Source organism: Oryzias melastigma, linkage group LG21 (assembly GCF_002922805.2).
Source record: "Oryzias melastigma strain HK-1 linkage group LG21, ASM292280v2, whole genome shotgun sequence".
Lineage (NCBI taxonomy): Eukaryota > Metazoa > Chordata > Actinopteri > Beloniformes > Adrianichthyidae > Oryzias > Oryzias melastigma.
The window spans coordinates 22972286-23043662 of NC_050532.1; the positions used below are offsets into that span (position 1 = coordinate 22972286).

At 38.6% G+C, this 71377-nt stretch overlaps 4 protein-coding genes across 4 annotated transcripts; 1 reads left to right on the top strand and 3 right to left on the bottom strand.

The window, feature by feature from the left end:
- Nucleotides 1-19290: 19290 nt before the first annotated feature.
- On the top strand, nt 19291-24913 carry gjc4b (gap junction protein gamma 4b). Its single transcript, XM_024287063.2, has 3 exons — nt 19291-19513; nt 22341-23520; nt 23589-24913. Exons 2-3 carry the CDS (start codon nt 22371-22373, stop codon nt 23600-23602), a joined length of 1164 nt encoding a protein of 387 aa, XP_024142831.1. The 5' UTR covers nt 19291-19513; nt 22341-22370; the 3' UTR covers nt 23603-24913.
- A 1742-nt stretch (nt 24914-26655) lies between these two features.
- Nucleotides 26656-40744, bottom strand: LOC112155272 (lactase-phlorizin hydrolase). The gene is made up of 17 exons (XM_024286796.2): nt 40141-40744; nt 39749-39819; nt 39106-39183; nt 38932-39025; nt 36624-36708; nt 35862-36540; nt 35130-35778; nt 33482-35032; nt 33121-33389; nt 32750-33040; nt 32464-32662; nt 31223-31425; nt 31033-31139; nt 30814-30945; nt 28642-28865; nt 28291-28539; nt 26656-27062 (listed from the first exon to the last, which is right to left on the bottom strand). Exons 1-17 carry the CDS (start codon nt 40724-40726, stop codon nt 26896-26898), a joined length of 5634 nt encoding a protein of 1877 aa, XP_024142564.2. The 5' UTR covers nt 40727-40744; the 3' UTR covers nt 26656-26895.
- A 1664-nt stretch (nt 40745-42408) lies between these two features.
- LOC112155271 (lactase-phlorizin hydrolase) lies at nt 42409-52356 on the bottom strand. Its single transcript, XM_024286794.2, has 17 exons — nt 51856-52356; nt 51694-51773; nt 51338-51415; nt 51175-51268; nt 49904-49988; nt 49158-49818; nt 48426-49074; nt 46776-48326; nt 46410-46678; nt 46022-46312; nt 45737-45935; nt 45068-45270; nt 44893-44999; nt 44383-44514; nt 44070-44293; nt 43753-43986; nt 42409-42787 (listed from the first exon to the last, which is right to left on the bottom strand). The coding sequence occupies exons 1-17, from the start codon at nt 52352-52354 to the stop codon at nt 42777-42779; spliced, it is 5367 nt and encodes a 1788-aa protein (XP_024142562.2). The 5' UTR covers nt 52355-52356; the 3' UTR covers nt 42409-42776.
- Nucleotides 52357-57119: 4763 nt separating this feature from the next.
- On the bottom strand, nt 57120-66897 carry LOC112155270 (lactase-phlorizin hydrolase). Its single transcript, XM_024286793.2, has 17 exons — nt 66289-66897; nt 66137-66216; nt 65685-65762; nt 65503-65596; nt 64090-64174; nt 63344-64004; nt 62612-63260; nt 60962-62512; nt 60603-60871; nt 59987-60277; nt 59697-59895; nt 59323-59525; nt 59132-59238; nt 58901-59032; nt 58597-58820; nt 58265-58522; nt 57120-57710 (listed from the first exon to the last, which is right to left on the bottom strand). The coding sequence occupies exons 1-17, from the start codon at nt 66872-66874 to the stop codon at nt 57526-57528; spliced, it is 5652 nt and encodes a 1883-aa protein (XP_024142561.1). The 5' UTR covers nt 66875-66897; the 3' UTR covers nt 57120-57525.
- Nucleotides 66898-71377: the final 4480 nt, after the last annotated feature.

Here is a 71377-nt window from a genome sequence, read left to right on the forward strand (position 1 = left end):
TTATTATTAATAAATTGTGGCATATTTAGTTTTGGAAAAGTGTGACGCTTCAGCTTTTTTTTTCTTTTTGGTAATGTTAAATAGGAAAGTAAATATATTTGGTTGAAATAGTTTAGTTAAATGGGGCAGAGATAAAAAGTTTTCGTCTTTCATTTTCACCAAAGACAGGAATATTGTGTAATTTGTTGTGTACTGTGAAAGTAAAATAACTACATGAAAAATGAAAGCAGTAAAAATATGAAGTTTTAGTCAAAATAATTTTAACTTCAGTGATTTTATGTTCAGATTTTTTGTTGTGTTTTGTGTGTGTTTTAAGTCATTTACTTTAATTCTGTCTTAAGTTGTTAAACAGATTCTCTTCTTTTCGTGTTCCCACAGATTTGTTCTCACACCAGGCTTTAGTGTGTAATTACCTCAGCTGTTTCTGATTTATTTTAATTAGTCCCTCAGTATATTTAGGTCAGTGGGTTCAGTTACTCATTGTCAGATCCTCTGTTTTATTAACTTTTGAAGCAGCAAAGTGAAGTTTTGTCTTGATTAAATTTTCTTGAGGTGTTTGTTTTTATTCGTTTCCACCTTGTTGAAGTTTTAATAAAAATCTCTGTATTTGGTTTATCCACCATTTACGGCCATCTCTAGAAAAAGTTATTTCAAATCAGTAAACTTCTTCATATTTATTTTTCTTAAACAAGGTTTTGTTAAAAAATATTGGTATTACAGGAAGATGTGAGCATTCAAATGAAACTTTATTCGTCTGTAAGATCATTTTGATGTCGAATCATAAACTTTTTCAGTCTGTGGTCTTGTTGTTACTGCAGCAGCTGAACTCATTTTCCCCGGATAACCATGCCTTCCACATGCCTCTTGCATAACAAACCAGAACATGTGAGGTGCAGGGAAGAGCTAGAGGGGGTTTGTAAGCTTTAAAGCCCAGAAAGTCAAGTTGGAAATTTTTTTTTTCCACCTTAAGCCGCAGTTGGAGAATTGCTCAGAGAAACAAACATCCTGTTTGACAGGATAGTTTTGAAGCCAGAACACAGAGTTCAGAAACCCCATCAATCCTGTCAGACTCTGACAATCTGTGAATGCAGTTTTGTTCATCGTCCACATGTTCTGTTGCTCACAGCTGGTTCTTCAAATCCTTCGTTTGTGCAGCAGTTTATTTATTTTTCCTTTGCTGCTGCCCCTGTATTTTATGCTTTTGTTAACTTGAGAAATGCTTCTGTTTTTCAGCTCATTGAGATTCTGTGGAAAAACACTTTTGGATAAAGATCTGAAGTTGGTTTCTCAGCTAAGACTGCATTTTTTTTTGGAAACTCTTTTTGTCAATCCACTTTGAATGCTAAAAACAACACGCAGCGGGCGTAACCCTCTGTAGCAGAAAATTCCTGTAACAAACCCATCTGAAAAAAAAAATCCTGAAGATCACACTGATCAGTTTACACTCACTGTTTCTGCTTTTATTAGCCGCACACGTCAGCAGCGAGTGACTCAAGATTTCTTCGAGGTTCTTAATTACAGATGATGTGAACTAGATTTGTGTCTTGAGGTTGATGCTTCATTGTTAGGATAATTCAGTCTGGGTTTCAAACAATATACTTCTGTGTTTCCGTGGAGGTTTTACATGGACTTCCAAAACAAAAGACAAAAACAAAACGCCACTTTTCTTGTAGGGTAGGGTTTCACCTCTGACACAGTAGATGGTTTTGTTGTTACTTCAGCATGACTAATCCCAACCTTTACCCTAAATACCACCCAATTCCGTAAAACTTTTCTTTTAAGTGCAAAAAAAAAAAAAAAATAGGACGTGCAGCAGACACATGTTTACAGGCTCCTCACCCTAGGAACAAATAACAGCTGGTTTTGTTAAGCCTCTGGCTTTCCTTGTGCAACCCAAAATCCTCTGAGGACAGCTAAGACAGATCACCAAAGGGAAGGGAAGTTATCGTCAAAAGTTGCTCCTAAAAGATGTTTTCCTGTTAAGCCAAAGAAATGTGGATTAAATTCATTCCTTTGATGGACAAAATAGAAAAAAGAGTATCAAGTAGATCAGAAAGACTGAGAAGAATTCTTTAATTAAAATGATTTCATAACAATGGGCATCAGTTTGAGTCTAATTTTTTATGTAATATACTGAGTAAGTTTGTTCAAAGTAGCTCTGGTGTGTTGACTGGAATGAGGACAGATCTAAACCAGTTCTTTCTATGCACGCTTCGCATGTAAAGACATGTAAAGTCTCAACAAAATTAGGGCAAAGCATGCAGACAGAGACAGGAACAAACAATTACAGGAGCACACAACACTTGGAAAACCAAAGCTTTCATGGAAAGAAATGAAAAATAAAAAGCAGAAAGAAAGCATCAAATGTTCCCCTAAATTGTAAAAGATGATCGATGAGAACAGGATGAAGGTTAGGGGAGCAATCTTTCTCCCTAGAGTGTACAGGCACTCATAACTGTCTATAAGAGCTGGAAGGGGGATCTACCGCTGATTTAAAGCCAATTTTTTAGCTCAGTGGTGTTTGCCACCTTGACAGGAAAAGGACGTCACCAAACCCTTTTGTATTAAAAACAGAATTATGTACTGGAAAACCAAGTCTTGACAGTTGCTGGGACAGGCTGTTCCAGAACAGAGCATTCTAGTCATCCTTTCAACTAACTACGGCAATTTAAATGAATGTGACTTTATGTGATTGGAGATTGCTTTGGTTATACAACAAGTCACCAAGTGGTTATTTGGTGACCTGATGTGACTCAAAATGAAATGAAAACATTACCAGACAGATACCATTAAACTATCAGACTACGAGTTCTCCACCATGACCATGGTGTCTAAGGACACTGAGGACAAGATGGGATGAACCAATCTACAGTAAAAAAAGAACCTTGGTGAGAAGAGATCATTGAAGAGATCAACTTTTGGAGCAATTACTACTACTTTTAGTTGATGTACAGATGCAATCTGTGGGCTACAATAGTCTTGCAATGCGATATGGGCTTCAGGCTCGGCAAGGTTGACCCGGTACGTTAACCAATCAGGGACTCGGCTTTCTACATGTTACGTTCTCAGTGACTCAAGTAGAAAAATATTTCTACTCAACTTGGGTATTTTTGTCCCTAACTTCCATCCATTTTCTTAATCTTCTGGGCCCGTGGAGTCACCAGAGATTGTCCAGGCTAGACAGGTTGCCACCCTGTCACAGAGCCAATGGAGATGGAGCGATTGCATCCGCTATGCTAGCCAGCTGCTCAATGGACAGCATAGCGAGCCAATGAGCTCTGCTGCCCAGGCTCCGGTAGAGCCAGTGAGCGACACCGCCCAGGGTCCAACAGACCTAGTGAGGTCTGCTGGTCCCTAGGCATCATCTTGCTACGCTGGCTCATGGGAGATTGGCTGCCTGGGAGAGAGCCGCCATGAGTGCAGTCACACCAGACCTGATCGCTCCAGCTTCATGGGCTTATGATCTTCCAGTTTTATTTTCAGTTCCCCCCTTTCGGGTTAATGCTCTAACTGGGCCACAGACAAACAGAATTAATATTTAAAACTGTCGACGGACGCAGCTCCCGCCGCAGGACTGAAGTTTACCGCACGAGGGAGACTATGAATGATCTGGTGATGTGCTTGCAGGCACCTCTGTAGAGCTCTCCAAAACATATAAACCCAAGCTACTCACTCAACATCATGCATGTTTTTCATGATGTGGGAACAAAGTCCAGAAAAACTGTGATTTTTCTACCCCACACCGTCAAGCAGCATATCAGGCATGTCAGAAGAGAGGCGGCAGACGCAAATTTGACGTCCGAATCGTCCAGTGTTGATGCAGCTTTAGAAAATGGAAGAAATACAAGATCATTGATGATCTCCATTTAGGATCTCACCTGGTGAGTACAAATGATCTGGAGAATGGAGAGGAAACAGTTCAGAAGTATATAGGGGAATGGGTCAATGACCCGAAGAGAACACAATAACAAAGATTACTCCAGTAGCACCTGATGTTCTCATGGATTCGAATCCTGCAGAACTCCAAAGGTACCCCTCCTTAAACCAGCTCATGTCCAGACCTGCCTAACGTTCTCCAGATGATCCAAAGGAGGAATTGCAGAAGATCGTGCGATAAACCAAAATTGCACTCTTTGGTACAGACGTCACTCGCCTTGTTTGGAGGGAGAAGAATGCCAAGAACACCACACCCACTCTGAAGCATGGGGGTGGTAGCATCATGCTTTGGGGCAACTCTTCTGCAAAGGGGACAGGACGACTGATCTGTATGAATAAAGTGATGAACGATGCTGGGCATGGTGAGATATTGAGGGGAAGCAACGGCTTCTATCAAAGAGAACATGGAGGATAAAACTTGGCTGGATCTTCCAGCATGACAATCACAGCGATCCAAACACATCACCCGGGCAACTAAGGAGTGGCTATACCTAAAAAGCATTTCACGGTCTAACCAGTCTGTTGAACTTAACCCAATAAACAATTTGTGGAGTGAGTTGAAAGTCTGTTGCTGCAGCAACAGAATCAAAACATCACAACTCTTGAGAAGATCTGCATGAGGGAATGGACCAACTGAAGATCTACAGGAAGCATTTGACCTCTCATTACTAACCAGGGTTACAATATAAAGTAATGAGGTGAACTTAACAATTATTGCAACAATTGAGGGCAAGAAGCTATAAACGAAGATTTTATATATATATAAATTAATTTTGTTTAAATATTTCATCTGCACAACATTTTGCTCAGCAGAACACCATGTGTTTAGAATGAATCTGTCTTTGCTGATGTGTTGAGGATTCCTTGATTAGTTAGGGTGGAATCTGGAAAAAAACAGTCGACTGTTTGAGGGAAACAGCTGTTTTGAAGAGCAGCAGAAAAGCCTTCTGTTCCCTCAGACTGAATGGGGGAACACCATCTGGAAGACTGGAGGTCGGGGAAATGACTCACTGGCCTTTCAAAGGAAAGGACCGCAAAAAAGGAAGAGAAATGAGACCTCTTGACCTCTGTTTGATTGAGATTACTGCCTTTTAAAGAAGCTTCAAAGTAGCTTCAGTGATATTTCTATGTAAAGAAACCATTCAGAAACTATTCTGTGTGGTGTTTACCGTGGTTACTATGACACAAAATAAAAGCTTATCATCAATGTATTATTGCTGCCCTAAGTGTACAGTAAATGCTCGTATACAATAATATACACAAGTATTTTAGGTTTTTATTAAAGCTTGCCTTAATAAAAAGCTACAAAACTTTTCCAAAATCAGGAAAATGCATTATTATTCAAAATCTGGCATCAGATTTGCATATAAGGCAACAATTTTACTTGTTTAAATATTTAATATTTATATTTTAAATGGTTTTTTTTGTTCCAACAATATTTTTTCTGTTGTAAAATCATTCCCAGTGTTTTTTTTAATTTTGATTATGGAGTTTATAAGACATTTTTTAGCACAATAAGCCAAATAAAGTTCAATAACATCCTAAGATTCATTAACATCTAAAGTGAGAGCATTGTCTACAGAATCCATATTAAGAAACAGCTTACAAGCTTAAAATGTATTAACAATCATTGTCAGCATTATACTGAGTGTTTTGCAGCACCTCATCTAAAGTGTTATCGAATTATTTTATATATGTCCTCCATCACATGCTACAAAAACATGTTAAAAACACAGTTTTCATTGGCGTGGGTGTTTAATTTTCTAAACTAGAGAGACATTTTCTAAGATGACAAGTGAACATTTTAAACTAATTCAAATAGATTACAATTTAATCACTTCTATGATTCATTCCAACTAGCACACATATTTAGTCTTCAACACATCAGCTTTGAGGGGTGGAGTAACAAGAAGCTGTTGTCCATAAAACCATTTTTTTTCCTTTTTCATGACATCAGCACTTAGAAATGAGAGGGCAAGGCCAAAATGGAACAACCACATGTGCATAACTTCAGATGAGCCTCATGTGAGACGCTCACCCCAGTGTGAGCAAACTTTCTCATCTAGAATAAGTCTGATTCATTTAAATATTAGGAGTCAGTTTTGGATAAAACACAGAAACTGTGAAATTCCTGACTATATCACATTTTCATCATTCCTATGAGACTCTAATCTGATTTCTGTTTTTCCACTGAAAAGACCCAGACCTCTTTTTTTTTCCCCCTTTCTGTGGTCTGCTGCTCCTTCTTTGATTTATCATCTCATTTCTCTGGGGAGAGTTGCTGTTGCTGCTGTGTCACTGGTGATCCAGCACTTTGACTCAGCCAATACGTCCTTTTATGTCAAACTAAACTCCAAACTAAAAAACCTGGCCGTCTGGAGCAGTGGTGACTTTTTTAAAAGTCAGACTGACCGCCCCAGAAGAACAAGTGAGTCACAGAAAAACACAGACATTTGCCAGTTTAAACCAGGGAGTTATTTTTACATGAAAGTGTCCGTTTTTCTGCAAGTTGAAATTGAGAAACCGCATAGTTGCAAAATGAAAGATCTTGACACAGGCAAGGGATTATATGAGTGGGAAACAGAACAAGTCGACAGAGTGATATAGAGGAGATATTCTCACATTCATTGTGTATATATAATGCTATTGTAATTAGAGAAATGTTTATGAAAAATACTGATGTGCTTAGCTTGTGGGTGACATAATTGAGAGAAGGTCACCAGGGATCACCATACCACTTCATAGATCACATTGAAAACATGGTCACGTTTTTCTTTGCTTTCCCCAACTTGTCCTGTCAAGCAGTAGGGGTTATGGACAATAGGGGCTATGGATTTTCAGAAACACGGGCATATTTGTATAAACCCCTTTTGTTCTTGAGGCTAAGAAAATATGAACCTGTTTGACAAAAGCAATGGTTCAGTCTTGTCAGCTTGTCCGTCTTGGTTCAGTACACATATAAAGCCTTTTCACATGAAGACGCAAATCATTCCAGAAGAACACGTCTGTCAGTACTCATAAATTTGGATCTTGGCAAGTGCATTAGCTTCCTGTCAATCAGTGGTTGTGAGATCTGCTACTGTACTGTAAAGAATTAACCCTTTAACAGCACAGCTGTCCCAGACAGCATCTAAATAAGTCACTCTCTATAATATACTGTACATTTTTGACTTGTAACGTGATCACCATGACGCAAAGATAAAAGCTTTCCACCAATGTACGACACTTTGAAGCTATGTAACACTTTGAAATGATGTAACACTTTGAAATAGTAGAAAAGTAAAGCCGTTTTTTCTCCATCAGAATCAGAGGGTCTAAGCTGTATGCACTATCCTACTGTACAATGTTAAGATAAAGGGATAAAGTTGGAGTCATGGTTGGGTGTTGGGAGGGAAAAAGCCAATTTCCATGTATACATTTCTTTATGATCAAAAGATTTATCGTTTGAACTGAACTGAACTTTTTGGCATCTATTCAAGTACCTACATGAGGTATTTCTCGAGAGACAAGTCGACAATTCAAAACAACTATAGAAAATTTGTGTTAAAATGTACATAGACCTGACTGGACATGAATGTTTTTCATTTGAGTCTCTAACTGGACTGGCTGAACGGTGCCAGAACAGTGCCTCGGTATACATAAAGTAACTGAATGTGTTGCTACATTACACTTTAAATCCCCCCCTATGACGTTTTTTTTAACTTAAAATGTTAGTGTTTTAATTATGATTATTAACCAGAGTCCCACAACCTAAATGTCTCAAAAAGCAATTTCTCATGATGATCTTGGGCTCTTTTTCCAAAATCTCCTCTTAGGGGCGTGGCTTCTGGAGCTGAGTTTAGCAGCTCCACCCCCTCTGATTATGATAGCTCTGTGTCTCGCTAGCGTAAATCTTCACCGCTGCTTCATAAAATTGTCAAGCAATACCAGTAATGTCCAGCCGTACGGTTCTGATCTGGACGTCAGCTGGGACGAGGAAGTGAAGATCTTCATGGACAGAACTTCCTCCAAAATCCTAATTCTTTCTCCTTCCAGTTCACCAAAGACTCTTTTAGCTAATTCTCTAATTGCTGTGACCAACGAAAGTATTTCCTAATACATTTGTTGTCTTTTATAATACATACATGTTTAAAACTCAAAAAACATAATTTTCATTGGAGGGGTACTGTAATAAAAGTAAATTATTAACAGAAATTGTAACTATTTGCTTATCTGGGAACAAAAGTTGCTGTGTGTCAAAAATCTGTTTTTTCTGATTAGATTTCACAAGTCAATTGAAATAAGTAGCATGGGCCCCTGGATGAACTTCACCCAACAGTAGAGAGGCTCCAGCTATTGAAACAAAATTCCAATGAAGTTGTCTAATGTCTTCGTCTGTTATGATTTCTTTGTTTGAATATTTTGTTCTCATTTTCTTTTTTTGGACTTCTATGTAGGCTTGCTGTGACTCTGCCTATTCATCTATGGAATCTGTTGGGCAGTGACATCTGCCCAGCCCTTTGGTGATTAGTCACACAATATTCAAGGAACTCGCTTAAGCTCTTAAGTTCTTTGTTTCCTAATTCCTATAAGTTATTAGTTTTGTTGTATGCCTTTTTCTTATGTGTGGCAAGTTTTTAGTTGAGATGTTCTTGGTACTCCATTACCTAATCGCTTCCTCACATCTGGGTTCTCATCTGCTTGCCTGACTGTGACATCTTCACAAATGTATCTATATCTGTACAGACTGGAGGCAAAAAAAGGGCTAACCTGTACAGGGCGCATAGGTGACCTGGATGAAGTGCTAAGGTCATAGACAACTCCTTTAGCCTGTCGAGTAAAAATGTTCATGCACTTTTCCTGTAGACATGCTGTGAACTACAGTTCATAGCAAACACTTGTGACGTGTAAGGGTAACAAAGCATCACCCAAACGTCATAAGTGCATTCAACTTACACAAATACCACATACACAATGATTGTATCTTCTATTATTAATGACCCTCAAGAGAACTGAAAGATACACCTGTGTTCCCCTTAAGATGCACCTTGAATTAATATCCTCTCTTCGACCCTCCACGGGCCGGACAAGCAAAAACCTGCAGCATTCAAATGTGTCAATCTCCATATGGGAAGATGTGACTTTAGAAAACAGTAGGCCAATTGCAAACACTGCTGTTAAACAAGTTTAAGTCCCACTCCAAGTATATTTTTATGAAAGTAATTTTTTTTAATAATTATGACAATACAGTTCTTAGCCAAAAAAAGTGTAATTTTAGTTTCTGCAGCGCGGCAAGAACTCATTAAAATTCACCTTTAAGTAGTGGCGGTTGGCGCCAAAGTTGGCCTCTGCTGATATCAGTCCCTGACCGCTCCAAGCTCACAGTTTTGAGTCAGATTCCAGTTCAGAAGAGGAAAATAAAGACATTATTGGATCCATTTGTTTTCAAGGGAAGGATTTAGAATAGAAACGGGGAAGGAAGACTTTGGCCTGCCAATGGCAGTGACTGCGTCATAAACCCAAGCATTTTCAAACATCCGATTTTCATATGGTGCGGATCCAACAGGGTTTGAATAAAGAAATACTCAGACGTGCAGTTTTTATCTTAAGTTCTTTAATATGTGACCTCCATCGTGGGAAAAATGCTTCAAGAATATGTTAAAAACACAACTTACTTTGAAGTTGTTCTTTAATGGGTTAGTACGTTCTATCCATTAAGAGTTTTATTTTCCTTAAGAAGAATTAAACACACACACACACACAAATGCATTTAGATCAATATGTCAGATATGGTTTGTTTTATCAAACATGACAAAGGACTGCAGAAACTGGCATATTTGAAAGGTAGGTTTAAAAAAATAGAAAAATAATATTTTCTTCTTTGTGTTTTACCTGTCAGAGTTCATTTCTGCTTCAGCCTACTGTTTGCTCTTGAGACCAGCACGTGTGATACCAATCTATAGCCTTCTGGATGGTGCAAAGATTATTAGCATTCCTCACCCACACCATTCGAGTACACAAGATTGCTCTTGCACACAAAAGCAGCCTTCGGGTTGTTACCTTGTTGAGGGACCTAACACAAGTTCTTCTGTGATTTCTGCTTTGGGTGAGACAGACGAAGACCAGAACTTCCCCACCACCGTAAAAGGGGTCTTGAGTAAAAGAACCTCCATTTAGGAATTTTGCAACTGGAGAGGGACCTGGCCATCAACACAAACTCAAAGCAAATGTGTGTCCTGCAGAGTTAAGCTTGGAAGAAATTTCCTCTTTGTTTAAGCTGCAGCTACAATGTGGGGGGCTACACCAGGGAGTCGTGGAAAGAGATTCCTTGTACTGCAAAAAATACAAACAAATTAACAAAGAGCCTAATGAAACCCCAAAACATCCACTTCCCGAAATGTTAATTGCACTTGTTCCTTCTGGCAGGGTTCTCACACATCCAAGAACTTCTTCAAAGTAAGCATGAAAACAAACAAGCAAAATCCTTTCAAATGCAAAAGATACTTCTTGATTTAAATATTTATAGGTGGTGCCATACATGGAAATCCATACAAATTGTGTTGTCAACACAAAGTTGGAAAAATACTATGCGAATTTTGAGCAGTGTCAGGAAAGTGCTTGGAATGTAATTCATTGTCTAACAAAGTGCGTTGTAGACTGCAGCCACCTGTATCTGTTGGGAAAGCAGTCATTCTTGCTTCAGTAGGAAGCAAACCTGCAACAGATAATCATCTCTGGAACCCGCCGTCGTAACGCCCAGCCCCCGTTACCCTAACCACCACCATCTGCTCCGGGGGTAGGGCTGTCTGTTTCCATGGTAACCCCGTCCCCCTCCTCCGTACAAGATATGGGATTCTTTTGTGTGTACCATGCGCTCCGACTGTAACCCGAACTGGGGGTGCTGCTACCATGACAGGAAAAAAAGGAGGGAGTTTCATGGGAGGATGTGCAATTTTTAGTGCTCGCCCTCAGACTTTATAGGCTGTGAAAATATACTGTTCAGGTGCAGAGAAAAAAAGACTACTTTTATGCAGGCTTTAAGTCCCCCCCTCCCCCAAATGAAAGAAGGTGACCTCGCAAATTAAGCCTACCCACCCCCTCTTTACCCAGTGCCTAGTCACCCTAGTTCCCTCCATAGATTGTTCCAGAAGTGAGAACTGGAAGGAGTAAAACCTCTTGGAAGAACAGACTAAATGTCAAAATGTGCAACGAAGAAAGTTCTGAAGGTCAAATTAGGAGTTGAAGAAAAACCATCACCCTTTCTAGGAATAATAGATTTCAGTTCCTTGTCCATAGAAGTCTAACAACCCATGGGTGTCTGTTTTTTTTTAATACCAAACTAATTTGCGGTGACGGTGCTGTAATTACAGACTTGACCGCACGTCACTAACACCTCTGCTTGTTCTTTGCCTGCACATGGCCCTGCAGGTGGTTTTTAAGACGCGCATTTTTGTCTTGAAAGCATATCTTCCTCCCCGTTCAGTTTCGCCCTTTTTACAATTTTGGCGCTTGAAAGCTCTTAAAATTTTCCCCACGTGATAATAAGTTCTATCCTCCAGATTTGGTGGTGTTGCGGGGCTGAGGTTCAGGACAACTGCTTTGATCTGAGGCAGATTATTAGGCACACAGACTTCAAAACAACACACAGATGGAACAAATTAGTTCTCTTGGCAGCAAACTCAACTTCCCTGTTGTTCTGTAAATTAATATGCTGCCGTTACGGCTAAATTTACTGCCAAACTGAACTAACTCCTATAAAGTGATTAATTACTGAAGACCCCACAAGTGCAGCTTAATGTGAAACTGAAAGGATTGTTTTCAACTGAAACTTAAAAAGCACAATTAAAGGAATAATTTAGCCCTCAAGGCAATGTCCTGGGGCCACTGCTGTTCATATGACATAAAAAATTCTGATCGTTTGAATGCTTTTCCTGTTGACAGAATGATGTTGTTTCTTACCCTAACCATGGTGTCTACAACTATAGCAGGCATTGGAAAGACAAGGATAATAATGGACAGTTTTTGTCTCTAGTAAAGAGAAAAATGCAAATCTCAACACTAAACTATACTTCCTAATTAATATTTTACCATCTGTGTTTAACTTTTGCTCTGCCATGTAAGTTAAAATACAACAAGATGCATTTCAGTCAACAAAACTTACCATCAGTTGCAAATACAAGATCAACATCATCATTCCTTCATACCAAATGCCATAAGTAGAAAATATAGTATTTAAATGAGTTCTTCCCTTGGAATTAAGTCAAAGGACATCCTGAAGACTGGAGAAGGTCATAAATGACCAGTAGGATAGCTCAAAAAAATACAATAATCTAATTTAATTGTACAGGAAACGTGCAGAGGGTATTTTAAAATGCTTACGTTTTAGGGGTGTAACAATAAATTGATTAATCAATTTCTATCCAACTAGATCGATCTGTCTTTTCAAAATGAGATAAATCAATTATCCAATCGTAATTGGGAAATACCTTTTGGATTGAGACATGGTAGGTTTATATTACTATAGCGTAAAAATGACAAAGTGCCATTACAGAGGACAACACACAAGCCATCATTCCAGTCCAATGTGTGGGAACACTTTGAATTCATCACCATACAGTACACAAATTTCACAATAGTTCTTGCCTACTTGTTGTTTGTCCACATATTTAAATTACATGTGATTATCTAACAAGGAATCTGGAAAACTACACCTGGTCTGTTCAGTACCAGGTATTTATCCTTGAGTAACACTGTTTGAATTTTTGGCTAAAGATGTCCTGGATCCATTTTAGGTTAGGAAATCGTATCGTTCAAAATGAACCAAAATCAAAGTGAATCGAATAGGCAACCACAAATATCAAATCATTGTTAAAATGGGGTTGGGACGGCCCCAAGTAGGGCGGTCGATCCCTAATCGGAAGATTGCGGGTCCAATTCCTGCCCTCGAAGTGCCTTGGGCAAGACACTGAACCCCAAATTGTCTCTGGTGGTTAAAGGTTGGCGCCAACGTTCAGCACTGAATGTGACTGTAATACATCTTGAGCCTTCAAGGAAGGTGGAAAAGTGCTATACAAGTATTTACCATTTTAAACGAATCATTCCACTCCTAAGTTTTGCTTACATTTTTTTTGTGCTAAATAAACGTTAAAATAATTTTCTAAACTTGTTTTTCCTTTTTGTCATGAGTTGGACATTTTAGTTTATTTCACTTTTCGACTCAGTATAGGAATTTAAGTGCTGACAGGAAGCCAGAGCAAGGATCCCTCCTGCTCTGCAGCACAGACACAGCTCTCACAGTCGTTTTTCTGTAGTCATCTTGGCCATTTTCCAAGCTAACTTTGTGCTCATGCCATTTAATAAAATGAGTTAAGACATTTTCTGCATTTTTGTCTGAACGAGTTGGCATGGAGACTGCCTTAGGAATGCAAGCTGAAAAAAATGTCAACTAGTAGGAAAGTAAAGCAAGCATTTCCAGCTCCCACCAGGACATTAATGACTGCAGACTTGCATTTGCTTGACAGTTTGGTTTAATTTACTTTGCAAAGGTGGTGCTGCCAAAAAAAGTTAGGAACAATGCCCACTAGAGCTAAGTTATCGGTAAAAAAACAGGCGGCTTTCACTGCAGTACTGCAGTAAGCAAGAAACGCTAAATGATATTTTTTCTATCTTGGTGACTTTGTTCCTTCTCTTGTCAAAGTGCTGACTAAAGCTAAGTAAAAAGGAACTATAGAGGTTTTCCTTGCTGAAGCTGCACAAAGAAACAGACTAGAAAGGATGACCTTTTGTAGAGTGAAAAACAAAGCATGCTCTCTGTGAGTCACATCAGGAAATTAGCAAGAGTGTTCTTCCTTTGCATCACGTTTTACTTGATAAAAGGGACTTGAAAAGTGCTGAAGACTGTGCTAAAGCAACATGAGATTCTTTAGTGAAGTACTCAGTGAATTCTTGAGCATGCGCCATAGCTTTGCAGCGGAAACTCACAAACACGCAGAAAGGAGCAAATGATGAAGAACAAAAGGTTACGACGAGACAAACTGTCTTTTAGGCTGAGACCTTTATATTTACTGCAAAGCTCAATGCAGCTTTAGTTAGATTCTACGTCACATTCTCAAAGGATCGTGGGAGTCAACAGGAACAACAGCATAAAAATATAAAACAGATGTTTTACTCAGCAGGAAACAATTGAAGAATATCTCTCTATAGGACATTTGAGTGTCTTTTCAGTCTATTTCAGAGGGAGAAATTGGTCTTTTCTATCTTCAATGTGAGCAACACACCACATTATATTTTCGACCAGTTGAAAAGACAAGTTTAGCTGGAATATTCTGGAAGGAATTTGACATTTTTCATTTTTGCGGCACAAAAAACAACCAGTTACCTTTGTCTTGTGGTCTGTGCAATAAGACAGCTTACTTTTTGCCAAGTAGGGCTTAGACATAAAGGGTCCTTTCACAAAAATATAAGTTCACATGACTCTGTTCAAATCCACACTGGAAAATTCCACACCTATATTTAGTTTGGTTTATGCAAAGAGCAAATCAGCTAGTTGGGCCGGTCTTTGAGTGAAATATGTTAATGATTTCACCTTGTTTGGAAACTTTTCAACCTTTACTGTATATAGATTGCACTTCATTTGAATTGCATTGTGAACTTTTTCTCTTTTTGAAATGCATGTAATTGTTCTTTTTTGTTCGCTTTGTTTTGACCAGTGGACAGTCTGTGTTCACACAAAGCAACACCAGGGTTCACTTGCAAGTGAACTGAGACACTTGGTTTTAGTCCACAGTAGAATGAAAAGTACCCTTCATTCATTTTCATCTTCAATAAATTGATTTTTACCATTTAAATCATACTTGGAGATTTTTAAACATAAAGATTTCAGAAACTAAAAGTTGTTTTTCTGTATTTAAATGACATAAACTTCTGTTTTTAGGGTCAGCAGGGTTCTCAAACTCAATTTACCTTTGGGTCACTGAAGGCAGAGTCTGGTTGAGTCTGGGTTGTATGGGGTTCCATTTGTGCCAAAAGTATGCTTTGCGTCCACTTTCTATGTCTACTGAATAAGTGTATTGTACATTTGTTCATGTCTCTGTATTTCTAAGCAATATCTTCTGCATGTCCTGTGAAATAATAGAAGCCAACTGTTGCTAAGGACTGATGCGACAACAATAGCAAATACAAAATTTTAAGCTGAAAAATAAAAAAATTTTAAGATGAAAATTAGCCTATAATGAGACTTGGTTTGTGTCTGAATCCAACCCACGCAATCCCTAACCTAACTTCTAAAAGACTATATAGTGTGGGACTATATAGTGCCCTGGATTTTAAAGGTAAATGGACACGATACTCACTACTTTTCTTTCGTTTTTCTAAACACCGGATATGACATCACCAATTTCACAAAGGGACAATTGAATAAAAACGAACATTTTATGGCATTTATTTATGACTCTATTGTGTTCTAATGCTGAAAATGTGGTTGGTTAATTCAAATATTACATTTAAACATGTTTTTTTGTTCAAAATTGTTCGACCACAATGCATTGTGGTCTATATTTGCTTATCTAGTGAGCATCGATGTAGTTTTTCACAAAGACTTCTGGGAAATTTCGAGTGCACTTGATTTTGGAATTATTAGATTCGAACAGCACTAGAAAATGGTGAACGCACTATAGTGATTGGGGGGGGAATTCAGACACAACCTTAGTATAAAAATTTTGTTTACTAGTATTTCTAAAAAAATGTAATCCATTTATACAGCAGTTTATGCACATTTCTGTCAAACTTGAAGTGTAAAATAATTTACTTTTTATTTCTAGAGGATTGTGGAAAGTTTGACACCAGCAGAATTTGTCCACAAATTTTCAAAACTAGATCTCTGAAAACCTGATGTCTAAAGACAATCAGAACAACTAAATTGCATTGATCTTGTAAACTTGAAACCATAAATGTCACCTGGGAACTACATTTGTGATGAACAAAACGTTTTTTTAAATGGAAAATCCATTTAGTTTAGTGCACCAAGACTATTTAAGACAAGAGCAGAGGAAATGACCAAGAAACCTGTGAACAAAGATATCTCACAGATGACCGAGATTCATTTTGAAATTAGCAAAAACCACAAGATTGCTCCGTTCAGGCTACAGATTGTTGGCCATATCTCTGTCATTTGGACTGAGGTTTACAGGGGGCACCCCATAATGCACCCTATGAATAAAAGCATGCTTGTGGTGCACAATGGAGCCTCAGCTAGAAAGGGGGAAGGGCAATACATTCCTCCACTGACATCCTGCTCGCTGCAGATATTAAAAATTTTAGCTCTTCTTTGCGTGCTAGCCCCTTAAAAAGAGCCAGTGAGCAGAAATTCTGGATGAAAGCTCAACAGTTTTCAATGACATGCAGTGACAGAGGATGAAAAAGTAAATGGGCATTGTGTGTGTAGAAATGGGGAATTGCTGAATGCAGGCATTTTAAAAGATCCGGAGTAAAAAGATGCGATCATTTAACTTCCTCGCACGGCTGATCCTGCTGTCCGCCTGCAGTATTTCAAATCTAAATGCATGTTTTTCATTTAAGTCTCCTCTAAAGGAAAGTGCTGCGTCAGCCAGCTTCCACTTAGACTCCTCTCCCCCTTGAGTGAAAGCCAGGTCAACATCAGACAGCAGAACTTGTAGGTTCCATTTTTCAGAGGAGGAATTAGTCGTAAAGTGCTGTCTTTGGACAATCTGCCATTTGGGATTCATACCGGTACCAACATGGGCCAAAAAACAAAATGAAATTGATTTGAAACTCCTTCGCCTCAGTGTATATCTGTCACTGCAGAATGGCCTATAAAACTCATGGATAACTTCCACTAAGGAAAGTGTGACAGGTGATTGGAGAAAGCAACAACTTCCGAACATCTACGCGGCAGGAAGCGGAGAACGCCAGCCGCACGCTGCTCCTACATCCCCTTTCTGACAGACATGGGAGCTGGAAGAACAAAAAAAAACTAACAAATAGATTTTAACTTATTTTTTTCAATAACATAAAAGAGATTTACATTTTTGGTATGTTTTAAAAACTAGAACCATTTATAAAACTTTACAAAAGGTATTTGTTCATCAAAAAGTTTGGTGACTTTTATAAAAATATCATGAATTTCTGTTACATTATAAAACCTGGCATAAGATGATGCTTTTAAAAATTATTCATCTTTTTATGCAAGAGAATAATCATCATTAGGAACTATAAATAAATAATGATAATAAAAAAAATTTGGCCAGTAGAAATCCCGGCTAGGAACCAAAAAAGTTCATTTAGAACCCTGGACAAAAGTAATAAAAGTAATTTGTTACTTTGTAATGCATTACCCCTTACTCTGCTTGTGCCAAGATATGTATCTGCCAGAATTTGAATCCCCTTTTTAATCACGACTTCTGACATTGTTGATTTGTTTTATAATACATATTTTGTTCCAAAAATGCATAGAAAGAAGGTGAATGTTTATTCTTAGGTCTTTGAGAGTTTGTTATATTTGCGTTTTTTCCCTACATATTCTACTCAAAACTACAACGGCTTTATGTGTTGGAAAAAAAAAAGACTTTTGATTGGCTAATTTAGGATAAAAAACACGATTTATGAAAATTACTGTTTGGGGAGCTTTTATTTGGGTATTGAATAGATAGTTGTTGCTACTACTTCAAATTATAGGACGGCACAGACTCTGGCAGGCTGTATGTGTGCCCTATGTCGTTTTATTTTTTACGTAGAAAATCTGAAAAAGAAAATAAAAAACACTATAATGTAAACCTTTGTTTATACTTTTTGGGGCAAAATATGATGCCAGAAATTGTGCCGTGGCAGGGAAAACTAATTCTGGCAGGGCAAAAGTATCTTGGCACAACAGATGTGTAACCAGCTCAGCCTTGGTGCTGGCTGGTCCGGGAGGATCTCTGCGTTGTGTTTGTTTGTTTCAGACGACAGGACAGCCGACTTGTCTTTGATTCTGTTTATTTTCTGTACATGAAAGATGGTGATGGTCAGACACGAAAGGCTCCCGCTCGCATTTCACATACAGCATGCTCGGGCGTGTCTGTGTCCCAACTAACTAATAAAATGTAGTTTACAAAATAAATTTAGAACAAAATTATGTACCTGTACATGAAAGATGGTGATGGTCAGACACGAAAGGCTCCCGCTCGCATTTCACATACAGCATGCTACAAAAAGTAAAAAGTTCGTTTAACATACTTGCATTAGCTAACCCAAAATACATCAAGGTAACAAAGAAACACCCAAATTACATAAAACAAAATAATATTTTCCAAGACATGAATTCAAAATGGAGAAATACATAATTAAAACAGAGTGCTGCAAAATGCGACCTACCTCGGGCGTGTCTGTGTCCCAACTAATAAAGTTTTGTTGCTGCACAACTGATACAGACACAAACCGATAGGGGGCGCCCAAGATACCATAAAAAAATAATAAAAATCTCTTGTTGCAAGTGGATTCACATTTATTCGGTTACAGATGCACTGTAAAAAAAAAAATATGTAAAAATTACGGTAAAAAAACTGGCAGAGGTGGTTGCTAGAATTTCACTGTTAAAAATAAAGTGTTGCTTTAAACTTTCCAAAAAAAATGTTAATATTTTTAATGTTTATTGTTAATAGAAATGCATTAACCCTTGAAAAATACAGTGTAACACCAGAAACAGTAGAAAACTGCAGCTGAGGTTGCCAGAATTTTACTGTAAAATATTCAGTGGTACTTTTTTGATCATATTAGGTTAAATTTAATTTCTAATGGAATAGTTCACTTTAACAAAAAAAGTATCATAATTTTAGTGTAGAAACCAAATTCATCCCATAAAAATTCCAATGTCATCTACAAACAGCTTTAAGGAAGTTACCAGTTAACAAAAATGTAATTTTCTTTTTCGTGACTATGCTTGCTAACCGTCATGATTTTAGTATTTTTCTGTAAAATGAGACATTTTTATTTACGTCACATCTCCAAGTTTTTTTCAGCAATAATTTTTTTTCGTTTTCTCCAGATTGTCAATGATTTCAATAAAGAAAAATACTCAGAATTGCAATCTTAAGCTAATATTTTGTTGGTATGTGTCTTGCATCATGAGAAATACTACAAAAACATGCTAAAACACAATTTTCATGGGAGTAGGTCTTGAGCCTCATGCGTGTAAGGGCAGATTATTTAAAAATCCTGCAGCAGTTTCTCGGTAAATCTGTAATAACATGTGCATGGTGCTTTTTTTCCTTACAATTTGCAAAAAAATTCTTGCGTGCAACACAAGAGCGCATGGAGTCCCTTAAGCCAAGCGGTTGGCGGTGAGGATTGCATCAGGAGTTGAGTGGGTGGAGACTGGGAGGAGAGGAGGAGGAGGAGGTGCGGGGAGATTTGGGATCAGTCTTTGTCTTCTTCTCCCAGCAGTTCAATCCACGCAACGGGCGCAGGACGTACCCCACTCTTCTGGAGGGGAGGAAAAAGAAAACGTGGATGGCGTGATATTTGAATAAGAAGAAAATAAGAGAGAAAACTTGAAAGATAAGATCTGGTGAAGGAAAGAAATCTGCTGGAATTTCAGCTGAAGGTGAGACACCAAACAAGACGAGGCGCGGCAGTGAAAAAGACGCGGCAGCATCACTTTTTTCAGCCTCTTTTTGCTTCTAATTTTTAATAGTATATATTTATAATAGCTCTAATGTGTTTCCGGTTATGTTAAATAGATATATGTATTTTAAAAATAACACTTTTTAGAGGTGAACGTTAATCCTGTACATTGAAGTTTGGGCGCACATGCTAATGGGAAGCGCCAATAAAGTGTTTTCTAGAACAGTCGATGGAGACTGTCGTAAAATTTTCTAGCTTTAATTTTCCATTAAATTTGGCGTGTTTACGGCTTTTTTTTGTTGTGAGGATGTGTCCGGCGGGATAACAGTCTTCTACGGTGGTCTCATCGACTTTCCCCCCTCAAAGTGCTTGCTGTTTTAATCTAAATTTAGCCGATATTATAATTATACTTTAATATATAATACTTACTTTGGACACAAACCTTTACGTGATGACGTCGTGCCACGAAGAGGATTTTTTCCCCTCCCTTTATTTTTTATTTTTCATAACCGTGCCACGGAAATTTGTATAATATTACACCGGAAGTAGTTTTTTTCCTCTAAAAATCTGTCCTTTAAAGTATTTTTCCATAAAAAACTGCAGTTTTGCATAATTTATTTTTGTTTATAATGAGGACTAATTATATGGTCTATTTACAGTCTGACCACACTTGTAGTTTCATTCATTTTAGGGTAATTATGCATGTATCCTATCAGAATAAAAGCCTTGGAGCTTTGAGGCTCGAGGGCTTCACTTTAACTCGCCTCCCAGATGTGAGGGGCCACAAAAGCCCCTCTGTTTTTCAGTGTGAGGGGATGGAACTAAACTTCCAAGTGGCACATATGGGCCCAGACTGCCTTGTGGAGAGCGTTATGAAAGAGCTCAAATATATTATTGATTTATTGTTTTCAGTTGTGTTTTTTTTTTTTTGTTTTATTTTTAAAAAATCCTATAGTAGTTTAGTGTGCATCCACAACAAGGCCTATTTGTTTAACAGTCAAAAAAGCCTAAATTATTACTACACATTCTTAGTGTTTCTTTTAATACTAATTCTATACTGAATCCTTGATTTTATTGGATTTTAGCTGCTTTATGTTTGCTGTGACTCCTTGCATTGTCAGGAGTAGCAACACAAAAGAGAAATCCATCACCAGAGATGGTATAGAATCAGGTTGTTTTGAACAAAAGAACCTGATGTCTTGCGTTGACAAGAAGCTCTCAAGTAACTCAAAAACACAGTGTCTTTGAGTGATATGCTTCTTTAAGTGCTTTGCCTGTCTTAGGGCAACTCGTGATGGTTATCTCTGTATGGTTTAATGGAACAAACACCATAGCTATGCTATCTCAGGAGACTGCTGAATTAACCCATCGTTGACTGATAAGGCCTTCCTGAAAAGTCTTTTGTCTCCCTGAGTAGCAGCTGTTGCCTCCACGCCACAGTGCTGTTGTTACCATACAGCTGTTTGCAGGATGAAGATGCTGCAGGAAGCCACTGATCAGTGATAAAGATGAGAGATTTGCAAGCTTTTGGGCTGCAGCTGTGCAACAGAAAAGCACGTTTGAAGTGCAGACAAAACACAGACATGTTATGATGATGATGATGAAGGGCATCTATTGAGGACATTCAGTTTAAATGTTTATTTCTGGGTATTTTTTATTCAAATTGTTGTAAATCAGGAGCAGGCAAAAAAAAAAATCAGTTTGAAAAAAGGTTTATTTATGGCATCAAAGTTACAGTCGGCTGGGCCACAAGCTCCCGGCTCTGCTCCATTCCGATGCATCTGCTTTTTGAGGAGTAGATCCATTTTCCATGACTGAATTGGGAGGACCTGGCTGCAGACATCAATGTCCAGAACCAGAAGTTCTCAACCAAAACCAGAAGTCCCCTTCATCCCTAAAAATAAACTTTATTTTAACTGTCAACTAGTTACGTTTTTTTTCCAATTTTAAGCTTTAATTAAAAAAAAATCTACAATTCTGAACTCTTGGGTTAGGGTAAGTTGTATAATTATATATTGTATAATCATTGCACCAGGACTTCTGGTCCTGGGTTTTTTAGTTGTGGTTGTTGTAGTTTTTGTGTACTGCACCAATTGAGCAAGACACTTGAGTTCTGAGGTGATGGTTTACTAAAGTTTTAGATGAAGAAAGAGGGAAATATTACTTGGTAATGTTTCAATCTTGTGACAGAAGATTAAGCACTAATGGGGTTTAGATGGAACTAACATGTAATGTTGTTTATTATTGGGTAATAAGCTTTAGAAGAACAGCCAAATATTAGTTCTTCAATCCAACAATTGCTGTAACGACCTCGTACAATCCACTTATTTCTCTTTTGGATGTATATGCTGAGTAGAATGTGTTTTTGTGTGTACATCTGTGCAGTTTATTCCCGTTTGCTAAAGTGAGTTTTTATGGTAATTTGCCATGACTCAGTAGAAGCTGAGGTTTGTCACAGAACGTGTGAAACCACAGGAGCTCTTCAGCTGAAAAGATTTGAGTTTACAAGTCTGGACACCAATAACTTCTGCAAGTTGTGGATGGATGAGAAATCCCTGAAATCAAGTGATAATACTTGTTTTGTAAGGCTTAAATATTGCGTATCAAGTATGTATCATGGTGCTGTGAACGTGACTAACGTCCAGATCCTTCAGGGGTCTTTGTCTGGGCATGCAGGATTGTGGCTGCAGGATGGTTGAGGAGTTCACTTTTTTAATGGTCTAGCACCTCCTTGTGGCTGCTTTCTGAAAGCAATATGAAAGCAAGACAATAAAGACTAACATGATTTTATTTTTTGGTTTTCACAGGGTTGACAGATTTCCTGTTCTGTGATCAAAATGAGCTGGAGTTTCCTCACACGTCTGCTGGATGAGATTTCCAATCACTCCACCTTTGTGGGTAAAATCTGGCTCACCCTCCTCATCGTCTTCCGGATCGTGCTGACGGCGGTCGGGGGCGAGTCCATCTATTATGATGAACAGAGTAAATTTGTGTGCAACACACACCAACCCGGTTGTGAGAACGTGTGCTACGACGCGTTCGCGCCGCTTTCGCACATTCGCTTCTGGGTGTTCCAGGTGATTATGATCACCACGCCCACCGTCATGTACCTCGGATTCGCCATGCACAAGATCGCCCGCATGGACGATGAAGACTACAGACCCCAAAGCAGGAAGCGGATACCTATTGTGAGTCGCGGTGCCAACAGGGACTACGAAGAGGCAGAAGATAACGGGGAGGAGGATCCCATGATCATGGAGGAAATTGAGCCGGAAAAGGACAAGGAAGTCGCACCAAAGCCCAAAAACAAGCACGACGGACGGCGGCGCATCAAGAGAGACGGCCTGATGAAGGTCTACGTTTTTCAGCTGCTGTCGCGCGCCGTCTTTGAAGTGGCCTTTCTGTTTGGACAGTACATCCTTTACGGAGTGGAGGTGTTGCCGTCGTTCGTGTGCACCCGGTCTCCGTGCCCCCACACGGTGGACTGCTTTGTGTCCCGCCCCACCGAGAAAACCATCTTCCTGCTCATTATGTACGGCGTCAGCATCCTGTGTCTCCTCTTCACCGTGCTGGAGATCCTTCACCTCGGCTTCAGTGGACTACGCGAATGCCTTTGCCCACGAAAACCTCGTTCTCACCGCTCGCCTCGCCATTCAGCGCTCCCCAGCAATAGATCCTCCTTCTCCCGCCAGCCTTCAGCGCCTCCAGGCTACCACACCACTGTGAAGAAGGACCCGTCCGGGAAAATGCCCTTCAGAGATAACTTGAGAGACTCGGGCCGCGAGTCATTCGGCGACGAGTCGTCATCGCGGGAGCTGGAGAGGCTACGCAGACACCTAAAACTGGCCCAGCAGCATCTGGACCTAGCGTACCAGAATGAGGAGAGCAGCCCTCCGCGCAGCAGCAGTCCAGAGTCCAACGGCACTGCGGCAGAGCAGAACCGGCTCAACTTTGCCCAGGAGAAGCAGACCAGCACCTGTGACAAAGGTAGGTCGATTTCACCCCGTAACTCAATCAGTAATCCCAACGAGAGCTTACTCTGACCACGTTCACAGGTCTCCGGGCGTAACCTTCCAGCAGCTGATCCGAACAAACATGGAGGAGGAGGAGCAGTGAAAGTAGAAGGGAACTGAGCAGGGAGTGCTCATGCATGATGGGACATTGCTTGAGGCCTTCCAGTGTTGACGACCAGCCGTGGTGGACCATCAAGTCACCTGGAGGCACCGACCTGCATGAAGATCCAAAGTGCTTACAAACTGCCATCGTGCAACGAGAACAAATCCCGTGTGCATCTCCCTCAGGGCAGCTATTCCTTTTTATACAAATATTTTTATCAAACTTTTTTTGTATGATATTTTTGTCAAGTGTTGAAAGTTGTGAATCTCAAGTTTGCCTTACACTCAAACTGGAACTGTTTTTTTTATGGAATCTTTCTGAAGTAGGGCCAAACCAGTTGTGCAAGTTCGTAAGAGTTTTGTACTTTGTGAGAGTTGATGACTGTAGTTGCAAAAGAAAAAAAAAGGTACTGGGAGGGGTTGTCTTACCGGCAAAGACTTAAAGGTGTTGTCCCACAAGGGCGTCGTTCAAGTGTGTTTCTGTTAGCCGTTTGTGGCAGTGTTGCCACGGCGCCGGTCAGCATTCCCACGTCTGTCTTCACGGAGCTTGGAATGCGAAGCAGGAAATGTGGCATTAGGACATCTGGGGTCGGGTTTAACTGCCTACTGTGTTGGTTTTCTGTTCCAGGCAGGATTTTTCCGTTATTAACAAAACGGTCTTAAGTCACAATCTTTTAAATCCTATTTATTTCCCTAGAAGTCGAACAGACGTACTTATTTTATATATGTCTTGTATTGGCAGAGGATGTGCAGCGCTGCTTTTGTTTCATGATTTTATACTTTGGGGGGGTTTGTTGCCACATTTTATTGCTTCCGATTCATCCTCGCATTGCTCCGTTTACATGAATGTGTTTGCATCCATTTTCCAAAAAAAGAAGCAAAAAACTGGATGATCTTCCTGATAGAAAGCCTGGTAGAACCTGCTTTTCTAGCAGTTCAGGCCTTTTGAAGGAGAGTTGAACACACTTGAGGTGCCTTTGTCCAAAGGAATAAACCAACCTGGGTAATGCTTGAAAAATATGATGTTATGTTTTGCTCTAAATGTTTAATACTGTTCTTTTTTTACATCTAGTAGTTGGCTGTTGTCACTGTGGCAAAGGTTTGCTTCAAATTTCACTGCTGTCAATAGCTGGACGCTTCAAACACAGCAGTTTTTTTCCCTCTTTTTTTACCTTAAAGGGTAACCAAACCCTAAATCAACTTTTTGTGTCTGTTGATCTCTATAGATGGGGCTTTAAAAGTGCTGTTTGTTGGTCATTTCCAAATTTTTGGAAAATTAAAATAAACTTGTTTAATTCCTCAAAGTATAGTCAAAAGCCATCTGTGTGCTGCCCCCTACAGGTTGAATTGAGGTATTGTGATTGGTCAACTGGTGTGAGTAATGGAAGTTCCGCATCATCATGCTCTGCAACTCCAGTATGAAAGCCACACCCATCTTTAATTCTGTAAATGTAACTCCCCCGCTCTGTTGCCTCCACTAGCCACGCCCCCTTTTTTGAATTTTTTAAAAATCTGGACTGAGAATTGAGTCAGCATCCAACTGCCCTGTTTGGTTACCCTTTAAATACAACTTGTCACTTCTTCCTTTAAGGATTTTGTTGCATATGAGCACCAAATGTTTACTCCTCACCGTAAACTTTTCCATGTATCATGCACCAAGACGGGAAAGTTTTAGTTTTATGTTCCACAGTCTAAATGAGGGTTGGAAAGTGAAAAATGTGAATTCTGTGCCTTGAGTGCACTTCTTAAGATGCCATCTTTTGTATTCAGAATAATGCCCACAGTGCCAACTTAAACATGTTCATCTCATTTATTTCTGATTTTTTTATAGCTTTTTTATACTTTTTGTATTGCTAGTAATTTGTGGTTAGTTTTTTTGGAATAAAATGGTAAAACTATATAAAAGTGTGAAAGTCACTAATTTATTTGGTTATTTTGTTGAATTTCTGAGTGGAATTCTGATCTTTGCATCTCATTGGTTTATTTGACCTTCTTTGACAATCAATTGTGGAAAAAAGGGTTAAATTTGAATTAATTTCAGGTATTAACACCTACAGATCTCAACTCTACACTCTTGAGGATTTGGAGACATTTGGCATCTGTATAAAGAAATAATTTTTGGAGTTTGTTTGATTTCAAGAAGAAAACAACAAGAAACACTAAAGTAGTAGTGAAATTTGAACCCAAAACTTAGATCTACCTAATAAAATGAATAGCAATTTCTTATAATCACTATATTTCTACTAGATGGTGTTCTTAATGAAGTTTTGGGTAACACTATAATGAGATTCCTTAACAAGCTTTATTAACACATTAACAAACATTATTAATGTGTTTATAGGGTATTATTAAGACATTTTTTAGCACAATACGCCGAATAAAATTCATTAATACTCATAATCATACTTAGTAAGAGTAATTACAATATAAAGGGAGACCATTGTATACAAACACTATATTAATAAACTGTTTACAAGCTTAACAAATAGATGAACTATCTTTATCACCATTATATTTTGGAGCACCTTATCTAAAGTGTTAACAAGTTTTATATGTTTGCTAGAGTTCTTGGCAATAATATTGATAAAAGTCACATTTGTTTTTAGGTTCCATATTTTTATTTTAGGAGGAGAAAAAAGACTCATTCAAACCAAAAACACCAAGATTGAAATACATTTTTTTTTGCTAAATTTCATATATATTAGATTTAAATTTTTCACATTTTCAGTGCATTTTCAATAAATAACAAATACAATCTATTCAAAAATATATTTTTTATTTGATGTTTGTGGGTAAAATACTACTCCATCAAATTATTGTAGATTGTTATTTTTTACTTTCTGTGAATAAAAGCGCAAAATCTAAAATATTCCAAAAATCATTTTGTAGAGAATGACTCACTTCAAGTGGCCTATAATATTGTAATATTAGTAAATAGTTCCAACTTTTATACTTTATTTACTATTTCTGTGTTCTCTTAAAAAAAAAAAAGAAGTCAAGAATCATTTTATTTCATGAAAAAATTTTTATTGATTATGTAGTCAATCAACCTTGTTAAAGTATTATGCAACAATTTATATCAGTGGATATTAGTTGCATGTTTCTACATTACAAAGTACACATCGCAAATGTGATCATATAAGCTGTACCAATGGATTGATTTGAGAATGCGGAACATTTGTTATTTACAGAGTAGACACTAAAAGATGTTTTAGATCATTTCCATTGGATGTCTTTTCTCTACATTTTATTTTATTCTTCTTTTAACAAAAAACAAAGTGGTCATAGCAATCGCTGCGAAAACGGCAACGATCAGCAGAGCAAAGGTGGTGTTGAGTCCAGTCGCAGCTTCGCTGATGGACAATTTCATACCCAGGAAGCTCACAGAGTCTTCTCTCTCTGGCTCTTTAGTTGCTGGAAGAAAGACAACAAAACAGAATAGTTTTTTTCTGATTTACAGACACAGAAAAAACAAGCTTTAACTAACAACTATGATATGAAAAAATGAAACAACTATCAGCCCCCAATCCTGGTTGTTAATTAGGTGTCAAAATCCAGGCCTCGAGGGCCAGGGTTGTCCAACTTGCCTGCCATAGAAACTTCTTATTGGCTAAACACACCTGACCAAGGTAATCAGCAGCAGATGAGGCATTTTCCCTGAAAACCAACAGGATGCCGGCCCTTGAAGACTGGAGTTTGACACCCCTGAATGCATCTAAATAGGGGGTTGACCCATACGAGTTCTGCAGGCCTTTGGATTGTCCGAGCCATGAAGGGTTGTTGAAAGGACCGGATGCATCTTAAGGGTGGCACAGGTGTTTCTTTTAGGTTTTTAGAGGCCCGTGGGGGCCACTTCAAGAGACATTGTGACAATGGAACTATCAATTGTCCTGCGTATGGCAAGTACATTGTGAAGTATTCGTAAGGCTAATAGAAGTTGCATGTACTTATACAGATGGCACAGTTGTAAGGGGTTCTTACGGCACACTCTAGATGTTAGTAAGGTGCTAGTACTGGATCCTTACTAACCATATGACCATAGTGCCGTAGGATTCCCTCACAGACTATTGTCTGTTGTTTATCTTTCAGGACATCCCGTCGGAGGTCGCCACAGTGAATCAGCTTTCACTGATTTGCACAGGAGGTTCCTCGGGGAGTTTTACGCCCGATGGGGACCGGCACAGGGAGACCCTGACTTGGACCCTCTTGTGGCTTCATAGTTTAGGCAGCAGGGTGAAGGAGCTTGCCTTCATACTGAAAGCAATTCACACGAAAGGAGTTGAAAATTGTATTTTTAAGTCGAGATCTGAGGTCCTGTGACCCGATTTCAGGAATGAACGCACTGCGTCAGTCTAGCAGCAGCACTTTTTGAGTTCAAATATCTGAACTTTGGTGATGTTGACACATGGCATCCACCAATCAGGGACTCAGCGTTAGCCTTGTGGTTTTTTCAGAGACTCGATCAGTGGGTTAAGTACAATTCCAACAAAGCCCTACACCCAGCAATCCAGCCACCTTCACAAACTATGCTCTGGTTGTCTAATTTCTTCATTTATAACAGTCGGACTGCTTGTTCTTTAAAAACAAATAATCATCTTTTTCTTTTGGCCTGTTGGAACTTCATTATTCAGAGACACTTTACCTTCAGGTTCAGGTTCAGGTTCAGGTGACATGCAGTCATGAGGTCCCAGTTCAGGATCAGGGAATCCGTTGCAGCTGATAATGGTGGAGTAAAAAGAAACCGAGGCTTTGGCAACACGAGGAAGCTCAGGATTGGAACGGTTCACATAGAAAAGACCAAATCTCTCTCCAAAACCTGTGGCCCATTCCAGGTTGTCCATCAGTGACCAGGCTGTGTACCCACGGATGTCCACGCCATCCAGCATGTAGGCTGTAAAAACAAACCGCGCTTAAAAAAAACATTAAAGAAAACTAAACAAACATTTACATCATATCAGCTGTAATGTGTTTAGAAAACTGTTGATGAAATTACCTTTTAGCACCTGGTTGATGTATTTCTCATAGAAGTAGCTTCTGTGCTCGTCATTTAAATTCTCAGACCCCCTCTCTGAGACGCCGTTTTCAGTAATGATAATTGGAGGATTCCCGTACTCGTCTTTGATGAATTTTAATATTTTGCGGAATCCAAAAGGTGCGACCTTCAGCCAGCCTGAACCCGAATCCAACCATGTGCGATCAGTAATGGTCCCTGCTCCCCTAGAACATCAAATACATTTTCATCAAAATTTATGCGGAACATTTTTGTATATTCTCTCAGATAAAACAAAAAGAAATGATGAACCAAATTAAGGCGTTTATGATTCCATTCAATAACTTTTTTTCACATTTCACCAAAAAAAAAAACACAACAATTTGACTTGGTCATACAAAGCACTTTTCTACAAAACCAGTGAAATAAACAGCAAAAGCTGAATTTTTAATAAAAAATACAGCTGTTAAAGCATGTTTTTTTTTGCTTCCAAACAAAAAATATTTTTTCTTTATGTAATTATTTATACATTTTTGCCAACAGATTATTAACCCTCAAACAGTTTTGCTACAAGAAGTTGCACCATCACTTAATTTTTACCCGATATAATATACCCACTAAAAAAGCAATAAAAAAACCCATGATAAACTAGAGTAGCTTTCTTCATTTTGATTTATGTTGGAAAATTAAAAAAACAAACATAGGAAGATCCTAAAAAGATGCTTGAAAATGAAAATAAAATTGCAATTTGAGAAAAAAAATGATACTGGACACTTGGTCTTTGGTCAACTCATTTCTGGGACATGTATGACTTTATCCCATGACACTCAGAAAATGCAATATATTGGAAATCATGTAAATACTTTTGCTTGGGGGAAAAATTACCTGGGGACGGTGCTCAAGGGTTACTAGGCAAATTCACACGTATAAATCTCAAAATCTTCATGTACCAACTACATATAATAAAACAATAAAAATAATTAAATAGACATTAATTATTTCTTATTTTTCACAAAACTTTGCTATATGTTAAAATACAATATTTAAAAGTGTAGCTAAAACACAAGGAAAATGGAATAAGACAGCTTATTGGGTGGTTTGCTGTGGCACATTGAGTCCAAAGCAGTCTAACAGGTATGAAGAGTCAATTATGTTTTGTCAAAAAGTGAGATCTAGTTCGGTGCAGGTTGTATTTGCTATTTGGATCTTAAAAAATGTCAAAACATGTTGGTAATCTGATGATAAAACCAAAGTCAAAATTGTATCTGTGCCTCGATCGGTTCAACCAGCCAACCGCGTAAGGAATTTGTCTTGTACCTTCTCCAAGCGTTTTGTGTGAGCTGGCAGCCCCAAGACAGATGATGCTGCCAAATTCCAGTATGGGGCGAATGCTAGTGTAATATGCAGTTATGAGAGCTTTTAGGTCTATTTTTTCTCTTCAGACTCGTCTGAAATCTATTCAAGGCTAAATTGATGCTGTTTTTTTAACACAAAGATTCATACATTTTTAAACCCAACCTTGGAAAACAAAGATCTTTGCAGTTGATTGCTTTTGAGCAAATATAGAATTTCTGTCACCCATTCCTCCACTTTACTCATCCATATCTGAGTCATAAGACAGCATAGATTTCCCATCTGTAGGTCCTAGCCACATAAATTTACATGATTCAGCAACAGTGCCTTACCACCACCGCAGTCCATTTCTGGTGTGACCACGCTCACTGACTGCCACAAGTCGTATTTATATTTAAAGCAGCTTGCACTAAACCACGTCACCATGTCTGCTGTGTTTGGGCTTTAAGACTGAGTCAAAGCCTCATTTCTTGTCTTGGTCTTTTTTTTGTCACTAAAGCTTTTTACAACAGGAAACCAAGTGAACCAAGAGTTTTTTCATTTTATTTTGACCCCAAACTAGGATTGTATAATGGAAAAAATAAGGACTGTCCTTAGTACAGACTTCTTCTGTTCCTGAATGTAACAATAATTTATGTTCAAAGCAGTTACAAAGACAACCCCGTAAAAAACCTTGCTACTAAATCACTGGCGTAGCTTAGTGTCTTCCCAAAAAAAGGACATTTATTGTTGTCATAGTGCCCTTACTCAAACTGATGCCCAATCTAACAAGAATAAGTGCATACAAATGAGTCAAAAATATGACTGATGGTCTTTGCTTACCTGTCTCCATCGTAATGTGCAAGGTTTCCGTAGTCCACAGGGAATGCTAAAACGGTGGTGTAGTGGTTAAATCCGAAATAATCATGAGTGCCTTTTATTCTCTTAATCTCCTCTGAAGTAAACTCAGGCAGCCTACAGAGTTAAACCAAATGAAGACAAACACATGTAAGTACAATACTCTTCATTCACAACATTCTTCTGTCTTTCATGTTTCTATACCGAGATTTATCCAAGCCAGCAGCAAGACTGCGCTCTCGAACCACGGTCTTCATCACTTCACTGTAGTCTCCATTAAAAATGGGATGAGCAAACCAGCCAATGTAAAACTGTTTAGAGAAAAAGAAGAACCATTGGTAGTGAGAGCCAGACTTTACATAAAACTGGACAAAACTTGCCACGGTTAACAAACCTGCAACAGCCGTCTTGCGGCAGTAATGTCCTCTTGCTTATAGGGATTTCTTGGTTCTGACCAGTCAGAGTTGATGGTAATGGAGACCATTCCTTTCTGTTCAGCACGGTATTTGTCATTGTAGACGTGCCAGGCCTCTGCATGGGCTTTGATAAGGTTGTGGCCAACAATGTATGGCAAAGTTCCAGGCCTGAAGCTCTCACCTTCAGTCAGAGGAACAGAGACTTTCGTGTAAAGAAACATTGTACTTATAAATATATGGTATTAGAGTCGGCAATATGATATGTATCGTGAGACACATCTCACAATATCTATCACGATACACGGCTCGCGATACGTGTCATGATAAAACCCAAGACTGTACTTATATTTTTTATGACTTAGAAAAAAAACTCTACCTGATTATGAAAATGCCATTCATGTTAATAAAATAGTAAAATTCATTTGATTTAATTATCATGTCAAGCATTGCAACTGTATCTCTTATAGAAGTTGCTTTTACCTAACCAAATTCATGGTGCTTTTATTTTGGTAGAACAAGACATATTTGTTCGTAACCCTTGTGCTATCCTCGGTATGTTGACATTGGGAGTGGGGTCATCAGCACCACACAAGTCAGCGCGCTGAACTTTTTTTTTTTCCAATGATTTATGATTTTCACTGGTGTCCATAGCAGACATAAAATCTTGTCCACCTTTGTCATGGGAGGAATCAAACATCAATATAAGGGTGGGGTCATCTGGACCCCGTAAGGTTAGAGAACAGTCAGTATTGTCTTATTTCCACAACAAAATACTTTTCAATGTAAGAAAAAAAAAACATAGAATGAATCCGCTATACCAATAGGTTCTTAAAGTATGAGTGAGGAAATAAAGTGCTGTTTATGTCCAACATTGCTAAATGTAGCTTCTCCAGTACTTTTAAACTGTGTTGTTCCTTTGGTGCTGTGATGTAGAGTTGCTCAAAGAGGCTCAGTATGATGTGCTGTTAACTAGCGGTTTGGGGTTTGAGTGAAAAATATGAGTAAGATCCTGATCTATGTTGACTCATAAATAAGGAATTAAATATCGTCTTGTCCGCATTTTAGATCAATACAAGTATCCCTAAATGACATATCGAAATATATGTCCAATTCGATTTTTCCTCACACCTCTACTAAACATGCCCAGTTTTTCGCTCATTTATTTCTGTTCACATTTTTAAGTATGAACACCTGGAACTGGAATATGAAACTACTTTACCTGGGGCAGACACTCCATAGCCATGCCCTACCATTGCTACATTGTATGGCTCATTAATGGTGACCCAAAGTTTGACTTTGTGGCCAAGGCGACTAAAAATGAGGTCGGCGTAATCTCTGAATCTGTCAACAATCGTGTCGTTCTCCCAGCCACCAACGTCCTGCAGAGCTTGTGGAAGATCCCAGTGGTACAGAGTGACCTAACACAATATGAAAACACAAAAGTGTACATCTTTTTTATGCTTAGAAGTTTAGGTATTCAGAAAGCATTAGATTTTTACACATACGTGTGGCTGGACATTTGCAGCAAGCAGTGCATCCACCAGTCTGTGGTAGTAGTTCAGTCCAGCATCATTGATATAATTCATGGTGCCATCAGGAAGAATCCTCGACCAGGATATTGAGAAACGATAGTGTGTCACCTTAAGTTGCTTCAAAATGGCAACATCCTCTTCGATCTTATGGTAACTGTCACAGGCTATGTCCCCATTGTCAAAGTCAGCGATCTTTAGAGAAGTATGAGCAAACTTGTCCCATATGCTTAGACCTTTTCCATCTTCTCTCCATCCTCCTTCAATCTAAAAGTGGAAAAGGAAAGATGACAAAAACTCAATAGTTCTTGTAGCTTGTTTGTTAAAAACTTTAGATTTAAACTGACCTGATATGCTGCTGTTGCACAACTCCAAATGAAGTCCTTTGGAAAATGTCCCCATTCCATCCTTTCATCATCTGGCAAAGGGAAACCATTGTCTTTCATGATTTGGTAGTAGTAATGAGCTGAATATTTAGGTGTTCTTGGTCTATTAATATTGCCAAAGTCCACATGGTGCAATCCAAACCCAAGTTTATAGCCATTCAACCACTCAAAGGAATCCATGAGAGATGTTGCTATGTAGCCTTTTACCTTCACTCCATCAAGTTCATAGGCTGTCAAGAAAAATGAAGATTAATGACTAAAGCAAAAATAAATAAATAAATAAGTCGAGAGAACACTTCATTATTTAGTCTAAAAACTGTACCTTTCAGAGCCTCATCAATATAGGTCTTGTAAAAGAATACCCTGTTAATGTCATCTCGTAAGGTTCCTGCATCTAAAGCTGCTCCATTTTCAGAGATGTAAATGTTTGGATCTCCATATTCTTCCTTTATCCAGTTGAGGAGTCTTCTTAAACCCCACGCTGCAGCTCTTTGCTCTTCAATAGCTGTAGTTGGTGAATCCGTTTCTTGATTTTCTACTATGTCCCTGTCAGTTTGATAGGATGGTGGGAGCAGTCGGTCAGTAATGTGAGTAACTATCTTAGTGGTGTAGTGGTTTAAACAGAATACATCTGCAGCTCCCTTAATGAAGTTTTTCTCTTCCTCAGTAAATGAAGGTAATCTTGACTCTGACATGCCTTGAAGTTCACTTTTTGCAAAAACTTGCTTTTTCATTGCCTCGGGATAGTCTCCATTCTTGAAAATAGGGTGTGCAAACCAACCCAGTCTGAACTGCATTGCACGGTCAGCAGCCAGAATCCGGTGTGGATCATTAATATCAGAAGGTTCAATCCAGTCAGCATCCAGGGCAATGGAGACCAGACCACCTTGTGATGCACGATACTTGTCATCATATGTGTGATAGGCTGTAGCATGAGCTTTGATGAGATTGTGTGCCACTATGTATGGTGCAGTTCCTGGATTCTTGACATTTGGTGGCATGGCGCCAGTTCCATATCCTGCCCAGGCAATTGTGTGAGGCTGGTTGAAGGTTATCCAGAATTTCACTCTGTCGCCAAAAGTGGCAAAGCAAAAGTCACTATAATCATTGAACAAATCAATCATCTCTATACTTTCCCAGCCACCAATGTTTTGCAAAGCTTGGGGCAAGTCCCAGTAATAAAGTGTTACCATGGGAGTGATGCCACGAGCCAAGAGACCATCAATAAGTCTGTTGTAGTAGTTAACGCCATTCTGGTTGAGAGAGGAGCGTCTTCCATCAGGGAAGATTCTGGACCAGGACAAGGAAAATCTGTATGACTTCACTTTCAGAGCTCCTAGCATGAAGAAGTCCTCATCAATTCTGTTGTAACTGTCACAGGCTACGTTCCCATTAGCATTTTCAGGAATGTTGCCAGGTACTTGAGAAAATGTATCCCAGATGCTGGGTCCTTTCCCATCAGCATTCCAGCCGCCTTCAGTCTGGTAAGCTGAAGATGAAACCCCCCAAAGGAAGTCTTGGGAGAAAGTACCATAATGATACAATTGTCTTTGGAACTTTGTTTGCCTGGATAGGGTGTCCCACACTACCTTTGCTTCGGATGGAACCTGTGAAGCTACGAGTTTGGATGTACGAGGGGTTACTGTTATTTCTGCCACTTTTTTTAAATGGCGTGTGGGTGTTCCAAAACCATTGTTTTCAATAACACCAGAGAAGAAATATGCAGATTGTTTGGGGGTTCTTTGTCTGTTTGCATCTTCAAAGTTGACATGAGTAAGACCAAATCTTTCACTATAGCCTTGTGGGCCCTCAAAGCCATCCATGAGTGATTGCACTGTGAATCTTTGCACATCAACTCCGTCAAGGGCTTGTGCTATAATATGAAAAACACAAGATAATGCAATCTCATTAAAAAAGTTTATAAAATGTCTTTTTTGTGACATTTACTTTAAATGATTGAAGACACTTACCTTTCAGGGCCTCGTTGATGTAGTTTCTCAGATACTCCACTCTGCTCACATCATTGATGGTTTCAGTGTTGTATGCTGTTGGCATACCATTCCCAGTGATGTAGATAGGCACTTTGTTAACACTCAAATATTCTAATGAGATGTAGTTTAGAAGCCTCCGAAGTCCCCACGGTGCAGAAAAGATCCAATCTGAGGCAGTTGAAGGCCATGAGGGATCCACATCTGCCCCATAATCTCCCACTCCCACAGGACCAGGAGTGCAACCACCTTTAGCAGTATTTACCAACCGAGAGGTAAAATGGTTCAAACCAAAAAAGTCAGCTGTTCCTTTTATCCTGGCCTTCTCTTCAGTGGTAAAAACTGGGAGCACTGCTGGCTGAGAGCTGGGGCACTCTTTCACTTTCAGCTCAATTTGTGTTTTCAGTGCCACGGAATAATCTCCGTCTACAAAAATGGGATGTGCAAACCAGCCTAGCATGAACTGCAGGTAGCGATCTGCAGCTGCAATGTCTTCAGTATTGGTTGGGGCTTTGGGTTCAGCCCAGTCAGAATTAAGTGCTATGCCCACTTTCCCTCCCTGAGTTGCCCTGTAATTGTCATTATAGACATGCCAAGCCTCAGCATGAGACTTGATTATGTTGTGAGTGACCTGAAAGGGTAAGAAGAAATGATAAGATGAATGCACAAGAGGAAGAATAAGAGGCTTGTTGTTATTTTGAAGCAAATTTGTACCTGATAAGAGGAGGAAACGTAGTCCTTTACTCCAGGAGGATGCTCACCAGTACCATGTCCAGCATGGCTCACAACCCAGGGGCTACTAAATGTGTTCCAGGTCTTGACTCTGTCTCCAAACCTGGAGAAGCAGAAGTCTGCATAGTCTTTGAAAGCATCAACAATAGTTGGGTTGGTCCATCCACCGTTGTCCTGGAGGGCCTGTGGCAGATCCCAGTGGTAGAGCGTGACAACAGGCTGGATGCCAGATTCTATGAGCGTATTGATGAGCTTGTCATAGTAGAGAGCTCCTTGCTCTGATTGGCTGTCTCTGTGGCCTGTTGGGAAAATTCGAGCCCAGGAGATGGAAAACTGATAGGTGTTGACTTGAAGACCTCTCAGCAGGTAGACATCATATTCCACTTTGTTGTAGCTATCACAAGCGAGGTCTGCTGTCTGGTTTTCAAAGGCTAAGTTGTCATGGCCAAAGCGGTCCCAAATGGTTTCTCCTTTGCCGCCTTCCAACCAGCCGCCCTCCACTTTGAAAGACTCTGCAGAGGTCGCCCATTGGAAACCGGAGGGGAAAGACTGTTCAAGGAAAGTATCTCGATCTGCTGCTGATTGGGAGCCAAATTTATCCCAAACCGTCTGATAGGCATTCTTGGACTCTTGAATCTTGATTGAGTTTTGACGATGATAACTTTTGGAGTAAAGAATAAAGCAAATATGTCAATCGGAGGGAATACACATGATCTGCACTTACAATTTTTTGATGCGCCTCACCCAAATGAAGCGTCCTGCACACCCAGCTGGAGTAACACATCCACGACATCACATCCAATGATATTCAGTCCACTATGCTGTAGAACTATGAAATGTACAGTGTTTGAAATGGACATCCATAAATGGAATGTTACAAACTATAATAACTTCATCCATAAACAAACAATGTTAAATATTGATACAAGGCATTAAACACATTGGGAATGTACAAGATCTCCACTTTAATTATCCAAGCAAACACCATCCACTGGCAACTTTTAGAAACATTGGGACAAATCCTCAGCTCCTCCCTACTGGTAGAAATGTAGATGGATAGACATTTCAGATTGAAATCAATATCTAATATGACCATTTTTATAACAGTCGAGGTAACAACCATACCACTATGAACCTTTTTAAATAGATTTGAATATGTTCTTGCCAAAGTAAGTGTCAGGAGTCAGAGCTCTGTCTTCCTCTGGTCACCGGCAGGAGCCATTTCTAGAGTAATAAACACACTACATCTCCCAGCAACCCCAGCACACACTCCCCGGATGACACTCAGCTGACACTTATTGACAATCACCCACATGATACTTAAGCCCTGTACAGAGCCTGACACATTGTGAAGTATTGTTTTCCCCACCCTGCCCACATTACCGAGTGTTTCTATCTGGACCTGATCTTCTGTTTACCTGACCCTTCTTCTTCTCTGATTTCCTGCCGCCTGCCCTGACCCTCGCCTGGACTCTGACATCTCTAGTCTCTTCTTTAATCCTCCTATGTATATGATTGACCTCTGCCTGTCTGACTCTGATGTAGTTTGTGGACTGTTAGGTGTGTTAGGCTCCTATCTCCCTGCCTGAACAAATACCTGCTGCACGTGGAACCAGTTGTCTGCCCGTTTCTGACAGTGAGTCATTGAAAGATATGAATGCATTGTTTACTGTGAGACTGCGGATAGTAAGCACAAAGAGATTTCCACAGCCTTGAGGATATTAATCAGAGATAATATTAGTTGCTCTCGGTAAGAACAAAGGTTAGAGCTTTTATGTTTGTTGTACTTTGGCAGTCTATCATAAGAGACTGCCAACATTATCTGACATCTTGATGTCAAGGAAAAGGAATAATAGTTCAATTTTTAAAATGACCATAAATCTATGAGGATTGTGCGCTTTGGTTTGGAATTTTGGTGACATTTCTTTAGTTCTTGTCATGTTCTGTTTCAGCCATCAAGTCTGGTCTCCTGTATATTAGGTCCTACACCACCAGTTCCTAACATAAATCGCTAGAATAAACTTGTAAAAAAAAAAAAGTAAATAAAACTGAATATTATGGTGAAATGACAGCAACCTAACCTTAACTTTGCCTTGTACGACTTCTGTTCAGGCAGGGACCAAATTAAATCAACCACATAATGAACTGGAGACTGAAGCATTTCCAAACATTGCAGTATAGAAATCATGTAAGTTTATGAGGATATTAAAGCCAAATCTGAATTCTTCCCCGACCCTTCCAATTGTTCGGGCATTTGGAGGGGTAGGGGTGTCCAAAATAGTTTTTGAAGGGGTGAAACCTAAGCGGTGGAGGGCTCTGTATCCCTCCACAGTGGGGGTTATCCCTGTTGCACTGTGTCATGGAAGAGAAACACATTTCTTCACGTGGATGTGCTCTGAAGCACAGAAGTTTGCATTTATGTAATGAAGTAATGACTTTTTAAAGTTACAAAATCGATGTTATGGATTTTCTGAGTGCTGGCAGCTATGCACTAACGTAGATAGCCGGCGAATATTGATGATGTCATCAAGTGGGAGTCGCGTCTGAATTAGAGAACACTATTTTTGGTAAATTCCATATTCGCAAATGGTCAAATTCAAAACCCTATTTTAAGTTATTTTATCTGGACCTTAAATCATATTATAAAACAACAGAATACACGAAAAACCTGAAGGCTTCAAGAACCTTTAATATTTTAAAAGAACTGCATATTTTTTTACTTTTTTGAATTTACACCTTTATATCTGCTGCACCTATAGAGCATGCGTCAGCATTAAACTTCATTTCTGAGGTGATGGTTTATCAAAGTTTTGAATAAGAATTATGATCCAATAACCTGGTAATGTTCCAGAGTCTTTCAACTGATTATAATGTTTTGGGGAAAAAATATGAAGCGTAAATGACTATTAGATTACAAAAACAAGCATTTGGTGATATTTATGACTTGGTACTTATTTTAGTAGATGTGCCAAACACTCGTTCTTCTCCAAGAAATAGTTTGTCCTTGTACAATAACTAAATGTATTCAACCACATCATGAACTGACTCTTACCTTGGAGTAATTCTCCAAGAGGCTGAAGTTGACTGTCGGAACAATCCTGAAGAATCATCTTGTAAATTAGGATAGGCAAGTTTCCACTGGATATCTGCGAGGTGAAACAGAGATGTTAGTACTGTATATTCAAGATAAGAGTGCAAGACAATAAAGTAAAGAAAAACACTGTACATGAATGTTCCTCAGCTTCTGGGCAAAGTTTGCAGGAGAAGCACAGCTGAACTCAAGGTTTACAGTCAAGAAATCGGCCTGTTTAGGAAAAAAGACAACAAAACAAAGCTTTGACTAATTTGTTTAAAAAATAGCTTGAGAGCAAAAACCATAGCTATATTTCATTCAACCATTTTTACTAAAATCATGCACACAAAAAAATTAAGTTGTATGGTTTTAAAATTAATCATAAATTGTTCTTTATACTGGATTATCTTCATGAAACATATTTAAAAATACTACAGAAGACAAGGATTTAAAAACTATGGAGACATATCAACTTATAAATCAGGTGGTAACTCATTTGTTTTTATTGCTAAGTTCAAGTTTTCTTATCTAAAATGGAATTTGTTGTTTTATTTTGTAATTTTAGCCTTAATTTTAAATAAAGATTGAAATAAAAGCGTTTTTGTGTTATATGGTCATGATTCCAGACTCTTCTAGAGAACTGAAAAAGTTTTTATTAGATTCACAAATATCAAACATTTGCCTCAGTTTGAAAAAAAAAATCATGAATGTTCTACTTTTTGCATATTTTTAGACTTTAGATTTGATTTATCTTTTATCTTATCTCATTTTGTGATCGTATCAGATTCCATTTTACCACCGTTGAAGCCTTGATGTGTGAAAGTGTTTCCAGATCTTCTATTTTCAGCCCAAAGGAAAGACTTTTCCCTGTGAACACAGATGCATTACAGACTATGTTAGCATAACAGAATGTAAAGAACAAGTTTTTCCTAAAAGTTTAAAGTAAAAAGTCGTTAATGAAAAATTATTGACCTAGCTGCAACTTTATTGATGCATTGTTGAGACAACATGATAGCATTGACATGCTACCTCTGCTATCAGCAATGAGAGTTTCATCAATGCATCATAAAATGGTTTTCCTTACAGGTCCAACAGCTTCAGTGTTTTAGGTGTGGAAAGTTGAAGTCAAAAAATACATTTAAATAATAATAATGATTAAAAAGAATAGAGACACAAATTTAAGCTTACATTTTTCAGGAAAGCGTTGATGGAAGTTCTTGTAAAGATTCTTGTTGAGCTGCAGAATGTTTTGCTGAGCGGTCTGTCCGTTCTTCCAGATGCTCCCCAAGTCGCTGAGAGTCACCCATGAGTGTGCCAGATCTGCAAACTCCCTGAAGGCGAAGTCGGCATACTGCTGGAACATCTCCACCAGCTCCTGGCTCTCCCAGCCTCCGTACCTGGACCTCAGAGCGTCTGGAACGGTGGATCCGTGGAGGACGACCAGAGGCTGAAGACCCACCTTCAGCAGCTGCTTCATCAGAGTCTTGTAACACTGGACTGCATCCTGCTGGGGCTGGCTGGGCAGACCGGTGGGAAGGAGCTGAGCCCATGACAGTGGCACCTTGACGTGGGTCACCCCTCTGCTCTGGAGGACCTCAAAATACGGCTCAGAAGCAGCAACTATGGGAAGATTGCACTCATGTTCCCCTGTGGCCACATTTTCAGTCAGAGGACCTGCAAGGAGCATGAAGTCCTCATCTCCATTCACCTCCAGACTTCCACACCCATGAAGACTAAAGACGAACAGACACGCAACCCACAAGAGCTCCTTCATTCTGGCTCTGAAGGCTGCTCTGATGCAGCTCGCTGAATGAGACACTGTTTAACTCAAAAGTGTTCCCCCTGTGTGATCGTTCCAAAGTTAAGATCAATATCGCTTCATTTATGACCCTGTTTATTGAGACTCTGAACCCAGAGTGGTGATAACTGTATCTTCATCTGCATTCACGCTGGACAACCTTGAAATGTGCGCATGGTGCAAGTTTTTTTTTTTTTAATCAAACAGAAATAAAGTTATAGAACTTAAAATTCTAACTGAAAAACTTGAATATTAAAGTTTAGTGTGAATGCATACAAATGTCTTGTAGGAGATGAATGGATTCTCTGCTAAAATGACTCAAAGGACATTAGAAAAAGTGACTAAACTTGAGGATAATTAAGCTGAACCAAGTCCTGGTGAGCAAATATTACAGTTTCAGTTTGTGGAAGTCCCTAAATACACTCTATTGAGAATACTATACAGAATACTAAAACAGTTATTTAAGAATCACAACTTTTAGATGTATTTTTGCAATTTTAAATGAATTTAGTTAGCAGTTAATCAGTGCAAAGTGGGCGGGACCTTCCTGTTTGTCCTATTTGAAGGGTGGAGGCAGATTACAGCTTCGTCAACTGACAGAAAATCTGTCATTTAAGGTGGTTTGGATGATGATTTTGTCATTTTTTCTGCTGTTTCTTTTTGTCTATGTGAAAAATAAACAGTCACATACACCACAATTTACTATTTATCTCTTTGAGAAATGGACCAACAATAAATAATTGTGATGCAATTTTACAATATAGACGAACTGCCCCCAAAATGTTTTTTGCCATTATTATGAATATTTTTAATAATTTAAATAAAAATGGCAATAGGCAATGCTTTAAGATGATTGATCTACTACGCAATTAATGAAAAACATTAAAGTGTTTGGATTTTTTTTAAATTGGGATCTATTTTCAACTGGTATAATGTGCATTTATAATTTTGTCTTTTTCTTTTAAATTTCCTCCATTTAAAGATATAAAAGTACACTTATTAATGAAAAAGAATTGATAAAATAGCCCAAAAAATTTTTGAATAGTGAAAATGTACAAAAAAAACATCTTTCTTGGTCTGACGTTCAACCCAAACTCCAGGAAGTGAGCTGTGTTTCATAGAAACATTGATTTAAATTTAAAGTTTGTGTTTATCTAAAAGCAATGTTGATTTACAATTTATAAAAAAGGTTTAAAAATGATTTAAAAAAAACGATTGCAAGAAGAATAATAGCAAAAATACAAGAATTTTAGAAAAGAAAGAAAACTTTAGATAAAAAATGCAAACATCAGTTGAACTGTAAAATACTTAAAAGATTTCATGACTTTAAACAAGAATTTTAAAACTTTGAAAAGAATTTCTATCAACTCAACAAACAGGATTTGTTCTACTTCACTGGTCTGTCCATGGGACCAGTTTTAGTATTGGAAGTTCCTGCAAAGGTGATATAGGTCTGCTCAGTCCTGTAGTGCCCCCTACTGGTCAACCTGGTACGTGATCTTTATCAACTTAGCAGCAAGACTATACGTTCATATGAAAATGTTTCTTTTTTTCGGTCATTTTTTTATTTTTTATTATATTATTTTGAGTCAAAACAACAGAACATTCATGTAATAAACTGCTGATGTTAAAAAAGGTAAAAAAAAACAGAGACAGTAGAAAGTCACAAATTGACTTTATTGACAGCTACACTGCAATTGCAATCCTTATATACATATACTCTAAAATGATTTTATAAAATACCAAACCTTCATTTCATAAACAATAACTTTCAGAATACGGTGGAAAAAAGTGGTTAAAAATGTCAAAGTTTTTATTATGATTTTTGTTGGTTGAAGCCAGCAGCAGCTTCTGACTGAAGCCACGATGACGGTATGAATTAAAAAAAAAATCTTACATGGTTTTAAGTCTAAGTTTTAACAACAACAGTAAAACAAACTTCATAAACATTTAGCTTTTTCTTTGAACAAAGTCGTCGGTGTAGAGTCTCAGATCTCCATGGAGGCGTCAGGATGAGGTTTATTATTTAGGCCTGACCTGCAACACACAATAGTTTAAATTGAAAAAAAATGAGGAAAAACTGAATTAATTCAGTCTAAACAGAAACCAAAATCCTAAAATCAAAGATATTTTTGATATTTATGTGTAATTTTAAAGCTTTTCAACCATAAGCAGAATTAAGCGCAAAACTAAAATAACTTTTAACAATTTACTTTTTGGATTGATTTTGGGTGGATTTTCCATTCTAGAATGAATGAAGGAAATCCTGTTTTTATTAGGTTATCCCATAATTTTATGCTCACATCTTAAACACTTGGAATTACAGGAATTATGGCAAAAACAAAGAATTTCAGAGAGGCTTCCAAACTTTTTTCTCCTTTTTTATCCTTTTAAAGATCCACAGCAATAAAAATGGTAAAAAAAATCTATTTTAATATGCTTTTGTGGCACTTACTGAGGAGGGAAGACATATGTAATCGAAAAAAAAGCCTAAAAATAGCATTTTTTGAGTTTTTTTTTTATTCAAATTGTTGTACATCAGGTGCAAATGAAAAATGCAGTTTGAAAAAGATTATTTTTGACGTAGAAAATACGCTAATTGGACTTCAAGCTACCTGCTCAGCTCCATTTTGGTACATATAATTAAATCTATGTACATCTTCATTTTCTCAAAACTGTACAATGGATAGCTCCAATATTGTTCGCCATTTTTGTTACACTGGTAATGTTAGGTTAGGGGTGTGTGGGGCTGTAAGCGCAAGTAAACAGAGAGCTCTCAGCAACGTCGAGGAGAAAGTGGGGCAGTCTGCAGAGGTGAATTTCTAATAAACTCCTGCCATTCTGCAGAAACTGTCCAAGAAAATGACAGTTTAAAAAAAAATGGGCTAAAAACCTGAAAATCATGATCAAAAGACCACTGGAAACGGTTTAATAATAGATTAAAAGATGATCTTTAAAGAAAACAGTAGCTTTAAACCTTCAAAGTTTCTGAATTTTTTTACCTTTAGCAAGGTTCATGCACTCGTGCGGTCCCTCTGCCGGGTCGGGGAATCCGTTGCAGTTAACAAGGGTGGTGTAGTAGGACACGGAGGCTTTTGGAGTGCGAGGTCTGTCGGGGTGTGAATGATTAACGTAGAAAAAGCCAAATCTCTCCGAATAGCCAGAAGCCCATTCTAGATTATCCATTAGTGACCAAGCTGTGTATCCACGGACGTCCACTCCATCTACTAAATAAGCTGGAGAAACAAAAGAACACTTTAAAAAACATACTTCTTGGTATTCCACATTAAAGCAACTATCAGTAAACCTGTGTTTGTACCTTTCAGCAACTGGTTGACGTGATTTTCATAGAAGTAGCTCCTGTGTTCATCGTTGAGGTCAATCGGCCCGTTCTCCGACAGGCCGTTCTCAGTGACGATGACGGGTGGATTTCCATACTCGTCCTTGATGTACCTCAGGATTCGACGGAATCCCAGTGGAGCCATCTTCAGCCAGCTGGACCCCGTGTCCAGCCAGGTCCGATCGTGAATGAACGCCACACCCCTGTCACAATCAGATTATGGTTGAGTGCATTCCAACAAAGTGAATGGCGAAATTTATAGTTTCTTATTAAAAAAAATCTGATTTCTCACCTATCTGCATCGTAATTGAGAGTATTTCCAAAATCAACGGGGAAAACCAAAACAGATGTGTAGTAGTTTAATCCGAAGAAGTCATGGGTGCCTTTGATTCTCTCAACCTCTGCTGGAGTGAACTCAGGCAGCCTGTAAGATTAAAATTTGAAATGAGTCTCCCACTTGTTTCTGTTCAGTTTCCAGTGAAATTATTAAGCAGTTTTCCAGTTTTGTTCAGTCTTACAGGCTTTTCTTTAAACAGCCTACATTTAAGGTGGCACAGAGGGGTATGAAATGTCATGACATTGTCCACCCAACAGTATGGAAAGATGGGAGACAGAGATAGAAAAATACAATCACTTAATAAAAAGGGATTCAGGAACTAACTGGGTTAACCACAGAGTAGAAAACCTTGAAAAGATCAAAGTAATAATTTATGTTTTTATATACAAAAATTGAAAAATATCAGTGTGTGTTTTTTTTTTTTGCTTTTATGTCTTTTTAATTGATCTGTTAAATTGCATTTACCTGGATTTATCCAAACCAGCTGCAAGACTCCTCTCAAGAATGTATTTTTTCATTGACTCTGTGTAGTCTCCCTTAAATATTGGATTAGCAAACCAGCCTATAAAGAACTGTGAGAAAAGATATATTATTAACAGCTTCTACAATTTGCAGCAAAATTCAAAGGAGCTCAGCTTACATCCATGTAGCGTTTAGCACCATCAATGTCCTCTTGCTTAAAGGGATTTCTGGGTTCTGCCCATTCAGAGTTGATGGTGATAGAAATCAGTCCATTTTGTTCAGCTCGGTATTTGTCGTTGTAGACGTGCCAGGCCTCTGCGTGAGCTTTGATAATGTTGTGAGCAGCAACGTATTGGAGAGTGCTTGGGTCGCGGTCGATTCCTGAAATAAAAATAGAAAAACACTTGTAAGGCATTCTCTATTTGCACATTATCAGGTGCCATTTTCCATTGTATGGTTTTGCTCTTTATGCTTTAGAGTTCAGCTTCAACTGGGCACTCTTAGTATGACAAAACAGCTCAAAACTCTCAGCACTGTACAGAGCCTCGCTCAGTGCGAAGTATTGTTTGTGCCACCCTACCGAGCAGCTCTATCTCTGTTTGCCTGCCGCCTGCCCCGACCCTCACATGGACCTCAACCACCCCAGTGTCTTCATGGATGATCCCATGCTCATGATTGACCTCTGCCTGTCTGACCCTGATTTAGCTTTGTGGACTTTTTGCTGTTCCTATCTGAATTAATAAACCTGCTCCGCAAGGAACCAGCTGTCTGCTTGTTTGTGGCAAATATGTTTTAATGCGCTTCTCAAAATTTTTCATAGAAATGTGTATTTGTCACATGTACATACCTGGTGCAAATGATCCATAGCCATAACCTAAAAGCGCTACAATATATGCTTCATTAATTGTGATCCAAAGCTTCACTTTCTGTCCAAAACGACTGAATAGAAGGTCAGCGTAATCCCTGAATCTGTCGACAATGGTTTCATTCAACCAGCCTCCTTCATCCTCCAGAGCTTGTGGAAGATCCCAGTGGTACAGAGTGATCTAACGAAAAACAGGTTTTCCGAATTTAACCTTTTATTATAATGTTTTTCCTTAAAAAACTAAAGAGAGTAAAGAATTACACTGACCTGAGGTTGGATATTTGCTGCAAGCAGTGCATCTATCACTCTTTGGTAGTAATTGATCCCAGCCTCATTTATATTGTGTACCGTCCCATCGGGGAGAACTCTTGGCCATGATATGGAGAACCGATAGTGGGACACCCTTATTTGCTTCAATAAACCAATGTCCACATCTAATTTATTGTAACTGTCACAGGATATGTCGCCGTTGTCATTGTTCGCCACTTTTCCTGGAGTGTGGGAAAACGTGTCCCAGATGCTCAAACCTTTCCCATCTGCAGTCCATGCTCCTTCAATCTGAAAGCAGGAAGTTGAATGATGTAAAATGAAATAAAATAAAATAACATACCATAAATCCTTGTACGAGTTAAGTACGGTTTTCCTTTAAATGCACCTGGTATGCCGATGTTGAAGAACTCCATAGGAAATCTTCTCTAAAGTTTCCATACATTTTCTTCTCTTCTTCCGGTACAGGGAGACCGTTATTGTTTATGATTTGGGAGTAAACATAAGAAGAATATTTGGGGGTCCTTGGACGGATTGGATCATTGAAATCGACATGGTATAACCCGAATGCGTATACGTAGCCATGTAACCACTCAAAAGAATCCATGAGAGATGTTGCAATGTAGCCTTTGACTTTCACCCCATCAATGTCGTAGGCTGTCATGAAAAAATAGAGAAATGGATGACTAAGGTTAAAAAATGGTATTATCAAATGTATCAAATGAAATTAGAGTGTGAAAACTATTTAGAGTACCTTTAAGAGCCTCGTCAATGTAGGTGTTGTAAAAGAATACTCTGTCAGTATCATCCCAAGTCATTCCTCGATCTGTAGCAGCACCATTCTCAGAGACATAAATGTCTGGATCTCCATATTCCTCCTTTATCCAGTTGAGGAGCCTTCTTAAGCCCCATGCTACAGCTCTTTGCCCCCCTATGGGAGTAGTTGGGGAATCAGTTATCTCATTCTCTGCAATGTCCCTGTCAAATTGATAGGATGCTGGGGTCAGTTCGTCTGTCAAGTGATTTACTATCTTGGTGGTGTAGTGGTTTATGCAGAACACATCCGCAGTTCCCATAATGAAGTTTTTCTCCTCCTCGGTGAAGGACGGTAGTCTTGAATTTGACAAATCTTGGAAATCACATTTTATTTCAACTTGCTCTTTCATTGCTTCAGGATAGTCTCCATTCTTGAAAATTGGGTGTGCAAACCAACCTAGTCTGAACTGCATTGCACGGTCAGCGGCCAGAATTTCACGATGGACACTAAGATCGTAAGGTTCAACCCAGTCAGCATCCAGGGCAATGGAGACCAGACCACCTTGTGATGCACGATACTTGTCATCATATGTGTGATAGGCTGTAGCATGAGCTTTGATGAGATTGTGTGCCACTATGTAGGGTGCAGTTCCTGGATTGTTGACATTTGGTGGCATGGCGCCAGTTCCGTATCCTGCCCAGGCAATTGTGTGAGGCTGGTTGAAGGTTATCCAGAATTTCACTCTGTCGCCAAAAGTGGCAAAGCAGAAGTCACTATAATCATTGAACAAGTCGATCATTTGCGAACTTTCCCAGCCACCAATGTCTTGCAAAGCTTGAGGCAAGTCCCAATAATAAAGTGTTACCATGGGAGTGATACCCTGGGTTAGAAGACCATCAATAAGTCTGTTGTAATAGTCTACACCTTTCTGGTTGAGAGAGGAGCGTCTTCCATCAGGGAAGATTCTTGACCAGGACAGGGAAAATCTGTATGACTTCACGTTTATGGTTTTCAGCATATTCAGGTCTTCATCAATTCTGTTGTAACTGTCACAGGCTACGTTTCCATTTGCATTTTCAGGAATGTTGCCAGGTACTTGAGAAAATGTATCCCAGATGCTGGGTCCTTTCCCATCAGCATTCCAGCCGCCTTCAATCTGGTAAGCTGAAGATGAAACCCCCCAAAGGAAGTCTTGTGGGAAAGTACCATAATGATACACTTGTCTCTGGAACTTTGTTTGCCTGGAGAGGGTATCCCACACTACCTTTGCTTCGGATGGAACCTGTGAAGCTACGAGTTTGGAAGGACGAGGAGTGAATTTTATTTCTGCTACTTTTTTAAAAGTGCGTGTGGGTGTTCCAAAACCATTGTTTTCAATAACACCAGAGAAGAAATATGCAGATTGTTTTGGGGTTCTTTGTCTGTTTGCATCTTCAAAATTCACATAAAGAAGACCAAATCTTTCACTATAACCTTGTGGGCCCTCAAAGCCATCCATGAGTGATTGCACTGTGAATCTTTGCACATCAACTCCATCAAGGGCTTGTGCTATAATATGAAAAACACAAGATAATGCAATCTCATTAAAAAAAAGTTTATAAAATGTCTTTGTTGTGACATTTACTTTAAATGATTGAAGACACTTACCTTTCAGGGCCTCGTTGATGTAGTTTCTCAGATACTCTACTCTGCTCACATCATTGATGGTTTCAGTGTTGTATGCTGTTGGCATACCATTCCCAGTGATGTAGATAGGCACTTTGTTAGCACTCAAATATTCTAGTGAGATGTAGTTTAGAAGCCTCCGAAGTCCCCACGGTGCAGAAAAGATCCAATCTGAGGCAGTTGAAGGCCATGAGGGATCCACATCTGCCCCATAATCTCCCACTCCCACAAAACCAGGAGTGCAACCACCTTTAGCAGTATTTACCAACCGAGAGGTAAAATGGTTTAAACCAAAAAAGTCAGCTGTTCCTTTTATCCTGGCCTTCTCTTCAGAGGTAAAAACTGGGAGCACTGCTGGCTGAGAGCTGGGGCACTCTTTCACTTTCAGCTCAATTTGTGTTTTCAGTGCCGCGGAATAATCTCCATCTACAAAAATGGGATGTGCAAACCAGCCCAGCATGAACTGCAGATAGCGATCTGCAGCTGCAATGTCTTCAGTATTGGTTGGGGCTTTGGGCTCAGCCCAGTCAGAATTAAGTGCTATGCCAACTTTCCCTCCCTGAGTTGCCCTGTAATTGTCATTATAGACATGCCAAGCCTCAGCATGAGACTTGATTATGTTGTGAGTGACCTGAAAGGGTAAGAAGAAATGATAAGATGAATGCACAAGAGCAAGAATAAGAGGCTTGTTGTTATTTTGAAGCGAATTTGTACCTGATAAGAGGAGGAAACATAGTCCTTTACTCCAGGAGGATGCTCACCAGTACCATGTCCAGCATGGCTCACAACCCAGGGGCTACTAAATGTGTTCCAGGTCTTGACTCTGTCTCCAAACCTGGAGAAGCAGAAGTCTGCATAGTCTTTGAAAGCATCAACAATAGTTGGGTTGGTCCATCCACCGTTGTCCTGGAGGGCCTGTGGCAGATCCCAGTGGTAGAGCGTGACAACAGGCTGGATGTCAGATTCTATGAGTGCATTGATGAGTTTGTCATAGTAGAGAGCTCCTTGCTCTGATTGGCTGTCTCTGTGGCCTGTTGGGAAAATTCTAGCCCAGGAGATGGAAAACTGATAGGTGTTGACTTGAAGACCTCTCAGCAGGTAGACATCATATTCCACTTTGTTGTAGCTATCACAAGCGAGGTCTGCTGTCTGGTTCTCAAAGGCTAAGTTGTCATGGCCAAAGCGGTCCCAAATGGTTTCTCCTTTGCCGCCTTCCAACCAGCCGCCCTCCACCTTGAAAGACTCTGCAGAGGTCGCCCATTGGAAACCGGAGGGGAAAGACTGTTCAAGGAAAGTGTCTCGATCTGCTGCTGACTGGGAGCCAAATTTATCCCAAACAGTCTGATAACTGTTCCTGGAGCCTGGTTGACTAGACCTTTTGTAAGAAATTAATAAAAAAAAATTGTAAATAGTCATGATCAATCATGCCTTGGTCTTACAAGTGCGACGTAAAGTCATACCTCAGTGAAGCTTTCCTCTGATCCATCTTGAGCAAGATTTCTACGATGTCGCATCCAATTATGTCCAATCCGCTGCTCTGTAGTACTGTAGATGTTCAAGACAAAATTACCAACGGTTGCATATCTAAATACCTCTTACAGCATCTGATGTGACCATGCTGCAATCCAAACAAATTTAGGTATTTATTCACAGGCTATGGTTAGAAACATTTCAAACACCCAATAGGTTTTCACCAATGGTCACAACTGCCTTTACGGGTAGATACAGGCTGTCTTGCAGATGAAAAATCAGCAAAGCTGTCTGGGGCCCACATTCGGTTTGCATGAAATTACAAGTTTGTTGATTGTTTCAGCCATTAGAGCCAAAATCGTCATGCATATTGGCCGTGTTCCAGAAAAAATGTATTTACAACCTGGTGTCAAATGTTTTGGATTTGCTGTGTGTTGGTGTGATCGGTTTTTGAAATTTTATTGGAGCTAGTATCTCAGCATTATCGACCAGATGTTTGTCAAGTGTTAATCTGTGGGCAGCTTTTGACCAATCAGCCATTTTTGGCTTGTTATTCAGGCGGCAGTAATAAAATTAAGTCAAAGTATCTGCCCCACTTAAGGTTAAGCTGCAGACTACCTGTCCAGTGTACAGATGTCTATGGGAAAGATGACTATTTCATACATCGCCTTTTTTCCTTTGAGCTAATTGCTTGTACTGCAAAGCTTAACATTAACTAAAGTATGATAAATGTCACTAGAAATTATTATTACATAAAATGGTGTCTTTTTACAGAATTTTTATTTTGTTGTGTGTAAGGGTTTTTGTGTTGTCTTTCCATTTGTGTGGAGTTTGTATTCTTGTATTATTTTTTAATTTGCTAAACATGCAAATTAGTTGAAACACCTAAATCATGTTTCGCCTAAGGAGCCATGCAGCCCAGGGCCGGGGCTGCCCCCTATGGTCACCGGCGGGAGTCATCTCCAAAGTACTGACTGCACTACATCTCCCAGAAACCCCAGTGCACAGTTCCTGGATGCTGCTCAGCTGTCTCTAATCTGACAATCTCTCACTTGCTTCTTAAGCACTCTGTGCGAAGTTTTGTTTGTGCCACACTGTCTGCCATTCATTTGACATCACGTCTTTCCATTTCCATTTTTCTAAAATTGTTTCATGCATTTATGAATATATTAGTGTGACTAAATAAACACTTGTTTTTCTTGGAGCTTAATTACTATGAACTCCTTTGATGAAATATCCCATAATCTGTATTGACACTTACCATGTAGTAACTCTTTGAGAGGCTGATGTTGGCTATCAGTGCAATCGCGAACATTCATCTTTAATATGAGGATAGGCAAGTTTCCGCTGGATATCTATAATGGAAATATAATGTGTTTTTGAGCACTGAAATGGAAAATATGTAAACAAGGTGTTTATCATACCTGCAAGTTTCTCAGGTTTTGTTCAAAGTCTGCTGAGGAGACACAGCTGTAGTCAATGTCCACGGACAGGAAATCTGCCTGTTATGGAAAAAAAAAACATATATTTGGACAAAATTAAAGCCTAAAAGTCTTTCAGAATTTCTATTTTTTATAGAAAATGTATTCTTATGAATATAAGTTATACATAAGTAATTCTATTTACTTGCAGAACTACTAAGAGCAGAAATCATCAAAGCAGTGTAAATACGTCATAAAAGTCGTCATCCTAAAAGTCTTTTGTTAATCTTTTAACATTTTTCTTCTGAAATGCAAACCATAATTAAAAGTAAAAACAACACAATTAAATTTCTTCTTACGGTTGTTGACGCTTTGATTTGGGACAGAGTGGTCACACTTGCTGCATCCAAACCAAAAGACAAGCTCCTTCTTGCAGACACTAGAATAAAATGTTTGTCAATATATCAATATAAATGAATTAAATTCTGATAGTCCATAACTATTTAGACTGTCTTACTCACATTTGCTTGGAATATGTTGATGGAAGTTCTTGTAAAGATTCTTGTTGAGCTGCAGAATGTTTTGCTGAGCGGTCTGTCCGTTCTTCCAGATGCTCCCCAAGTCGCTGAGAGTCACCCATGAGTGTGCCAGATCTGCAAACTCCCTGAAGGCGAAGTCGGCATACTGCTGGAACATCTCCACCAGCTCCTGGCTCTCCCAGCCTCCGTACCTGGACCTCAGAGCGTCTGGAACGGTGGATCCGTGGAGGACGACCAGAGGCTGAAGACCCACCTTCAGCAGCTGCTTCATCAGAGTCTTGTAACACTGGACTGCATCCTGCTGGGGCTGGCTGGGCAGACCGGTGGGAAGGAGCTGAGCCCATGACAGTGGCACCTTGACGTGGGTCACCCCTCTGCTCTGGAGGACTTTAAAATACGGCTCAGAAGCAGCAACTATGGGAAGACTGCACTCATGTTCCCCTGTGGCCACATTTTCAGTCAGAGGACCTGCAAGGAGCATGAAGTCCTCATCTCCATTCACCTCCAGACTTCCACACCCATGAAGGCTAAAGACGAACAGATACGCAACCCACAAGAGCTCCTTCATTCTGGCTCTGAAGGCTGCTCTGATGCAGCCCGCTGAATGTGATGCTCTTTAAAGCAAACGTGCGTTGCCTTAGATTTGTTGCATAATTACAATATGACTATATTACTGTCAATTATTGGCCTTTATTGCTTCAGAAAGACTCTGGACTCTGATAGGCCTTCCTCGTTTCAAGACCTTCAAATGTTAACGATCGGTAAGCATCTCGAAATGAGTTTAATGGGAGTTCTGAATATAACAGTTACAAGTTTTTTGGTGTGTTTTTCTTCTAGTTGTGTCTACTACTTATCACTTTAAAAATATATTAGGTTAATTGCTTCCTGATAAGCAAACAGTAAGAAAAAGTTAGAATCTTCCAGAAGTTCTTAAACTGTTTTACCAAGATAAACTGGATGAGAGCTTAATTGGAATGTAAACAATTCAAGAACCACTTTATACATTTACATTCAAAAACCTCCAGTTTTTATGTCTTCAAAACAAAAAGCAGCAATTTCCTCCCTGTGGTTTACCCTTAATCCTTTAACACCTAAGGCATCGTCTGTGATGCTTAAGCACAAATTATTTAACACATTGCAACATTTCTACCATTGACACAATCAATGCAATTCCAGTAGATTTTGAAGGAGAAAAGCGGCTCACAAAGAACAAAACACTGGAGCTCCAGTGTTAAAGGGTTAAAACAGAAAAAAAAAAAAAGTTGTCACTTCTGATACTGTTGCTTCCTATTGGTTGACTACTCCTGCAGGATCAGCACCTGCTTTAATAAACATGAGGAAATGATGCATTAACATCAATTAACATTTTTTTTTTAATGGTGAGACCATAAACCGGATTAGATTTTCAGATTTGTCATGAATTCCTCCTTTGAAACGAAAAGGAAGCTGCTCTCTTATAGTGAGTTTTCAATAAAATAAATAAAGATTGGATTGGATTTGCATAGATTTATTGAATATATAAAAATATATTGAATTTTGGATGATTTATCATGACTTGATTAAAAAAAATATACATTGTCGTACATATTTTTGCATACACATGCTATTAGAGCTACTTTGAATCATAAACTGACATATATGTGCTTATATATACAGTTAAAAACACATCTAATCCATTAAATGTGAAGTTTGCAAAATAGAGTTTAATTATTTATAATTAAATCCCACACTTATTATTCTTTACTTAACTGTAGTTATCATGCTCTAGTTCATAACTTCTAATTAGAGTTATTTATATTTATAAGAATAAGATTCATAAGAATTATTTGTACTTTTTTAAACAAGACAATATTTAGGATAGTAAACGTGACTTGTTTTTTTCTTTTGTAATCTGCTTTACAGTGTAATCGGTGTTTTACAATCACTAAATCAAACTCTAATCATGTTGTGTTGCTATCCTCTGGAGGTGCTCGTGCTGTGGTATCACAACAGGCCAATATCTGTTTGAGATAAAAGTTTTATAATGTCCTGACATGTGTTAAAGTTCAACACAATAAGAGATAAAGAGTAGTAAAGAAGAGGATTATATATGTTTTACTCCCTCTAACTTTAGAAGCAGAGAGTAAATTGATAACTTTAAAAAAAAAATGGAATAAAACAATTTATAGACAAGATAAAAACAGTCATGAAGATAAGAATTTTATTTTAGGGTTCTTTTTAAGTTACAGGGAAATAGGCCAAATGTGTGCCTTCTCATGCAATATATTGTAGAAAAATGCACCATTCACTGTAAAAAGTGAAACTTTGGATTATTTAACAATAGCTCTGTAATTTGTTACACTTAAAAATATTAGTTTTGTCAAATACATTTTTAAGTTCAGTAAACCACCAACCCAAATTTAAACTTTATGAAAACTAAAAATGTAAATGTAACAAATTACAGAACTTTTGTTAATTGATCCAGTGTTTTACTTTTTACACTTTTATTTGATTTTTTCTTAAGGTGTGTTTTGAATAAAATACATCTGGCTACAAATCTGGAAAACTAAAACTTACAAGAGAAGATGTTTGGCAAAGTTTTCTTAAGCTTTTGCAGTGCATCATTATAAACTGCTGGGGAAAGATTAAGTTTTTTTGTCATAACAAATCAAAATAAACCAAAATTAGTCTGAATTTTAAAATTTGAGAAACAGCGAAAAAGCATTTTCTGCAAAGATTTAATGATCTAAGAGTTGATTGGGTCTTGATCCACTTTATTTAAGTTAAATACATTTATTTTTTTTAAGTTGCTCTCTATTTGTTTAATAATGCAAATACATTTTGCACAGGAAAATGAAATGCTCATCTTATAAAAGATAACTATACAATTAATGTTGTTTGGCCGTCAGTCCAGTAGAGGGAAGCAAATGCCAAACATTAACTTCAATTATAGGATAACAAAAAAAAGTAAAATGTTAACCATATTACATTGATGGAAAAAAGAAAGGCTTAATTTATTTATTTATTTTGTTATAAATGGGGGATTATAAAATATACCCTTACATTCTAGGTTCAAAAAAGAAGAAACCCAGTAAAGAAGTACGTTTAAAGTTTTATAGTTCTAATTTAATCATGTTCTGTATCGTTTTCATTCAGTTTAAAAACAGAACACCCTTCTGCTAATTATAAAGTTGTTCCATTAAAAAAATCTACTTCAAGAAATTTGCCATCTCATAAAGTTAGATCACAGAAAAACTAAATCCAATAAAAGGAAAAATAATCTAATCCTCTGCAAAGGCTGCCTTAAGGCTGAAAAGTTAATTTCCCATCTCTTGCTTTGCAATAAATGAGACATCACTGAGTTTCTTCTCACTTATCTGTGCAGGAAAACCTCTTCAAATATCCAAAGCTCATTTTCAAAAACACATTTCTAGAGGTGGCTTGGACCTCGTTGACTGATTGGGTTTGTGTACAGTTTCCGTGCTGGCCTCACCTGTGTTTGCCCACATTGTTACCAGTAGACAGTTGAAGTGAGTTCCACTGCCCAGGGGCCGGCAGAGCTAACAGGGTCACCGCCCAGGCTGCTGGTCTTTGGACAGGAGGAGCCACCATGAAAACCCCGGATTAACCCATTTGGGGCCCATATTTTCTGCTCACTTATGAAGCGCATGGGGCCTTGCTGGCTAGGAGTCAAGGACTGAGTCCTGAACGTTGGATTTCGTGTGTATTCAGACTGATGTCAACTGAAGGTTTTTGTTCCAGACCAAGGCTTCCAAACAAAATCACGTGACTAAAGATCTCTTCAGTCATTGGCCAAGAATTATGAGGGCAAGACAAAGCTAAAAAGGAAAGAAAAATAAAAGTCCTGAGCTTTGCAATCCTTGTCAGGATACTTTATTTTTTACTAACCAATTTTGAATGTTTTGTATTGTCAGGTTCAACACTTTGGTAGAGCAAAAGCATGCTGCAAGGCGGTTCCTGAGGAGTTGACAGCTAAGTTACGCTGGTAAGTGTTTTTGACATAGATGGTCAATAAAGCAGTGAGAATCGATGAGTGTCGCGTTAAAAGTCGTCTTAATGAGCCTGTATTCATCTGAACAAATTTCAGTGAGTTGCTGTGTCTTATCCTCATGGTTGCTACCTTCCTACTCAACTAACATCCCGTAATGCCTGGTTGTTTCACTCTGAGTATGGAACCTATTCAGACTGAGGATACTCAAACCGAAGTTCAGTCCGATTGGAAAATTAACCTGGACCACCTTGAAAGATGGGCTGTTCCTGGTCCCGGACCGGGGTCCACTTAGGTGTATTCAGACTGAAAATTTGTTCCAGATTATTGGGGGAAACATGTGTCCAAGTTGAATGAACCCTAGACTTAGCTGAATTTAAATGGATCTGGATCTCCCTCGTGTGATGGACGTGGTGCCGATGCCGGATCACTTATATTGCCGTGTCCAGTTGTAAAGGCTCTTTGGTGTCGGGTATTTACCCAGTTTTATACGCACTTTAGAAAGAGTTGGCCACATGCTGATTATTGCCATTGGCAATAGTCAGGTCGTCTCAATCAATAACATTTTTTTGTCTCTTCAGAAACAACAAAACACAAACGATAGGAATTTTTGCAGCGTAGAGTCTTATTTTATCACAGTTGCAATCTCCTTCTGCCCCGTGTTAAGTGGCAGAATGAGATGTCAGTGGCAAGAGTGGCACAAAAGGGAACTCTTTTGTAAGATTCATCAACTATTGATAATAACGGATTGGATTTTTCTGCACTTTTCCAGATGCTTAAAGCACCTACAATGCATATCCAGTATTGATTCACTCCTCATTCATGCTTGGTGATGGTAAGCTACTGATGTAGCCACAGCTGCTCTGGGGCAGACTGACAGAGGCGTGGCTCAGAGCATCCCAACAGCCCCTCTAACCATCACTGGTGCATTCACACACCAGTTGAGCCACACTGCAGGCAAGGAGGGTTAAGTATTAAGGAGACATTAACAGGGAGAGGGGATCGAACCCCAAATCCTTTCATTATTGGCCGACCTACTCGACCACCTAAACTGCTGTCACTCTAAAACTGAGGACCCGCCCTTTACTAAAATTGATCAAAAAATGTTTGTATTATCACTTTTTGTCCTTCATGTTTTAAGTTTTATTAAGTTTAGGCCTTGTTTTAATTGGATCATTTGGGTTTCTGTCCACACATGTACAATATTTTGCTTTAGAATCGCCCAAGACAATTGTTTTGAATAAAACTGAGATTTTTGTAGCATGTCAAGAAATATTTTATTGGATTAGATACAACACATTTTACATGGCAACATTCTATACAATGGCATATCAAGTAAACAGAAAAACACAAGATTCAAACAGGACTTAATCCAAATGTATACATCGTCATTACAAAATAGTAAATAATACAACTTTGGTGCCACAAAATATTTTGTTACTGACTTTAAAATTGCAAATGTTTCACAACAGCAACATAAAACTTATCAATTAAAGCCGCAAAAAAGAAGAAAAAGGCACTAATTAGAAATTCTATCACTGTGAAAAGATGTTAAATAAAATTTTACGTTTCAGGTGCATTTGAATAGTTCTTGGTTTCTATTATGAAAGTGGACAGAAATTCCAGTAAACCTTAAAAAGATGAATTTGTAATTACATCATAGATCAGTCATCCCTCCTTTTCTTTGAACGCTTTTTTGAAACAATGAGAAGAGCTGTTACGCCAACTACTGCAACCACAGACACTATCAGCAGAGCAAAGGTGGTGTTGAGTCCAGTCACAGCTTCATCGATGGAGAGCTCCATGCCCAGGAATTTCACTATGTTCCCTTGGACCGGTTCTGTTGTCACTGCAGATAAAACAGAGTCATCAGGTTAGAGTCTATAAATCAGGTTTAAGCGGGAATGGAAGCTAGCTAGCTCATCTTCGTATTTTAAGTGGGAAATTTGAACATCGTAGTCTTAGTCAGACATGTATAACAAAGAAGAACAAATTGTCTTAATCCAGGGGCGGAGCTACAGGGGGCAATCAAAAAGCTTTGCATCCCTCACTTGTCCCCCAAATGTTGAGCTACTATTAGTATCTTTATTGACAAAGATTAGGAAATCAGCTTCTTCAAGTCTTGCAAAAATAAAAATGATATTACATTAACATAAAATTAAAATAACGTGTTTTCATTTGCCAACCAGAAATAAAATAAAACCAAACCCTAACCTTTTTTTTCTTTACATTGTTCTACATATTTGTTTTGTTTTGTGTTTTATACATTATCAACTCAGCTATTCCTGGCATTGCCCAGTGCCAAGGCTCTAGATTTTACCCAACTTGTAAGCTAAACTGCTGTCAATTTAGATATAACGCTCAAGATCTCTGTGGAATCGAACAGTTCCTAAGTCTCTTTACCGTCAGATATAGGTCCAGAAGTTGAAAAGAGAGGGTTTGTACAATCGTGAGGTCCATCTGCAGGGTTTGGGAATCCGTTGCACCTGACAATGGTGGTGTAAAAAGGCACGGAGGTCTTTGGAGTACGAGGCCTGTCGGCATTTGTGTGGTTCACGTAGAAAAGGCCAAATCTCTCTCCGTAGCCAGAGGCCCATTCCAGGTTGTCCATCAGTGACCAAGCTGTGTAGCCGATGACGTTGGCGCCATCAGTCATGTTAGCTGGAAAAAAAGTGCAAGAATAAGTCTACTGAACCTTTCTAACTAATGTACGTTCAGTGAAAATGCTTTGATACCTTTCAGCATCTCGTTGATGTAGTTCTCGTAGAAGTAAGACCTGTGCTCATCGTTTAGATCGACTGGTCCATTCTCTGACACACCATTCTCAGTAACAAGGATCGGGGGATCTCCATATTCATCCTTGATGTACTTCAAAAGCTTGCGGAATCCAAGTGGGGCAATCTTCAGCCAGTTAGAGCCGCTCTCAAGCCAGGTTCGGTCAGAAATCACCACTGTACCTCTGTTAGTCAAATTATTTATATTTTAGGGTGAAGCCAAAGAGATGGCGTTTTAGGAGTATTGGGATAACAATTAGCTTACCTGTCTGCATCATAGTTCAGAGTTTCTCCATAATCAACACTGAATGCCAAAACAGACGTATAATGGTTTAACCCGAAAAAGTCATGAGTCCCTCTAATTCTCTCAATCTCTGCTGGAGTGAATTCAGGCAACCTGTGGAATTAAAATTGAAGTTCAAATCAGACTCGTAAAAGCAAATATAAGTATTCATTTCAACTCATAACTATTGATTGCTAGCTTTTGTTTCAATACCTGGACTTATCCAAACCATTTGCAAGACTACGTTCTCGAATGATGCGCTTCATTGGTTCGTTATAGTCTCCTACAAAAATGGGATTGGCAAACCAACCAAGGAAGAACTACAAAAAGAGACAAGTTATCAGTGAACACTTTAGAAAATAATGCAGCCCATTTTCTGTGAAGTATAATAAATCTTGACTTACATCCATGTAACGTTTTGCAGCGTCGATGTCCTCTTGCTTGTAGGGGTTTCGGGGTTCTGCCCAGTCTGAGTTGAGAGTGATGGAAATCCTTCCTTTTTGTTCGGCTCGGTATTTGTCGTTGTAGACGTGCCAGGCCTCTGCGTGTGCCTTAATCACGTTGTGGCCAGCAACATAATGAAGAGAGCCGGGGTCATGGCTGATGCCTAGAAGCACATACAAAAAGAAGCCAATCACGTGCATGATCTTTGTTGGTATGATCTGGCAAAAAGCTAAACTTGTTTTATTTGAATTTCCCAACCTTTGAAACAGCTTAAAAATCATTATGACAACTAAGATAATTCAGTTTTTCTATTAAAAGAATTACATTTGCTTACCTGGCGCAAACGACCCATAACCATAGCCCAAAAGAGCTATGATATATGGTTCATTGATTGTGATCCAAAACTTGACTTTATGACCAAAACGGCTGAAAAGAAAGTCTGCGTATTCCCTGAACCTGTCAACAACCATATCGCTCAACCAGCCTCCTTGATCTTCTAGAGCTTGTGGGAGATCCCAGTGGTACAGAGTGACCTGAAACAATGAGAAAGACAGAATTTGGACCACCTCCAATGGAAACATTTAATTATAAATATGAAAAAAAAGAATGTTAACTTGTTCTGACCTGAGGCTGGATGTTTGCAGCAAGCAGTGCATCTATCACACGATGATAATAGTCGACCCCAGCCTCATTAATGTTGTTTGTTGTACCATCAGGGAGCACCCTTGGCCATGATATGGACATGCGGTAGTGGGTTACCTTTAACTGCTTCAGTAAACCAATGTCAATTTCCAATTTATTGTAGCTGTCACAGGCTATGTCCCCGTTGTCATTGTGCAGAACTTTCCCTGGAGTGTGGGAGAATTTATCCCAGATGCTCATACCCTTTCCATCTGCTCTCCATGCTCCTTCAATCTAAAAAGAGAAACGAAGAAAGAAGAAAAACATGAGAACTGGCTTTAGAGCGGCTCCAATGTTTACATACTTTTGACTGCTGTAATTCTTCAACAATTAATGCAATTAAGGTGATTCCAGCTGATTCTGTCAATAAAAGTGGCCTTGCGTTTTTATGCTGCACTTCACGGTACTAATGTGTTGTATATCGGTGCAAAGCTAATATGTCACAATCAGGCTATTCATGTTATTCTTGTGAATAGTCAAGGAGTTACGGTACATCACAATGTGAATGCTATTTGGGTGTTGCTAGTAACATCTCTGGTGTTGAAGGGGGAAGGTTTACCTGGTATGATGCTGTTGCAGTGCTCCACATGAAATCATCTGCAAAATGTCCCCACAGTTTTCCTGTTACCTCAGTTACTGGGAAACCATTGTCCTTCATGACTTGGTAAAGGTAATGAGCTGAAAATTTGGGTGTTCTTGGACGGTTTACATCATTGAAGTTTACATAATGCAACCCAAATGCATATATGTAGCCGTGTAGCCACTCAAAGGAATCCAAGAGAGAAGTTGCAATATAGCCTTTGATCTTCACGCCATCAAGTTCATAGGCTGTCATTCAAACAAACACAGAATTACATTTTTAACACTCAAATAAGCCATTAACCATCAGGCACATCTTAAAGAATATATTCACTGTACCTTTGAGAGCCTCGTCAATGTAGGTCTTGTAAAAGAATACTCTATCAATGTCGTCCCAAGTCATTCCTCGATCTGTAGCAGCACCATTCTCAGAGACGTAAATGTCTGGATCTCCATATTCCTCCTTTATCCAGTTGAGGAGCCTTCTTAAGCCCCATGCTACAGCTCTTTGACCCCAAATGACTGTAGTTGGAGAATTGGGTTCTTCATTTTCTACAATGTCCCTGTCAAATTGATAGGATGCTGGGGTCAGTTCGTCTGTCAAGTGATTTACTATCTTGGTGGTGTAGTGGTTTATGCAGAACACATCTGCAGTTCCCATAATGAAGTTTTTCTCCTCCTCAGTGAAAGCAGGCAGTCTTGACCCAGTCAGTTTTTGAAGATCACTCTTAGCACGAACTTGCTCTTTCATTGCCTCAGGATAGTCTCCGTTCTTGAAAATAGGGTGTGCAAACCAACCTAGTCTGAACTGCAATGCACGGTCAGCGGCCAGAATTTCACGATGGACAGTAACATCATAGGGCTCAACCCAGTCAGCATCCAGGGCAATGGAGACCAGACCACCTTGTGATGCACGATACTTGTCATCATATGTGTGATAGGCTGTAGCATGAGCTTTGATGAGATTGTGTGCCACTATGTATGGTGCAGTTCCTGGATTGTTGACATTTGGTGGCATGGCGCCAGTTCCGTATCCTGCCCAGGCAATTGTGTGAGGCTGGTTGAAGGTTATCCAGAATTTCACTCTGTCGCCAAAGGTGGCAAAGCAGAAGTCACTATAATCATTGAACAAATCAATCATCTCTACACTTTCCCAGCCACCAATGTCTTGCAAAGCTTGAGGCAAGTCCCAATAATAAAGTGTTACCATGGGAGTAATGCCACGAGCCAAGAGACCGTCAATAAGCCTGTTGTAGTAGTTAACACCATTTTGGTTGAGAGAGGAGCGTCTTCCATCAGGGAAGATTCTGGACCAGGACAAGGAAAATCTGTATGACTTCACTTTCAGAGCTCCTAGCATGAATAGGTCTTCATCAAGTCTGTTATAACTGTCGCAAGCTACATCTCCATTTGCAACCTCAGGAATGGTGTTTATTCCGTGAGTGAATGTATCCCAGATGCTGGGTCCTTTCCCATCAGCATTCCAGCCGCCTTCAATCTGGTAAGCTGAAGATGAAACCCCCCAAAGGAAGTCTTGTGGGAAAGTGCCATAATGATACTTGTGTCTCTGGAACCTAGATTGCCTGGATAGAGTGTCCCACACTACCTTTGCTTCAGATGGAACTTGTGAAGCGACAAGTTTGGATGTACGAGGGGTTACTGTTATTTCTGCCACCTCTTTTAAATGGCGTGCGGGTGTTCCAAAACCATTGTTTTCAATAACACCAGAGAAGAAATATGCAGATTGTTTTGGGGTTCTTTGTCTGTTTGCATCTTCAAAGTTGACATGAGTAAGACCAAATCTTTCACTATAGCCTTGTGGGCCCTCAAAGCCATCCATGAGTGATTGCACTGTGAATCTTTGCACATCAACTCCATCAAGGGCTTGTGCTATAATATTAAAAACACAAGATAATGCAATCTCATTAAAAAAAAAGTTTATGAAATGTTTTTATGTTACATTTACTTTAAATGATTGAAGACACTTACCTTTCAGGGCCTCGTTGATGTAGTTTCTCAGATACTCTACTCTGCTCACATCATTGATGGTTTCAGTGTTGTATGCTGTTGGCATGCCATTCCCAGTGATGTAGATAGGCACTTTGTTAGCACTCAAATATTCTAGTGAGATGTAGTTTAGAAGCCTCCGAAGTCCCCACGGTGCAGAAAAGATCCAATCTGAGGCAGTTGAAGGCCATGAGGGATCCACATCTGCCGCATAATCTCCCACTCCCACAGGACCAGGAGTGCAACCACCTTTAGCAGTATTTACCAACCGAGAGGTAAAATGGTTTAAACCAAAAAAGTCAGCTGTTCCTTTTATCCTGGCCTTCTCTTCAGTGGTAAAAACTGGGAGCACTGCTGGCTGAGAGCTGGGGCACTCTTTCACTTTCAGCTCAATTTGTGTTTTCAGTGCCACGGAATAATCTCCATCTACAAAAATGGGATGTGCAAACCAGCCCAGCATGAACTGCAGGTAGCGATCTGCAGCTGCAATGTCTTCAGTATTGGTTGGGGCTTTGGGCTCAGCCCAGTCAGAATTAAGTGCTATGCCAACTTTCCCTCCCTGAGTTGCCCTGTAATTGTCATTATAGACATGCCAAGCCTCAGCATGAGACTTGATTATGTTGTGAGTGACCTGAAAGGGTAAGAAGAAATGATAAGGTGAATGCACAAGAGGAAGAATAAGAGGCTTGTTGTTATTTTGAAGCAAATTTGTACCTGATAAGAGGAGGAAACGTAGTCCTTTACTCCAGGAGGATGCTCACCAGTACCATGTCCAGCATGGCTCACAACCCAGGGGCTACTAAATGTGTTCCAGGTCTTGACTCTGTCTCCAAACCTGGAGAAGCAGAAGTCTGCATAGTCTTTGAAAGCATCAACAATAGTTGGGTTGGTCCATCCACCGTTGTCCTGGAGGGCCTGTGGCAGATCCCAGTGGTAGAGCGTGACAACAGGCTGGATGCCAGATTCTATGAGTGCATTGATGAGCTTGTCATAGTAGAGAGCTCCTTGCTCTGATTGGCTGTCTCTGTGGCCTGTTGGGAAAATTCTAGCCCAGGAGATGGAAAACTGATAGGTGTTGACTTGAAGACCTCTCAGCAGGTAGACATCATATTCCACTTTGTTGTAGCTATCACAAGCGAGGTCTGCCGTCTGATTTTCAAAGGCTAAGTTGTCATGGCCAAAGCGGTCCCAAATGGTTTCTCCTTTGCCGCCTACCGACCAGGCTCCCTCCACCTTGAAAGACTCTGCAGAGGTCGCCCATTGGAAACCGGAGGGGAAAGACTGTTCAAGGAAAGTGTCTCGATCTGCTGCTGATTGGGAGCTAAATTTATCCCAAACAGTCTGATAACTGTTCCTGGAGCCTGGGTGACTAGACCTTTTGTAAGAAATGAATAAAAAAAATATGTAAATAGTCATGATCAATCATGCCTTGCTCTTACAAGTGCAACGTAAAGTCATACCGCAGTGAAGCTTTCCTCTGATCCATCTTGAGCAAGATTTCTACGATGTCGCATCCAATTATGTCCAATCCGCTGCTCTGTAGTACTGTAGATGTTCAAGACAAAATTACCAACGGTTGCATATTTAAATACCTCATTAGGCTTAACATACAGCATCTGATGTGACCATGCTGCAATCCAAACAAATTTAGGTATTTAATCACATAGGCTTTCACCAATGGTCACAACTGCCTTTACGGGTAGATACAGGATGTCTTGCAGATGAAAAATTGGCAAAGCTGTCTGGGGCCCACATGCGGTTCATATGAAATTATAGGTTTGTTGATTGTTTCAGCCATTAGAGCCAAAATCTTAACGCATATTGGCCGTGTTCCAGTGTTTTATCCGCATCCAACTAAACAATTCGACCCCTGACTTAATTGGAACAGAAAAACAACAAGTTGGGGTCACCCAAAATGTCAAAAAGTGACGCGGAGGGGTCCTTAACCATGGGACAATATGTGACACCTTGGGAATGAAAATGGGTTGGACACTGTTGTAAACTGTGCTCCCCTTAAATGGTAAATGGTGCATACTTGCAGTATATAATAATATTATGTATTATTTTCTACCTTCCTTAAATAACCAAAGTGCTTTTAAGTCACCGTCCCATTCACACACACATCCACACACTGATGGCTTGCACTGGCGCCAACCTACAACCACCAGGTGCAATGTGGGGTTCAGTGTCTTGCCCAAGAGAACTTTGACACATTGAAGGGCATGTTGGGTATTAAAGCTGTGATGCTCTGATCAGAGGTTGAACACTCTACTTCCGTCCCTTAAGATGTGGTCACTACTCCCTATGACCCACTATGAGCCCGGACAAGCCCCCAAAAGAGTGCACATGACTAAGGCTTAATCAAATTACATCTAGTTATATCTTTTAGATTTAAGATACTGTAGTGATTTTTCTGCAGAACAAATCATGAGTTATTTTTCTGAGGTTTTGTTTTGTAATTTTAAGAAAACATCAAACTAAACAATAAAAAATAGAGGACCAAGTACTGAAAAATTATGCTTTTTATATAATTCTATGAACAACATTCCCAATTTTGTTTTAAAATTAAACTGTTAGTGAATCTGAAACTTCTTTTTGAGCACTTTTGAACTTCATGTATTAAGATGAGGAATTTTCACTTTAGTTCAAAGCTGTAACATTTCACCATTATAGGATCTTTTTGGCTGTTACTTATTTTTTGGGGAAAATAGTATTAAGTTAAAATAGTTTTAATTACAGGTTTTGTCCCATCCTCTTTTAAGGAGTTTAACTTTTAACCGTTTTATTGGTTTTAGCAGCTTATTGGTTATTTTTTGAATTCCACCAAATGTGAGGCAGAGATTCCTAACGTCAAAATATGTATTGACTCTTACCGTGAAGCAATTTTTCTACGGGCTGTTGCTGGCTGTGGGCACATTCATGAACAGTCATCTTGTAAATGAGGACGGGCAGGTTTCCACTGGATATCTATTGAAAAAAATATGTTTACAATGAACGTCCTTCTTATAAACTGAACAAAAAACCAGTTGTGAACATAAAACTAACGTATCCGTACCTGAAAGTCCCTCAGCTGCTGTTCAAAGTCCCCTGGAGAGGCACAGTTGTAGTCAATGTGCACAGAAAGGAAATCGGCCTGTTTGTAAAAAAATAAGAAATGTCAAGTTTGTGATTATTATAAATAAACATTTGGGTATTTAATTAAAATAAATTAACAACAATCAAATTTGTTGATTTAAAAGCAAACTTATTGTATTACTTGTGCATAAAATGGATGTAAATTAAATCAAAATGTTTTTTAATAAACATGAATTTTTCTCCAGAAAGAAATCTTCTTTTTTTTTTAATCTTGTTTTGCAATGTTTTACAAGATAACACAAGAATAAGCATTAAAGTAATACTTTTAAATGTCTTTATGATCTCACATTTGTATTTCAAGAACATTAAAATAACTTTCACGATAGAATAACTTGTGTTAGTTTTTAAAGGAAAAGATAAAATTGAGCTTACAGCTGTCGAAGCTTCGAGGTGAGGGAGTGCAGCCTTGTCTTTTGTTTCCAGACCAAATGATAATTTCTTTCCTGCAAACACTAAAAGGAAAATTGGATTAATGACAGACAAATGTTTTCCATTCAGGGGTCACAAACTTAAATATCACTCACATTTTCCAGGAAAGCGTTGATGGAAGTTCTTGTAAAGATTCTTGTTGAGCTGCAGAATGTTTTGCTGAGCGGTCTGTCCGTTCTTCCAGATGCTCCCCAAGTCGCTGAGAGTCACCCATGAGTGTGCCAGATCTGCAAACTCCCTGAAGGCGAAGTCGGCATACTGCTGGAACATCTCCACCAGCTCCTGGCTCTCCCAGCCTCCGTACCTGGACCTCAGAGCGTCTGGAACGGTGGATCCGTGGAGGACGACCAGAGGCTGAAGACCCACCTTCAGCAGCTGCTTCATCAGAGTCTTGTAACACTGGACTGCATCCTGCTGGGGCTGGCTGGGCAGACCGGTGGGAAGGAGCTGAGCCCATGACAGTGGCACCTTGACGTGGGTCACCCCTCTGCTCTTGAGGACCTCAAAATACGGCTCAGAAGCAGCAACTATGGGAAGACTGCACTCATGTTCCCCTGTGGCCACATTTTCAGTCAGAGGACCTGCAAGGAGCATGAAGTCCTCCTCTCCATTCACCTCCAGACTTCCACACCCATGAAGGCTAAAGACGAACAGACACGCAACCCACAAGAGCTCCTTCATTCTGGCTCTGAAGGCTGCTCTGATGCAGCTCGCTGAATGTGATGCTTTTTAAAGCAAACACTTGGTTTTATGTGATTGTTGCATAACTACTATCTCAAACACTCCCAGTTAATATCCTCTATTGCTTCAGACTCTGGACTCACAAACTGATATCTTTACTTCTGTAGACCTTGAGTTGTATAATTTATTTTTAAGTACTTAAAAGTCTAAAAATATGGAAATGTTTTAAATATAGAGTAAAACTCTTTCAGAAAAAGACATTTTGTGGAAAGTGCACTTTAAAGCAGTGACATCATGTTCTAAAACAGACTTTTTCGGGTGTTTTTACGTGTTTTCTTAGTTTCTATGGCTCTTCTGATAAGTTCTCTAATTATCACAGTTCTGTGATAGCTCTTAAGTGCTCTTATTCTTATCAATTCTATTATTGTGCTTCATTAATATTAAAAGCATGTAAGTTTTTTTTTTTAAAATATCATTTAACCATAGAGCACTATTTACAATATGTTGCATTTTTCTGAGTGTCATGGTTCCCTGGGTAAAGTCATACAGGTCCCAGGAATGGGTGGACCAAGTACCACGTCTCCAGTATCATTATTATTATTATTTTTAGAAATTTCTGTTCTCAAATTCCTAATTTTTCTGTAATTTTCAAGCATATTTTTGCGTATATTTTCCATTTTCTTACACAAACCACAGCATTAAATAAAATAAAGCCACTGTATTTTATTATGTGTTGACATATTTTGATCCATTTTTTATTACAAATACTTTTTATTGTATTACTTTACATTGTAAAAATAACCCAGCAAAAGTGACGGTGCAACTTTTTATCGCAAAAGTTTTCTAGGGGAAATCAATTTAGCAAAACATCTTTCTAAATTAAAAATACTTGAGTTGGCGACTCTTTTTAAGATTTTCTCATTTTTTACACTTAGCTGGTTTCATAAACATTGGAGAGAAATTAAAAAATCTTGTAATCTTATAAAAACCTTTAACTCACTGTTGCAGCTGTTATTGTTGTTGCACTTCTTCATTGAAACGTGTATTTTTTTCATGTTAGAGGTGAAGAATCTGTTTATTTAGTGCTGCCTTCTGACTAAAGTCAGTTTAAAATGATAAGAAAAATCAGTTGATTCAATTGATTATTTATCTGCATTAGCTATAGTTAAAGTTTAAAATCCGTATCCATTTACAAGCAGACTTTTTTTCAGAGTTATACAAATAATTTGACACGTCCTCATAAAATCTAATGAATATATCCTGCCTAACTGGCTTTGACTTTATAGAGCACCCTAAACGAACACTTTTAAAAGTGTTCTGGTTAAATATTTACTTTAAAAGGCTCTGTCCTGATTTATAAGTGTTAAAATAAAACAAACCTATTTCCGACCTTTTTATAATATAACACTAGGATTCAACTGTGTGACTTTTGGAGCAGGAATTGTTGTTTAATAGTTTTAATGGAAAATTTAAGCCGGTCCTGCATAAGTCTGATGCTGAGAGAAAAAAAACAAAAACTTAAAGATTCTTGACTTTTTTTTAAATTAAAAACATTCAGTTATGGTCATATATAAATGTGTTTTCAAGATGTACAAAAGTAAGCAGTGAAAGGCCACGAGTTTGATATAATAAAGGTGAGATAATACCAAAGGGATGATGGAGAACAAACCCTTTTGTGGATTCTTAAATATATGTCATTCAGACTATAACAAAAATAGAGAAAACTGGTTTAAAAAATGTATTTTACCAAATATAATAATATTGTTTAAACTTTGATTGATTAAAGTATTACAAATTAAAAGTGACTTTGATTTTAAAATGTTGCTCATTTTTATTTTCAGTACCAGCCATTGTATGGTACGGAGCTCCTAAAAGGACATTGGGGAAAAAAAATTAAAGTGAAAAAAAAAAAAAAAAAAAATCTGTCACTATCTTGTGCGCACCAGTTACTATCTCGTGCGCACAAGATAGTAAGTGGTGCCCACCAGTTAATAATTGTTTTTTTTTTTTTTTTTTTTTTAACTTTAATTTTATTCCCGATGTCCCTTTAGGAGCTCCGTAGTACGGGACTGTTAAAAAATTAATTTAAAAAAATTTAAATTTTCCAAAAAGCCATAGCTGACCCACCAGCTCATGTTGGCGTTGATGATTCCGCCTCCCAGAATTTTTTGATGAGCAAATTTCACTATTTTTTTTGCAAATGTTGCAAACTTTAAATCTCACATTTCTAAATGTTTCCAAAAGGTTTGAAATGAAAGAAAAACATTATTCCTGGTGTGCCTTTTTAAATAAAAATGTCACTTTTTGTCATTTATAAGGTGACTATTTCAAAATGTTTAAAAAAAGTGTACCAATGGATGTTTAAAGTAGCTTAAAAAAGGAAATACCAAACAATTAATTAAATCAGCAGCTAAAACTTTTTAAAAATGAAAATACTTTAAGTTGTGACTTCAAAACTGACATAATTTCTGCATTTCTCATAAAAACTAAAAGTCTCCTTCCATTCAAAACCAAAACGCTCTTTCGTGTTACACCGGACGCATTTTCAAACTATGGACCCAGAGTGACTTCCTGACGGAAGGAAGAATTACAAAACCAGCAGGAAACTCTTCTCAAAGCTCCAGCAGTTGAAGGATTTAAAACACGATTCCCCTTTGGAGTCTCAGCAACAATAAACACAAAATCTATCCTTTTTCATCACAAAAGAGTTATTTTATTTTGAAAAGATCAACATTCAAATTAAAGCTTTTGAAAAGAAAATATGATCAAATCTTCAGAGGTAGTTAAGTTTTATAATCACTAATGTTTCATAACCTGTAAACTTTCTATTGTGTCCTCTAAAGCTTTTTTTTTATTACATTTACAATATGGCAATTCTATTACAAGATAAGATTTCCATTACATGTGGTAAAGTTCATGATAAGATAAAGGCTCACAATTAAAAAAAATGAACATCTCCCTGTTTTAAAAAGTAAAAAGAAAATGTTTAAGCAGGATATGAGCAAAACGGAAAGTTTCAGAATAAAAGTCACTTTTACTAAACCAACATTCACATCATATACTCTGATTGTTGCCTGCTTACAAAAGGAAATTTCAATTCAACTGAGTGAGTTGTTTTTATAAAATTCATGCCCTTTTGTAGATTTACTTTTTACAGACTTTTCCTGACAAATTTTTCCAGCTTCAGAGACATCTGGAGGAGCGACACACAGCGACTGGATCAGACATACACGGAAAAAAGTGAAATATTGGATCAATTCACAAAAGTTCTGTATTTTTGTTACATTTAAAATTATTAGTTTTCATCAACTTGGAATTTTGAGTTGATTTTTACTTAACTCAGAATTTTAATTTAATTTAAAACGAATATTTCTAAATGTAACAAATTACAGAACTTTTGTTAAGTGATCCAACACTTCATATTTTAGTGTTTGCCTAAGAACTGTTACATACAAGAGAAAATAATGCAGCTCTGTGGTAACTGAAAGTTAAACACCACAACATTTTTATTTATTATTTATTTATTTTTATTCATATGTCCCTAATACCACATTTAATCCAGGAAAAAACATTAAAACACACAAAAAAACTAGACGTTCCAGACACTGGTGCTATGAAACAAAAGAAAGAATTTTCTGCAATATTTAAATTTAAATATTTTGAATCGACAAACTGGAGTAATGTAATTTTAAAAAATGAACACTTTTAATAGTAATCTTTACAATATAACTACCAGTAAGAAAAGCATAATGCATTCTGCAAAAACAAACAACAAATAAAAGAATTAAATCACATTTCTTCAATTTTTTAATCCATAAGGAACCATGGTGACATCAGTGGAATAGAAAAACGTGTGCTGTGGTTCATTTAGTATGTCCAAAGGGAAAAATGAGTTATGACAGGTTAAGAACAAAAGTGAAAACAAGGAAAGTTTTCTAAGAAAAGAGCAGAGAGATGAATTAAGATCATAAAGTTTTGCTGAACTGTGTATTTAAAGCTTTAACTACATCCTACAATTGAACAGGAACACATATTTATGTTCTTTTATTTTTATTTATTTTTTTCTCATTTTTTTTTTATTGATTCAATTAAAAATGATGTATAGGGAAATAATTCAGTACATATTACCAATAAAATAATAAGATGATCACATATCAGCCATTTCCACCTGCTCAGAGCTCAGTGCTGCAGCTCTTTCTCTGCTTGTGTCCTCAGGAAGCTTCTGGGTCGTCCACGTTTTTGTGTGTTCTCGCTTATAGCTATAAAGCAATCAAGAAAGTTTCTTTATAAATTTACGACATTATATAACCATAATTCTGTCAAAAATCGTGTGATAATGAGATAAAAGAAAGCAAAGGAGAAGGTTCCAATTTCCTTTCAACATCCGACTCAGAGTTGTGACGCAATAGAGATTAAACTGAATTGACACAAGTACTAATAGAATATTATGGTCTTGTTATTTACATGAGGGAAAACAATAAATAAGAACAAAAGTACAAATGT

Bases quoted from the DNA above. Each gene is read 5' to 3' on its own strand.
- gjc4b (XM_024287063.2), top strand. From the start codon at position 22,371: ATGAGCTGGAGTTTCCTCACACGTCTGCTGGATGAGATTTCCAATCAC.
- LOC112155272 (XM_024286796.2), bottom strand. From the start codon at position 40,726: ATGAAGGAGCTCTTGTGGGTTGCGTGTCTGTTCGTCTTTAGTCTTCAT. The intron at 36,709-38,931 runs GTAAGAGTCAGT...TACATTTCATAG, and splicing joins TCTTGGAGAATTACTCCAAG to TTCTACAGCATAGTGGACTG. The intron at 27,063-28,290 runs GTAAAGTGTCTC...TCTTTCTTCCAG, and splicing joins ACCTGAACCTGAACCTGAAG to CAACTAAAGAGCCAGAGAGA.
- LOC112155271 (XM_024286794.2), bottom strand. From the start codon at position 52,354: ATGCTCCTTGCAGGTCCTCTGACTGAAAATGTGGCCACAGGGGAACAT. The intron at 51,269-51,337 runs GTATGATAAACA...TTTCCATTATAG, and splicing joins AAAACCTGAGAAACTTGCAG to ATATCCAGCGGAAACTTGCC. The intron at 45,000-45,067 runs GTAAGCTGAGCT...CTTTTCTCACAG, and splicing joins GTGCTAAACGCTACATGGAT to TTCTTTATAGGCTGGTTTGC.
- LOC112155270 (XM_024286793.2), bottom strand. From the start codon at position 66,874: ATGAAGGAGCTCTTGTGGGTTGCGTGTCTGTTCGTCTTTAGCCTTCAT. The intron at 64,175-65,502 runs GTAAGAGTCAAT...GAACATCTACAG, and splicing joins CGTAGAAAAATTGCTTCACG to TACTACAGAGCAGCGGATTG. The intron at 59,033-59,131 runs GTATTGAAACAA...TTAATTCCACAG, and splicing joins AATGGTTTGGATAAGTCCAG to GTTGCCTGAATTCACTCCAG.